This window comes from Netta rufina (genome assembly GCF_964035555.1).
Source record: "Netta rufina genome assembly, chromosome: 5".
In the NCBI taxonomy this organism is placed as follows: Eukaryota; Metazoa; Chordata; class Aves; order Anseriformes; family Anatidae; genus Netta; species Netta rufina.
The window spans coordinates 56004460-56076548 of NC_140128.1; the positions used below are offsets into that span (position 1 = coordinate 56004460).

At 39.9% G+C, this 72089-nt stretch overlaps 1 pseudogene across 1 annotated transcript; it reads right to left on the bottom strand.

Moving 5' to 3' along the window:
* Positions 1 to 8244: 8244 nt before the first annotated feature.
* On the bottom strand, positions 8245 to 19532 carry LOC311210215 (peroxisomal targeting signal 1 receptor-like; annotated as a pseudogene). Its single transcript has 2 exons — positions 19486 to 19532; positions 8245 to 9562 (listed from the first exon to the last, which is right to left on the bottom strand). The product of its transcript is annotated as a peroxisomal targeting signal 1 receptor-like (transcript).
* Positions 19533 to 72089: the final 52557 nt, after the last annotated feature.

Sequence of the window (72089 nt, forward strand, 5' to 3'; positions counted from 1 at the left end):
CAACATCTTACTCAAACTTCAGGGCTGAGCTTGGACTTATGCTTTGTGGACAGGGATCATGGGGGAGCAGAGGGCTTTCCACCTCAGCCAACCTGTACACCAAGTGCTGTGCAAGTCAGGGTAGTGGCTTGGAAAGCTGACCTGGGAGTGGAATAGCTGATGAAAGTCATGCAAAGGCAGTTCAGGTCTGGAAACAGTGCAACTACACCAGCTAGCTACTGTAGCTGAGCGAAATTACCTGCCCTGCTCTCAGCCCTAAGCTGGTCATGCCTCTGAGTGACATAAGTAGAGGTAGCATTCAATGTTAGGCAGAGGATCTCTGTGTTTTGTTATTTACTGTGGAACATCTTCTGAACACACAGAAAGTCCATTTTTGTCTAGGTCCAGGTAAGCCAGAACTGCCTTCAGTTTAATGCCACCACTGCCACCTGTTTTCTTTCAGTAGTTTGTGAGAGATGTTATAATTCTTCAGAGATTTGGGGCTTGTTCTCAACTCACTTGAGGCTAATGGAAAGACATGGGGAATAATTCATGAAGCTCAACATAGGTGCATAGTGCCACCCTACATTATTCTACACAGGACATTGTGGATACACACACATCCAAGGTGCTCTGAACTCCCTTCCTGGTTGCATAGGAAAATATCAAGGGATCAATGCAGGAAAGACATAATCTGGGTAGAATAGGTGACTTTTTGATTTTGCACATAGCTGAGATGTAGAATCATTCCTGACAGAGCTGTCCATACTTTCACTAAATAGGAGTGCAGTGAGTACCAGGTTGATATTAAGCGACCGAAAGCTCAGGTAAGTGCTGTGTGAGCTCAACATACTTTATACTTCTCCTAGCAGTTCTTGGGTGCACAAGAAAACAAAACTTTCCTGTACTTATAGGGTCTTTGAGGCCGTGTTTCTGCAAGCACTGAGCAGATTGCCTACCTCATTAAAAATGCTGCCTGCCCAAACCACTACACAGACCCCAGTGCCCTCTTATGAACAGAAGACCAAGACACACAGAAAAAAAATAATAAAAAAATAAGAAGAGAACAGGGCAAGCAAGACCTTCACTATTGCCTTTGCTCAAGCCAACAGGAAATCTACTCAGTGACAGATAAGCTCACAAAATGGATGTACTTGAAGAGAAGGGAGAAAAGGAGAAAACACCTCAGACAATTGTACCTGCCAATCTCACTGGAAGATAGAATACTTCCTTAACCTAAATTTTAACCCTGAATACATGGACACCACACATCTATCAGACTTCAATTTTTTTCAGTACCTCTAGGTGTACACACACCCTGTAAAGCTCTGGTTCTCTCTTTGGTTGAAGACAAAACCATCCAGGAACAGATGCAAGGGGAACCAGCAACAATTCTGCACTTGAAAATACTTAAGGTATAATTCAATTGGAAAAAAAAGAAAAAAGAAAGGAAGAAAGGATTTCACAGAGGCTGGGAAAATATATCTGTGTGAAGAGGTAGGTAAAGACATAATGTTAGTAACCAACCCCTCTTCCTCTCTTGTGGGTCTTTGCCAGGAAAGGGAAGAACGGAGGTTTTAGTAGAGAAGATAGGTTGATGTAGTTGATTTTCGGCCAACCTAAAAGTATCTACAGTAATGAATGTCTTTTTGGCACAATAGAGCATATTCAGAATACCTAATTTTAGGTTAAGAACTGAGGTGTCTGAGATAAATTCTGGTCTCGAGCTCCATGGGTAAGTTGCAGACCCCCAGGCAATACAAGAGCTTGGTGCCACTGAGAGAAGGAGGGCTGCCTCGCCTCTGCCAGTGCTCCTTGCTTTTCCCGTCTGGACACCGAGTTAACTCAGGAAACTGTCCATTCTTCTTAGTCCTGGTTTAGTTTTCTCTTGACTGCAGTAGCACAGAGTGAGAGGTTGAAAGCTGGTAGTGTCAGTGCCTGGCTGGGAGCAGGGAGGAAGGGATGTGCACTGCTACTAAAGCATCATCCATTTGTTAACTTGATTCCATGAAGCCATGCACTGGGGTGCTCTGAATTAGCATTTGGAGGAATCTCTCTTTCCACTGACTATATAAGGGAATTCAGGGTGCCTAACCTCCTAATTCAGACTGTGTGGGATAGTGTGAATACCTTCCCTGCCTCTCTCCCAGAATGGTAATTCTGACAATAGCAGACAATGGAGCAATGCTAAGAAATATCATGGGTGTTTGTTCTTGATTGTTACAGAGAAATTGGTTGGGATGATTTGCAGTACAGATTCTACCATCTCTGCCACAAATCTTTTTTTTTTTTTTTTTTTTTTTTTTGGATTACATTATGAAGCAAATGTCATTGACAGGCCTGAAACTAATTTTCAATGAACAAAGGCTATGAAATGTGTTTGTAAAAGGCAAATTCACAAGGAATGAGATGTCAAATCTAAACTGGTGTCGCATGTTTTCTCTTACACGATGATTTGGCAGTCTGCATGAATGTTGGTTTTCTTAGATCACTTTCTCTGCAAGGCTCCCTTTTACCTACAAAGCTCCTCACTGCTCACTTGTCTAAGACAACCCTGTAATAGATGACCTTTGGATTGGCAATGACTCTTGTTCCATTGCCGCAAGTGGTACAGACCTTACCTTCCCACAAAATACATTTTAGGCTTGCCATCAGACCATTATTTATTTATTTATTTATTTATTTTTTACAGCTTTTATAGGAAAGACATCTGCATGGCCACATTGCCAGTCATGCCCCCTAGTAACATTTGGTCATATTCAACTAAATTTGTCAGATGGACAGGCCATCCTACAAGGATTTGGAAAGTTGGCACAAGGTTAGAGATCTGCAACTCAGATCAGTGCTATATGGAGAGGCAGTTACCACTCAGCACTTTATTCACCCATGCCAAGAGGTGGCAGCCAGTCTGCCAGCCAGGGGTGTGTCAGATGGCCAATTAACATAAATGTTGTCATTTGCCAGCTCAACAAATAAGGGGATGTGGAAAGAGGTTGAGGATTTGGAAAGAGGGAAGAAAAATTAGCATCAGTGCTCTGTTCTTGGAGGAAGCAGTGTGTAATTGTATGAATCCAACTTAAAATTATTCTTTAAGTAAATAAAAGTGAAAAGGATCTATAAATAAAACTTATTTATTCAAACACTCCAAGTACTCTAAGGGAAGTTTTTATATTGAATAGTCTGTTGCTGTCGTATGGTAGTCTGGAATGCTGAATTTTCAGGTTTAAGTGGGATGTGCTATCTTTACATCATTCCTACTGTATTTGCAGAAAAATAGCTATTTAATTCAACAGTTTATTTTCATCCAGAATGTGGGTGATTAAATGAAAGGGGAAAGTAGTAGAGTGAGGTTAAAGAGCAGTGGATCCTGTCTCTGAGGTTAAAGAGCAGTGGATTCTGTCTCTGCTTTATAATCTCAATAAAGTTGTTTTTCCTTCACATTTTGCCTACTATGAGTTAGTTACTTGCCTTCACACTTTACCACTTTGGTCTGTCTTGCCTTATTAATCTGTGAAGTATCCAATTTAGGGAGTGATTCTGACTATGACTGAGTCATGTTTAAGCACAAAGAGATCTTTAATTTCAGCTAGAACCACTAGCACAGGTAAAGAGTAAATTAAATGATAGAGTTTTTCAACATTTTAGGTATAAATCTTTTCAGAGGAAATTGTGAATTTCAAAAGACAAGGTGAGGGGAGAGTCAATAATGTTAGTTATGTCTGTGGGAGTACAACAGTATTCTAGGGCAAATAACTTCCTCCTAAACCCCAAAAGGCTGACATCGCACAGGAGTGACTTGGCAAGGTGTAAAGTAGAGCAGGGGTTAGACCCCACCTTGAGAACCTTATGCCAGTGCGCAATCAATCAAATAAGACTTTGCTGCGTCCCAGTGACCTGGGGAAGATTGTGAATCCATTCTCAGACCAAAAAAAAAAAAAACCACACACAAAAAAAAAACAAAAAAAAATAAAAACACCTCCATGCAGAAAAAGACAATAATTAGCAGGGCATTCTTATTAGCAATCTCAAGAGGCCAAAGGGTCAGTCTTACTGATCTGCTTGCTGCTCCCCTCAGAAGACAAAGGAGTGCTTCACCTTTACTCATCACCTCATCCTGCAAAGCTAGTTTCAATTTCATGCATCACCCATTTTTCTTAAAGCAAAGATTCTTTTATTATTATTATTATTATTTTTCTCCTCTCAAGAAGATTTGGGAATAATGCTTAACTGGGGCTTCTTTAATTTCAGAAATTGGTTACTTGGAATGAATTTCAATTTGCTCAGTGTAGAAGAAAATACACAAGCAGGAGAAATTAGTTTTCTGAATGGCAAGAACAAAAATGAATTCATTTGCAAAATATTGCAAATTATATAGTCAGATTTTAATCAGAACAAAATCAAGAGGGAAGCTTGTTTCAGAGTGCCGTTATACCACTCAGGTGGGTCAGAAGGATCCTGAGGATGATCTGAGGGTCCTTGCCCTCAATTGCATACAATTTCTTTTCAAGGCACAAGTTTTCCTCTGATTTAACATAGTGCTACTTTCTTTCAGCTGCTCACTTTTTTCTTCCACTTGCAATGGAGATATTGGGATATTTTATGGTAGGACATGGACTTGTGTCACCTCTTTGATATAAGAGTGATGGAGAAAAGGCATTTGCTGGTGAGAAAATTATAAAATGGTTTGAATCATAGCTCCAAGATCAAAAAGTTAACTTTGTATCTGAATTCTTTTTGAGGAAGCTGAGATATTGGCCTTCAGCCTTGCTACAGAAATCATAACTTTTTGAGCTTCATTTCAACAAATAGATGCAAAAAAGGGGGATAGACCAGACTATCAAAAATGGGTTGCTACATTGCAGAAGGAAAATAAGAAGCTGTAGGAATTGCCAAACTTCCAGTGTTCCAAATCAGCAAAAACTATAGTTTGTGACTTTAAATATTAAGTGACTTTAATGATTAGCTTTAAAAACAAACATGTTTGTTACAGAGAGAACGTAAAGTCACCCAAAACCAAGAGCTTACCCACAAAAAAGCAGGCCAAACAATATTGTTAGCATAAGAATATATAAAGCTCTATGGCTTATAGCTAAAATAGGCAGTTAAACATAACAATGTCACCATTGTATGCATTTCTGCCATAAGTCATTTCAACGTCAATAAGTGAGAATGCAGCTGACAAAAGAAACATTATTTTTAAAACAGAAATTGCTGCCCAGTGTTGGAGGCTGGAAAGTGTCAGTGTAGAAAGTCACTTTTTGCATCAGTATATGCTGAACACTTTACTTGGTAATTTTCTTGGATAAATGATTGGGAGATTTTATTAAAAATATGTTTATTCTTTAAATGGGATATTAAAAATTAATAGCATGACACAGACAGCAGTATTTATTTGTAGTAAAAGGAAAGGAAGGGAAGGCATATAAAGAAACTGGCTTTGGGAGACACAGTAATGCAAAGACGAATGAATGTGCTATTTTAGTGGGCTCCAGAATAGTCTCTCATGAGGAAAGTTTCTTTCTTATTGTCTTCCTAGTCCTCACACCTTTTTCTACCACATCTGCCTCTTCTTCTTGGACTATGGTGATAAGTATGAAGTAAGGTATGAAGTAAGCTTTAAAAAGAAATCTGCAGATTTCAGGAATAGATACAACATGAGGGAATTAAGATTTTCTACCTTTCTGGGCCCTTTAGTGTTCTGCTATGCATGGGCTCAGTAGCAGAGCAAACCTTTCTCTGTTAGGCTTAAAATTTTCAGTGAATTACTTTAACAGTAGAATAAAAAAATAATAATAATTTTGAGAAACCCAAAAAGTGCCTGTTATGATATTTCTTTGTCAATTCTATTAGGCTCCAGTCTGTTGGAGGGTAGGAGATCCAGTTCAGTTTGTTCCTTTAACAAAACTTGGTATTTTCTGAGTTCAGGGAACTGGTCTGAAGATGATATTACACTGTAAAAGGGGCAGATTCACAAGATGACTTGTGACACAGAGCCAGCCAGGATGGAGTTACAAACTGTGGTCAAAAGTGGCCAGTGTTTGATGGTTCTCCATGTTTGTTCTTCCCAGAGGATGGGACAAACAGACTTAACTGCAGGAAGAAGAAATGAAGAAAGGGTGAAGGTAAAGGTAGCTGACAAGGGAAGAAGACAATGGGGAGGGTGCGAGACAGTGTGAGAGCTATTGGGTCTGGAAGAAGTGTGGCATGTCTCATTCACTTGGCATCCTCCCTGTGCTCAGCTATCTCCCTGGTGGTCAGCTTTCCTGCTGCCACTTGGACGTGTGCCCTTTCATAAGTGCCATCCTTGGGGAGTCTGGCTCCCTTTGGCTGCAAAGCAGCAGCAGATCTGACTGCTGCTGAGATGGTGGAGATGAGACATGACATTTGAAGGTCAGTCTGAGGAGAACAACAACTTTCATGTTTTTCTTTCATGAGCCTCTGTGCTTGCCTTGCAGTCATTTCGTTACACATCTGTCACATTTCTCCACTCTTTGAGTCCAAACCTGTCTTCACGGACATCAGCCCCTGGGCTTTCAAGGTCTGAGCCCTTTGAAATTGCTTTCCTTTCCCTCACACCACTCTCTTCTCTCCGACACCAGCCCCTCACCTCTCTCCGATTTCTGCTGGAGCAGCTTCCCCACTCCCTCTCAGCAAGGCCCCCTCCTCTTTATTGCCCTCTGAAACTCCATCTGTTCAGAGATCGACTCCAAAAGCAACAGTGATTGCTTCAGGGAAAGAAGTCGTAAAAGCACCAGCGCCTGATAAGCAAAAACATCAGTGTGTGTAAGGAGGTGGTCTGGACCCCGTCCCACTGCATGTGGTGGAGGCATGTCTAGCACCTCTCAGCAGCTTTCCGTACCTCTGCTGGGCACACATGCCTGCGGGAGGTTACCTTGGGGAAATAATATGGTGAATGTAAAGAAATAATGGTGTGTTAGGGAAAGGAGACTTGTCAGCAGAGTTAGGAATGGCTTAGTGTTTTCACCATATCTGTACACTGAGAGAAATTTAATAAATCAGATAATTAGCAAAAAGAAAACACTCTGTTTTAAAAAAATAGAATCATAGAATCATAGAATATCCCGAGTTGGAAGGGACACATAAGGATCACTGAGTCCAACTCCTGGCACCACATAGGTCTACCCGAAAATGCAGACCATATGACTAAGTGCACAGTCAAAATTCTTCTTGAACTCCAACAGGCTTGGTGCAGTGACTACTTCCCTGGGGAGCCTGTTCCAGTGCGCGACAACCCTCTTGGTGAAGAACCTTTTCCTGATGTCCATCCTGAACCTCCTGTCACAGCTTGACACCATTCCCACAGGTCCTATCCCTTGCCACTAGAGAGAATAGATTGGCACCTGCTCCTCCATTCCCCCTCATGAGGAAGCTGTATATATATATTTTTTTCTCTCTCTCTATTTTTTTTTTCAAATTTCCCCAACAGAATCATATACAGATATTTACAATTAACAAGATTCAGTACAGACAAGATGGGGAGCTTCTGCACAAAGGAAAAACAATGACAGATGATCAAGTGAAAAATTAAGACTTGACCCTTTTTTTGCTGTATTCTGGAAGATTACATTTAGACTTTTATTCCTACTGCATTGCCTCAAGTCTGAGTGCTAGGATTTCTTATGAAAATCCAGAAATTTTCAATACTTCACCAAATGGCAATTCCATCCCACCAAAGCAACCAGCCTTCAAGACATGTCCTGCAGGTAGTCTCTGCAGAATGGGTATTGTAATGTTTGAAAGCCACGCTGGCTTACTACTGCGGATGCACTCTGGCAAGACTTTCTGTTTTCACACTTCAATCATCTGCCTAGCAGTGTCAGTCAGCCATGTATATGGTAGTGTGAACTGCTCAGAGATGCTCAGGCCACAACAGACAGGTAGGGGAAGTTCCACACTTCGGCAGGAGGTCCTTCAAGAAACAGCTACCTTTTGGTCTGCCCTACCAGAGCAAAGATGTGTGTGAACCCTAGAAAACATTTTCTTTCTAGGGAAGGTAACTGCTGGGCTGGGCCAAACCTGCACTCACAGGGGATCCCATCCCAGAGTCACTGCTGGAGGCCAAATGCCTGAAGCAGTGTGGGAAGATCATGGGCATTAGCTGCCCTGTACAAGTCACTCTGCCCCAGCATGGAAAGGGCCATGCAAAGAGTGCTCCAGATATTGTCAGACATAGCACCTTGCTGCCCCTGTGTAGCTCAGCTCTTCTGCTGAATGTGCAAAGCCTCTAAGAAGTGCTCCACAGCCTCATGGTGGGCACCTAAGTTGATGCAGCTGATGCCCAAGTTGTAATGAGAGCAGATAAATCCTGTCTGGAGTTCCAGTGCCTGCCAATACACAGCTTCCTCTGGCCGCTAAAGCCATAAGTTCTGTGAGGTTCCCAGGCTGCAGTTCCAAGCATTGTCTGAGAACACTGATTGCCAAGAGTTCCTGTTCATTCTGTGCTTGGGTGGTTCCCAAGTATTGCCAGGCCTCCATATGATCTGGCTTCTGTTGTACCGCAGCCTCAAAGAACAAGACAGCATTGGGGAGGTCACTTTCTGCCAAGCGCTTCTGCCCCTCTTCAAAAGCATCAGGGTGATCTCTCATGGGATTATTTTCTTCAAACTGATAACTCTTGTCATATGAAGAGGAGTTGAGGTCTTCATAATCAGTGAGCCAGGGTGAGCCTCTGCATCTCTCTTGGCCATCTTCTCCCATTCTGCCTTGAGTTTGTCACAGAAGTCCACAGAAGTCTTTGCCTGCTCAAATTCCATATCAAGAGCTGACATGTTCCCAGTTTGCATAAATTGATCCACCCAGGCATTGGATGCCCCCTGCTCCTGTATAAACTCAGCTGCCCATTGCTCTGCCTGATCTTGGTCTCTGTGGATCAACTTATCACCTCCCATCTCCGATCTGGTGGACAAACTTTAGGAACTCAGAACTGTTGAGTTTTGGATCATCCACTTTAGAAAGAAAATCACTAGCAGTTTTCTTAAGATCATCCTCAGGTTGATATTCCTCATACCATTTATCTGCCAATGACTTGTCTTCTGATTCCCCAAGCCACAGTTTTTCTTCTGACTGCTCTAGGCATTCTTCTGGCCACTTGGCAGGGGACACAGACAGTGGATCCGTCACTTCAGTGATGAATTCCTGCCACCAGTCAGTCTCATTGTAATTTGAAGAGACATCACCAGCATTATCTGCTGCAGCCAAGAATTCCTGGGTCATTTTCAGGCAGTGCCAAGGCTGCCACGCCTGGAGCTCTCTGAGGGGCCTGTTGGAAGCTTGTCTGTTCAATCTCCTGCATCTCAGCCAACAGATCATCCACCTTAAAGGTCTATGGTGTATGGGGCAGTAAAGGGACATTCTGCTCTTGCAGGAACTCTCCAACCAGACCATCTTCAGAGACTACTCCCAGGGGTTTGGATACGACTGCTGTTCTGGGAGCCCTGGAGGGCCAAGCCAGGGAGCCCTGAAGCCCTTCGTGCCACAAGGGTCCTGCGTGAAGTGGCCAGCCAACTTCAGGAGGGGTTGGAGCCCTGCTGCGGGGACTGCCCTGAACCCCCCCAGGCTGCACCTGGCCAGGGGCGACACTGACACGAGGTGGAGCAACCACAGATGTCCCGGCAGCCTGTGATGCGGGACCAGGCACCCCTTCCGCTGCCAGGAACCGGGCCCTGAGCCCAGGCTCAGGGGCACGGCGACATGAGGCTGGGGGCCCTGACACCTTGAGTTGGATGGGCTCCTTTCCTTCTAGAGAGCTGGGACTGACCAAGAAGTAACCACACACAATAAGTTGTTGCTTTAAGAGCCGGGCAGAGAAAACCACCGTAATGTCTTCATAACAACTTAGGAACACCGCTTTTACCATAATTTTAGTGTTCTTTGTTAGTATTGTCTACAATCCCAAAGCACTGAGAGTACCCTGCTACACTGGTGTTGTGCATGATTATTTATTCTTTTCTGAAACAAGGAAGGAATAACCTAACTCATGGTTGGGATTTACTTCTTCAGAAGTCCTAGGTTTGGTAGGCTGCAGGGGAAAATAATGAAATCTAGGTCATCTGCCAGAGTCCAGCTGAGGTCAGTAAATCATTATTACCTAATGGCTGTCTGTTAGCCTGTATGAAGTGCGTTGGTCTCTTTCAGGCTCCCACTGGGCAGATGTTCACCCCACAAAACTGCCACCGTAATTGGTGTTAATTGTCAGTGTCAGCAGAGGCTATGAGGTGCTCGCTGCATGTCAGGGCTGAAGAACATGGGCAAAGAAACAGCAAGTGCTCTGTACCCAACAGCAGATAGCCAGTAGAGAGACCTCAGCTACCACTCCACAGGCTGTCAATTCTACAGTAAATGAGTAAATAAACAAACAAAAATATTAAAAAGTGAAAAGTCCCAGGGTGCATGTGAGCTGTAAGTAGGCCTGTAAAGGGTGATGTGTTACACCAGAGCTATTACTTTTTAAGTATGTGTCCCACAGAGGGGATACCACAATTGGTTTGCTGAGCTCCAGTCCCACTCAGTCCCTGCATAAACACCATGGTCTCTCATTATGTTAAAAAAGGGGCTCCTTTGAAACTGGTCCTTAAGGCTGTTACTTTACCATCATTTTAGAAAGATATTGAAGTCATTATCAGATTGCAGGTGACTATTGTCAGCACACAATAGTAGTGCATAATGACTTCCTGAAGCAAGATAGAACTGAGCTGTCTCAAATAAATAAAGCGTTTTAATTTTAATTTTTCCCCCTACCCAGTTTCTGTCATGTGCCTTGCTATCCTGGGTATTTTGGGGATGGTTTACATAACTGTGTGGAAGCAGTTCTCAAATGGTTCTCAATATGGCTTTTCCACAGCGGGCAATGCATGGTGACATTGTACTGCAGGGTTAGGGAAAGAGCATCCCAGCTTGTTTGTGCTGTAATCTAGGCTTGTTACTTGCCGCAACATTTCAAATCCAAGAGAACAGTAGTCAAGTTAGTCCTAAAAGGTTACAGGATGCCATCTGGAGTCATGAAACTGCTCCTTACCAGCCTGACAGCAAAACCATCTGGCTCTCCTTCACATTGACTGGGACCTTTTTTACTAATAGCGACAAGACTTCATACTAAGTGTGATCCTAATGGCACACAAACTCTCTCTGTTTGTCACTTCCACAGCTTATGTGCTCTGTGTTCTGGTCAGAAAGCAAAGCAAGGGCAGACACAGGTTTATACCTCCTCCTCCTGCTCTCAGCTCTGTGTCCTTCACACATAAGGGTTTGTCTTTGTACACTACGCCATAAGAAGCAGAACTGATAAAATATTCAGAAGGATTTTCAGTGACCTCTACTGTAAATCTCGCCTCCATCAAGGTACAGCAGGCTCAGAAGGGAAGGTGAGAGAAAAATTAGAACTAACGATCAGCTTTCCTAATCAGCCAAATAAACTTATTTAGTGCTTCCCCACCCCTTTCTACTTAATTTGGAGAAATGTTCCTACCTGTAGAAATACAGCCATCAGATGCCCTGGCCTCTCTATGCAATGTCCTGAAGGAAAGTGCATAGGGCTTTATCATCTCTTCTGCTGCAAATGCCAAGGAGCAATTGGAAATATACTTAAGGACCCAATATATCTGTGTTTTAAGAAGCAGCAGGACACTGATGAAAAAACAAATCACTGAGAAAAAAAAAAAAAAAAAAAAAAAAGCAGGTCTTCCAGTTTGCTGGAATAAACCATTATAACAATTAGAAAGGATGCTGCTTTTATTTGCTTATTTATATTTGGTGGGCTTAACTAATTTTCTTCCTCTTTCTGCAGAAAGATGAGCTTTGACTCTCAATGTCTAGCTGCATAACAGGCAAAACTTTAGTTATAGGTGGCTACAGCTTGCTACCTTCTGGGAAAGTTTTGCCAGGAAAGTAGATTTTGGGCTTTTTTTTTTCTTTTTTTTTTTTTTTTTTCCTACCGATGGCTGCTACAAGACACACAACAGCTTGTACCTGTCAGCAAAACCAGTCCTTTTTCTTAACTGCCCTGCTGCTCAACACTCTTATTTCACAGTGTCAGGCACCGTGAACACTTTAATCTGTTAAAAGGGCTCTTTTTTCCTTTTAACACTGAACCCATGTTTTATTTATCAGTCTTTGATTTAGAAATGCTTAGAAGGCATAACACGTTTTCTAAGATGGATGACTTCTCTGTGGCTTTTGTGCGTGTCCATGTGTATGCACATAGGTGTTGTCATTGCTGGAAGTCCAAAGGGAAGCATCTTTATAAAGAAACACTTGCTGGCATGTAGGCCAGGAGAACCGCTACTCTAAGAAAGGCTCTCTGAGCACATAGACCTATAGAGCTGTTCTGTGAAGGGCCAGACCCAGCTCTCACTGGTGGGAGTCTTTGCCTTGATTACAGGGGGCTATTTTTCCAGGTTCCACTGAAGGACAGAGAAATGCTGCTGAATAAAGGGAGATGTAAAAACTGTATGTTGTTTCTGGGACTTTCTGAAGTCATCTGAGAAGAGTTAGATTTATCATCTCCAGCTGATAATATAAATCTCAGTCATAGGTTACAGAAATGTAATTTCTTAGCTAGGGAAATGAGCCTCCCTTCCCACCCCGCTGTGTTCAGTGTTTCTTTGGGGCAACCATACTCCAGCCCCCAAAAGCTGCCTACATCTTTTAGCCTGTTCCCAGAGTTGTGAATTGCACCCACCGCTGCTGCTGCCCCATACGAGCAGGACGGGTGCATTGAGGGAAACCTGGGAAACCCCATTTACACAGAAGTAAACCAGAGAGCTCCCTGCCGTGTATCACAACAAAAGGCCTCAATGGCCACACAGATTACTTGGTATTTGTACCGAGAACAGCCAAAAGCACTGTTTTAGCTGCCAAGAGACAGAGGGTGCATCTTGCAGCTCATGCACGTTGCTGTTACAGAGGAAGATCATCTTTAGCAGAGCTCAGCCATGCTCCTGTGCCCAGAGGAGATGCACCCGTACACGTGTTCATGTCTGCACTCTGGACTGCATGGCTCCATGACTTGTACTCTGCAGTGGAGCCTTCCCTAGCTCTGCAGTAACCTGATGATTAATCTAGTGTATAATTAGGGGTCACAGGGGACAATGGCTTCTCCAGAGAGAAGCTGGGAGCAGGAGGCTAGTTATGTTGATGTCTGATGGCACCTGAGACGGTGCCAGTGGTAACAGCAATTGGATGGCATGACCGCCCTGTAACACTGTCTGCTCTTGGGACAGCAAGCCATCTGGGATCCTGCTTCAGAGGACTGAAGGGCCATTATGTTGCTCTGTGTTTTTCCAGGTAAGAGTGAGATCCTGGCTGCCTGCTCTTAAGCATAGTTGGTTGGAAGTCCAGAAACACTTTCTGGATGCCCGTGGTGGCCTGATTTACACCACTGTGTGCTGGACACAGATTGAAAGTCACTTTAGGATCAAAAGAAGGTTAGGGAGCATCTCCTGTCGGACAGGGAATGATCAGGAGTGCTCCAGCCATATTGTCCATGGGCTCAGTCCCTGAGTTTGTTTTTACCAATCTAACAAAGCTCCCCCACTGTCCATGTGAATCTCACTGATGTGTGAGCAAATCCTGGGATTATCTGATCAGGAACAGCAAGACCCCATTCTCAAAAGTCAAGGGATATTGTGTAAGCCCTAAGTACAAAACAGTAAGAAGTGAAATCCCTGTTACTTATGTGCTAAATGCAGGGAAAATGGCAAAAGACTTCACTTTTCTTTTGACTTTTTTTTTTTTCACTTCCCTCCAAAGAAAACAGGGATGGGTCATGTGCCCCAGTTAATAAAACCAGACTGTTTTAAATATCCAAGAGAAAAGTCATCAGCTCCTTGTATTGTTTTTTATTACCACTACTCATATTTATAATTTTTTCTTCTCAGACATATCTGAAAGCAACACTTTCAGGTCTGCATTTAAAGTGGCAATGCCTCAGGGTGCCACCTCGATAACTCAATAGGCGCTCTGTGCTGCCAGCCTGGCAGCTGCCTCAGGGTCTGTCAGATGGCCATGAGGATGATGAGATGTCTAGACAGCCTTGAGGTCCTGATGGCTATTTGTCTTTCACTTGCATATCACTGGGAAGGAGTTGCTAATATCTGGTTGCTTAAATAGAAAATTCTGTTCAAAATTCTGATCTGAGCATACTGCATATTGGCCCCATCTCGAGTAACAAAGTCATGTTTTCTCCCTGAAAATATGCCTCTTGCTTGACAGAGATAGCTCCATTACGTAATCCTGTCAATCAACTGCCAATCACTATGGTAACGGGGTGCCAAACACAATATTAAGATGAACATTAAAAAGCTGTCAGATAGGGCCCTGTCTGTTCTCTTCATCTTAAATTTTCGTTTTTGTTTCCTCATTTCCTCTCCTCTCCTCTCCTCTCCGCTCTGCTCCTGCTGTGCAGTTTTCACTTTCCTAGGGAGGTCTTTGCAGTGAATCCCTGCTCTGGGTCCAGCAGCTATTGAGATGTTACTGAGGCTGTAAAAAGGGGAAGACTGAAATTCATAAATACTTTCAAAAGAAATACAAACCAAAATGATTTTTTCTTTTATTTTGTTCCTTTTGGAGACTTTTATTCCATTCTCCAAATGCATTAACATACAACAGTTGCTGTCCATGTTCTCTGACCTGCTGATGACATGAGGACAAGGTCCGACAAAAGCTTCTCTAAACTCATACTCTTCTTCCAACATCAGCAAGCAAAGGGAAAAAACTATAGGAAGCAAGGGAAATACAGGAATTCTTCCAGCAATCCGTAGTTTACGGACTTCCTAGGCTGGAGGCGGTATCTAGAGTATTGTATTTAATTGCCCCAATAGACCTCTTCCATCAAATTTTTTTTGATCCCAATTTGAACCTATTTGTATTTTTTGCCCTGCACAACCTCCTGTGTCAAAAGGTTCCCCAAGGTAATTAGTGCTGGCTGTGAAAAAGTGCTTCTTCATGTTTGTGCTAACTCTGCTTTTTGGGCAATTTCATCTGACTGCCTCCTTAACTGTTATATGATGAAATGTAGTTTAATTCCCCATTTTCCTTTCATAATTCATGGGTCTGGGATCTCTGGCACCTGTTTTTTCAGTTATCAAAAAACATGGAAATGTTTTGTTTCCCTGTTTGTTTCCACACTGCAGCCTTTCAGGAAACATGGAAATGTTTCCATATTCAATAGATTATAAAAAACCTTCTTGGAAATTTTTCCCCATGATGTTCTGAATGCAGCCAAAGCAAAGCAGGAATGAGCTTCCCACCTCATGTGAAATATTGTGATTTTGACTTTTCCAGTTTGAAACAGAACAGGTATACATTTTGCAAAAATTAAATAGTTTGGAGAGCTCAGTAGGTTGCATTCCAAGCAAGCAAATGTGTCCAAATACCTAAAAATTGAAAAACAAAACCTGCCTTTCAAACACCATCTCATAGTGAAAATGAAGCAAAAGAAAAAAAGCAAACCCAACCAACCCTCAAAAACCTTTATGCCAAATACTACACTGTAAAATTTTTGATGTTTTGACATCAAGCACTTTGAGTTTTTTGCCTCTGAACTGAAATTCTGTTCCCTCAAAACAAACAAACAAACAAACAAACAAAAACAGCAACAAAAAGAAAGCAATCAAGCAACTCTCTTGAGGTATTTCTATTTTAAAGGAAGCCATGCTGGAAAACTGTCTCATGACTCTTCCACATTGCATAGGTTAATCTCGGGACAGAGAAAAATAACTGATTTCATCCATGGGTCTGGCCTGATGACAGGGGTTGGTTTCAGCTTTGTGGCGACTTCTCCAAGCCACAGCAGCTCTTGCTATGGGGCTGGTGCCATAGGCTGTTGTGCCAGGGCTTCTCCCTTGCTCAGTGCCAGGGCTGTGTTTATGGCCAAATCACAACTGTCATTGTGTCCTGTCAGACACCCCAACCAGCTGTCTGGGGCTAGTGTCATCTGGAAATCAGGTGGTCCCAGACCCTGCCACCCATGGCAAATTTGGCAGTGCTGGCTCTAGGGTTTCCTCTCCATTTCTGATTTCAGTGCAGAAATGGTCAGGTGTTGGGACAGGACCCAAGAGCCATGTGCACCACACATTCTGCAATGAAATGGCATTTACTGGGCCACAGAGACTGTTTTCTCCCATGCCCTTGTAGTTGGACCAAATTCATGAGCAGGCAGAATGCCATCTGGACAGGTGGACTTAAGTGTAGGTAGCCAAGAGGTCACATATGAGCGTAAATGACATTTGTTGAAAGCAGATGCTCTGAGTGAGTAATATGAAAGTCCGGTGCTCCCACACCTCATTAATCCAGCATCATCTCCACCACTGGGCCAGGGTGGATCAACAACTAAAATAAATATGGGAGCTATGGGCTGCAGTAGGTGAGGTATGTCTTTCTTGATTCTGGTCAGTGTTTTATTTTTTGTCTCTTTTGTCTTTCCTCTATGAAATGGCCTAACAAGGGATTTCTAGACTTGGTATCACATTTTGAGAGTTGTATGTGTCACTAGGGTAGGGGAAAAAAAAAAAAACAAAACCAACCAAACAAAAAAAACAGCTACCACCACTACCAACAACAAAAAGTACAAAGAAAAAAAAAAGCCAAATGTGCTTCACGGCTTTGTATGTGGATACGAATGCAGATTAATATGATATTAATGTAATGCAATTAAGAAAAAGCTGATGTTATTGTTTGAGACAGACATTATTTCCCCACAGAAGAGTAAATCAATTGCAATTATTGCACTTTCTGTAAGAATTTGCACATTTTAATCTAGGTCAGGTCTATTACTGAAATGAGGCACAACTATATTTTAGTTAGGCTGAACAAAGGGCAGAGGCAGTGACAGGTACAACATGTAACTAATCATGCTACATGTGTAACTCTTCAAGAGTTAATGAGGGACAAACTAAGCCTAAACGCTCTCCTGAGTCTTTACATTCTTTACAAATAAAATAAAATACAAACAAAACAGAAAAAAAAAAAAAAAAAAAAAAAGGAAAAAAAATGGTTGGCCTCTGCTTTTCCACTGAAGCAGCAGTAATACAAATCCTTTTCTGGAGCTATTTATTGCCACCACTCGAATGTGTTTGACACGTTCGCACAATGACCCCTGCACCTGCAATTTGATACACAGGCAAAACAAAGGCATGAAGGGAAAGGGCTCAGCTTCCTCTCCTTAATTACTTCATCCAAAACAAAAGCCACCCAACGGGTTGTTTGGAAGAGAAAACAACATTGAGCACCCTCACAGTTGCTTTGGACAAATGGTGTGTAAGTAAAATTACATCCCGATGTGGTGCCAGGGGGGACCTGGAACATAGGTGCCACCAGCACACTGTCCCTACAGGAAGACCACGTTGCAGAAATGGACAAAAGTTTTCATTGCTTTTGGGCACCAAAGGTCTTCACTGCATGGTTGTTTGCCCCGAGAGAAGGAGTTTGAGCAGAACTGTGGTGTGAGGGGAGAGTTGCACACAGCTAAAGGCAGCCAAGGCCAGGATGGAGACTTGGAAGAGAGGCAGAGATGCTGATGCAAATCAGCTGCAAATCCCATGTCTCTGAGATAGACAGGGCCAAAACACAGCTTGAGCCTTCTAGGAACCAGGCTGGCCAAGAGCTGCTGTATCTCAGTTGTGCTATCTTGATGGATTTCACAAAAAGGGGTTTTAAGGAGTTATGGCACATTTGCTTATTGTGTGTCAACAAGCCTGGGCCCTGGCTGGTGGCCCAGGAACCCCTTGGTGTCCCACCAGGCACAGCAGACATCCTGCAGGCAGTTGGAGCAGGCCTTGGCTGGGAGGCAGCAGGCCCCATGGGGACAGCTGTGGCTGCTGCCACCTCCCAGCTCTGGCCAGCACCAGGATGGTCTTTTTCTGACCTGCTGTGAATCATAGGAGGGTTGAAGCTGGCCTCAGTGGCTTAATGCTGTACAAGGGTGGAGGAGAGCTGCTCCCTGAGCACCGGGCTCTGCTGAGGAGCGATTTCATTGCTGCCTCCCAGCTGTGTACTCCGGCACTTCTGTGGCAGCCCATGGGAAAGCAGCTTCCCACACGGCTGCCAAACACAACCCAGAGGTGGTGCTGAGTGCTTCACAGCTAGAGCTCATACTCTGGCCTGGAAATAGGCCTAACGCCATTTATGTGCCCTATAAAAATTAACATGTGATTGTGTGTATGCGAGATTAAAATAAATACCTGATATTAGGAAGTTAATTTCCAAAAAAAAAAAAAAAAAAAAAAAAAAAAAAAAAAGTAAAAGGCATTATTTCGTTGTATCTCATGCTTGAAAACTTGCTGGTGTACCACTTTACTGCTAAAATATCTTCAGCACTAGTGGTTTTTGTTTTGTTTTGTTTTGTTTTGTACAAGCATCAAGCAGTTCAAAGATCATGTTTTAAAGCTCTTTCATTCAGTCAGAGAAGGGAAAGCCCTAAATCATCCCTGTTGTATTTTTCCACATTAAAGAGCAATAACTAAGAACAACAAGAGCTAATCTATTCCATGTTTTCATGTCCCTCTAGCGACATGTTATAGGAATGGCTTTAACTGACATTTCGTCCTACAGAAAAAGCAGGCTTTCAAAAGGCACAAAGCCATGCAGACACCTAGCTCCAGAGAATGTTTGCTCTGAGACTTAATTTTTTTTCTGTGGGATTCCCAGAAATCACCACAAATATATTAGCAATAGCAAACCTCTTGTTTGTTTGGACAGGAAAGTCTCCCTAGATTAGGTCCTTTTAACTCAAACAGATTAAAACAAGCAGCTAAAGGGAAATCCCTCTAGCATACCTCGCCAGAGGCCATTGCCTTCAGAGCACAGAGAGGAACACCTTTACCTCCCGTCAGGATTTCACTCGTGTCTCCAGGCAATAAAATAAGACACAACTACTGTCTTTTCCCCTTTTTCCACACAAGGTCAGTGTGAAGGCATCAGGCAGGTGGGGTGAGGACAACCACTGGCCCATCCAAGGTCTGTGCCACATGAAGGGCTCAGTCATGCCACCACCATCTCCTGAATACTGAAAGCACTGTAGGAGACCCACAGCCTGCTTGGATCATTCCCTTTGTCTCTGGGCTACCCAGAAGGATCTGTCAGAAATATGTGGCTAATTGTATAGGTTTGAACCACATGATTTGATGGAGGAGCTGGGCTCGAGACATCTGTTTTTTTTTTGTTTTGTTTTGTTTTTTTTTGTGTGTGTAAACAAGCTAATTTTCCTGGCCCCTATCTGGAGAAGCAAATGCCTTTGTCCTGGTGAACAGCTGAGGTTCATGCTGTCCCTGAGAGTCTTAAAGGGAGCAAGATGTGCTGTATTAACTCTCCCAGCGAGAGCAGGATACTGGGTGACTCAATCCTCCTGCATCCCACTTAAACCAGATGCTAGCAGAGACAGCAGTCAGAGGAACACACGGGTTCTTGCACAACTCTCATGAGATTTTCAACATCTAAATCCATGCATGTTAGTTTTCTACTTAAGAGGCTTATTTTATGGCTGTTGCATACCACACATATCTGTCCATATCCATAGTCTCTGCCATATCCTTGGCCATGGCCGTACCTGTGGTCTCTGCCATACCATGCTAAGGACAGAAGTTTTTAGAAAGTAGTTGCTTCTCCTAAACAACAATACATAGATATACAAAACAAGAGATAGAACAAAAAGGGAGGAATCCTCCCTCATTCTGCTGCCTGTGCCTCTGCCAGAATAGGGAGAGAGGAAAATGAAGGCATGATCCATATACATGTAGATTGTCCCACCTGAGAATCCAGACTTGAATACCTTGTAAGACAAGCTCTTAGCTTAACATGCCCTATCTATTGACTATATCGTATTGGCCTTTATGAATATTTAATGCATTCTCCCTTCTCCCCACTGCATTTATTTGTTAAATAGAACTTATTAAAAATGAAAAAAAAAAAAAAAGCATTTGAGTAGCGTTTATTTTACAGACTTAGTGGATGATGTAGTCAAAAACATATTTTAAAGATTTAGCAGAATCAAACACCAAACATTAAAGCAGGGAGAGAGCCAATTAAGGATGTTACATAGTAACAGGGCAGTCAATAAGCCATAAATCCATCAAGTTGTCTTGGTGGTGAAATGGTTTTAATCAGAACTAGATAAAAGGTATTCAGAAGACATTCACTACATATTGAAAGTATCCTTAATTCATACATTTTTTTAACTCTTCTCTTGAAGGTACAGAACATACGGTGAATTTGCTATAGCTAAAAGCCATCTTCACAAGAAGTCCATGTGTATATATATATGTATTTGAATTATATCTCAACAAAATGGTGAAATGACTGAGTGGTGCACAAACTGTATATATAGGACAAACAGAACTCACTATATTTTTTTCTCTTATTATTCTAGCTGCACAAACTGATTCTTGTCTAAAATCTATACTGCAGGCCTCCTTATTAAACATGCATTTGAACACAGCACTTTGTTTTAAGGATGAGATTTTATAGTGACTATAATCTGTATCGTCAGTAAGATTAGGATTTTTTTTTTTTTTTGCAGTTCTATATGCACACAGCTGGGGTGGGTGACAGATTCTCCTGATGATGAGCATAGTTTTTGCTCTCATAGCGACCTGTGGGTCCCATTCTCTTTTTATTTATACCTTTCATATACTCTTCTCTAAGCACTGGTGAAAACAATCCTGAGAAAAACCTCAACCTGGAACTGAGGAAGCAACAGTGGTTGCAGCATAGATGGTGAAAGGGCCCCTAACCTATGTTTCTCTTGCAGAAGGCACTCCTGCAATGGAGTGGAAGGACTGTAAAATGGTGTGTTTCACTCATCTCACTGCAAGAGGAGCTTTTGAACAATGCACTTCATTTTTCCTGCCGCTGCACTAAAATGAAATCCAGCTTCTCCAAAAACATCTGTGGAATTAAAACAGCACAACATTGATGGTATGGAGTAGAGAATTAGATTTACTATACTTAAAGGAATCAATTGAGGAAGATTACAAAAGGAAGGGCAAACTCAAAGTCTTCAGCTATCATTAAAACTATTCATTTCCTTAGCAAGGCAGAAAATTGGATAGCTCTCCTTCTGTTCATAATTTAACGGCTTGTGTTCAGTCACAGCCCTACCTACCTGCTTAAAAGCAAATCATATGTAGCAGTGATACACACTCATTACCATCCTCTCTCAAGATAATTTGACAGTTCCATGGCATGGTGCCACAGTTGGTCGTTATCTCTATCCCCAGTATCACACTCTCCTGCAAGATGCTGCAGTGACAAAGAAATTTCTGGTAGCTTCCTTTGACTTTCTTCTTCTGGTCAGCATCCACTCCAAAGGGAAGTGCTCAACGGATATTACAGAGGAATGCAGGCATAAAACAGGCATACTGCTCTTGTGTATTTATTTATTATTATAATTATTTATTCCTATTATTATTATTTAAATATTCTCAAAAGGAGCAGTTATCTGGAAATGATGAAGTTGGAAAAGAATCTCTCATCCTTAAATGCTGGAAACTGTCCCCCATTCCTCCCAGCAACTGGCTGCTTCTTCTCCAGCTGTGACTTTCTCATAGAGCTCAGGGAAGTCAGTAAAAGGGGGCTAGAGGAAGCTTATTCAGTCCTCTCTCTTACAACTACGTATTGACTGTTATGCCAGTTATGCTCCAGCACCACTGCCCTTTGTACCCCAAGAGGTTAATAGCTTATCAGTCCAACAATAAGTTTATTACTAAATTAATGTTAAAAAAAATGAAACAACCTCCAACTCCATCATTTTCTGCCTTATTGTCAAATGTCCCACCATTTAGACGTGATTTGCATGATTTACTGTGCATATGCTTTTTCTCTGTCTCCAAGCCCAGAATTATCTTCTATTGAGGCTGTATCAGCTGCTGGTGCTTGCAGATTGCCTTTGTCCTTTCCAACCTGCAAAATATCATCTGCAGAATCCAAATCACTGTCTGCTTATTCTCTTATCTTCCACTTCTTTTACCCATCAATAGCCAAGCTGTGCTGTTCGGTAACTACAACATATTGTAGGAAGGAACTGATAAGTACATCAAACAGCATTCACAGACTACACACAAACATGCACCACTGACATTTTTTATTGCCTGTGACAAGTTACCCATCCCCATTCGGTCTTTCCAGATGCATAATGCAGATTTCAAGTCTGGGTCACTGTAGGTACTCTTTTTATAAAGAACTTATCCATATATAATCAGAGCTAGAATTTGAAAACCATATGCTGACAAATAACACATTTCTTTATGGTATTAAAAAAAGATGACTATATAAATATAAGGATGGGAGAGCTAAGTTAATGTGGAAATATGGAGTCATCAGACAATGTCCAATGATTTAATGGAAGCAATTTAAGATTTTCCCTTAGCAAAGGTGTTGTATGACTTCCAAGTCAATTGCTTTGCTGAATAATATCCACTTTATATAAAATTCACACCACTGATCTGGGTTGTGCTACAGATGATGGGGAATTCATACACAGTTGGGTACTGAAGATTACTTGAAGAGTGGTATCTCTTTAAATTGCTTGCTTCTTTGTGATCTGCTCAGAATCACCTGAAATTATCTCTGCATTTTCTGAACAGCTACAGAATTCTCAGTGATGCAATTCAATCATTTAGAAGTTCATAAAGTGTAAAAGAAAATTTCATATTTTTGGGTAAAAGCTACTGCAGAAAAAAAGTGAACAGTGGGCCTCTAAAGAAGAGGCCTTCTTTAGATTAGTAACATAAACTTTCCGTGTTATCCAGTGCAAGCAAAGAAATACAATCTTAGGGTAACTTGGAGAAAAAAAAAGTAAAAAAAAAAAAAAAAAAGTTAATTTTGTTATTCTGTCATGGGGTTCCCATGAGATTTGGGCAAAACAACTGTTTGTTCCACTCTGATTTTGAATTTCCTTCTGCTGAATGGCATTCATTCTTCCTTGGGTGCTGTTTTATATTTTTATTTTTGGGAATGGCTACAGAAACCAAACAGAGACTAAACAAAGGATCTCTGCTCTAATGAGTCCTGCACCTAAATCTGATCCAGTCAAATTTGGGTTCTACTGAAATATATCACCTAGATTATCAATTCTACTGCAATGCATATTACATGTGTGCATTCAGTATTCCCACAGTGGCAGGGCTGGAAAAACATGATACAGGCTTTAATATTAACTCAAGATTGTTGCAGATTAAGTTTCACATATGTTTTGACTATAGTTGTATTTTTTCACAATTGTTTTAGTTTGTCATATTCCACATGCATTTAAAATGTTGACTAATCTCTTGCAACTGTTAAACTGTAATCAATTCCTCACTACTAAACTCGAAAAAATGCTATCTGCAAAACATGGAATTAATTATGAAAAGAAGGTGTAGGTGTCCATTTTTGAGGTTTGAGCTGTGATTGACAAGTGGTTCTGTTGTTCTTAAAGGGAAAACATCTGTAAAGATGTAAGCCATCAGGAATGATAACCTCTGAACTCTCACCCCACGCTGAGCTCCAGTAAATGAGTGCACCTATCTCTCCTGCCAAGTGTAATGTGATACAGATGTGAAGTTTGTACCACAGGCTGTTTTTATGGCTTTGAATCTTGAAGTTAGATTGGGAGGATTCTTAAAACAGCAAATATGGGATCACAACAAATTAAAATTAATAAAGTGAGAGGAGCGACTATGTATTTTATATCAGTTTAAAAAGAGAAAGATTTTTAGATAGCGAAACAAAACATTTAAGAAATTTTACCAGGACCTTCAGGTCCTTACCAGGAGCTGGGAAAGATCCCAGCTGGGTCTTGCAGAATATTATAAAGTCACCAGCTTCTACATGAATTTAAAAAAATAAGACAAAGCATAAACTAGTTTTACCTCAATAAGCAATTAGTATCTGCTGTAGCTGAACTAAATGACACTGTAATGCAGGCATTAGCAGTATGCAATGTTACAGGGTAAAGGAATAAGTTAACCCCCGGTTTCACAAGTTGCAGAAAGCCCTGTAGTTGTGCTCAGACAGCCACATAACTAAACTCCGGCCACAAATCCTCCTCCAACACTTTTCCCCCCAGGCCTGAGGTTTGACAGGAAACACATTCCACAAACCTTTTAATTTAGCTTGGCCTTTTTTAACGAGAAAGGATGTTTTTATACAGACATGTGCTCTGGTTTTCCTTTCCCTTCCAGCACACGCATCAGCCAAATAAATATTATCAAAGGATTAAATATCTTGTGCTTCTCTAGGATATTTCATCCGAGTATATATCCAAAGTGCTTTACAAACTTTAATTAATCCCCCGCTGAGAGCAGCGCTGATAGACACACATTGCAGATGAGCACACGAAGAGGGCTGGCTGATACAAGAGCCTCTTGCAACCACACAATGAGCAAGTTGTGGGGCCAGCAGGGGAGTCCAGCCATCCCCTCCTCTCATGCTTTTTCTGCTTAGTTTTCTCAGATATTTGCAATTTGTCTCAGGCAGTAAAGACAGCTATTTCAAGCTCATGTGGGCAAAAGCATCTCCAACTCTCTCTCTCAACCATAATGTCCTTCCTCCAGCAGTGTGACCCTGATGGAGGCTGTGGTGTGGCTCAGCTGTGCTCTTAAGTTCTTGCAGGCTAAAATCTCCCCATCCATCTTCACAGGGCATTGACCTTGGGTCCCAGGTAGGACAGAGCAGGGCGGGGGGCTAAAATGTACCCCAGACCAGCACAGGGTATCATAAGGTGTCTGATGTCTGCCTTCTGATGTCTCATTTAAGACACCTGAATTATATTATTTCTCTGGATGTCAAAAACCATCACCAGAACGCATGTGATCTCTCTGTACCTGAGACTACAAGGGTTTGGGCAGGCTTTTTCTTTTCTTTCCTTCTTTGCAAAAATGTGTCAAAGACATAATTTATTACAATGAAACTGTGAACATACAAAACAAAACTGACGTCTCCTCACTTCAAATGCCTTTGTGCCTAGAAGACAGGAGATAAAAAGGCAATTGATATGGGCAAACAAAACCATATTTTACCTCTTTCTCCTGTCTCCCAGACTGTAATGGGCTGTGGTCTGAAGCTCAGAGGACTTCTGCTTGATATATATGTATTTTTTAAGCAAGCCTTACTGAGATTTGTAGCAGGACCAGCAGCAGGAGGACCTGTGTTAGGGGAAGCAGGTAGTTAGAGCACATGCCTTTTCTCCCTAGGAGCTATCAGGTGAACAGAGGCTGCAGTAGGGTTTTTGGAGCATCTCAGTATGGCTCCCTGGGAATTTTTTGTGATTCATTGGCAAGCTGATCACCATGGAAAATGATGCTGTGCCCAGCATATTTCTTTGGTTTGATCTATCGATTAGTAGACTTAGCTTTTTGTTTTGTTCTGTTTTAATGACCATAAGGATGTTTCTGCTGAGCCAGCAACACTGGCTTCTGTATGAAGTATGAGCAAGATGGGAATTTGCACATATCAGCCTTCAGGCCCAGGCTCTGCTCCAGCTGGGCTGTGACTTTCTAGATGTCATGAGTAGGCAGATGCCAATCAGAAGCATCCAAGTGTCATTTCAGATTCACCAAGGGAGGAGTGTGCAATTAAATCTCATGTCTATGCAATCTCCTGGGGCTTTTGGAGAATCACAGAACACAGGCTGGTAGGACAAGGAGCCATGTGATGACAGAATTATGCACAGTACCATTTTGCCAGCTGAATCCTGAATAACAAAGGCAATGAAAAGGGCTATTCAGTCATCAGTTTTCAAGAATTCAATATAAAAGGTTTTCATCCAAAATATGGGCATTAAACTCACAGGAATTTTAAAAACTAGTAGATCAAGCTGCCAGAATGCTTGGCTTTCCATTCTGAAATGCTGAATGAGACTTTGAAGAGACAGCTCGTGCTTGGAAATGATTGTGTAAATACATGTATATAGGACTGATTTGTCCTGCCAGGCTGGCGGACAATAGTCCTCTGGGCTACATATTTCTCTGTGCAGGTCTGCTAGCAGTCTCCAAGGGCAGGACTCTGGGAAATGCAGCTGTGGCATCATCCTTGACTTGGGTGTATGAGCTTGAATAGAGCAGGCTGCAGCTGTACCCTGAAAGCTGGTCTGCAGCTGTACCCTGAAAAGCTGGTCCTGGATGTTGGTGATGAGTAATATGAGAGTGTTACAATGGTATCATGACTCTAAATGTGCTCAATATCCAATGATGCTGGGATGGTTCTCCTAGTATGTGGGTTATTGGACATGTAGATACAGAGAGACACAGTCAGCTTTCCTGGAATCTAAATCAGTTGCCCTCCCTTTCAGTGGCACTTTTATGGCAATAGAAGTGTAGAAGATCTCATATTCCATTTCAGTCATATACACAACATGGCTGAGCTGAACCTGTACATCTTTCTGTGGATATCAACAATAAAAACATAGTACTGAATACTTACGGAAGGAAGGAGACATTCCCTAATATTTCTAGACTGACAAATAGACACAAAGAAAAACAAACAGCTTTTTATTTATTTATTTATTTATTTATTTATTTATTTATTTATTTTTCTTTGTCACCTGAAATATTGCAACTGGATTATCCTTGTTGTCAAGGTGACAGACATTTTGGCTTGTGTAATTATTGGCAAACATAGCAGGAAGAAGAAAGTGTTGAGCCAGAATCCACATGCAACACCGTTCTACACCTTATCAAATTCAGCTGGCCAGCAGCCTGCTCAGGAAATAAAAGCAATTGTCCAGGAAGCAACAGAATGCGTGGTAACAATCACGTCATGCAGACAAAGTAAGACATCCTAAGCAGGATATATAAATATATTTATAAAGAACAATTATGAATCTTTTGTGTATATTTAGCAATTGCTTTGTTGAATGCTGTTTAATGTCACACAGAATAAAAGTATTTGGGGATTCTTTCCTAAATTTCAAAACTCAGGTCCAATTCACTGAGGACTTCAAACTGTATATTTGATTCTTAAAGACGATTCTTGAATCCTACATGTAGATAGAAAACTATAAATCCTCTGGTCTGGACTGGATTCTGAGGACTGCAGAGTTTCAGCCAAGCTGTGGTTATGGTGATGATCAAGTTTCAATGGACATTTTCCAGTTCAGTGAAATCTGGACAAGTCAAAAATTTGAATGAAACAAACTCTCCACATCAACCTGTACCAAAGAGTATATCTGAAGAACATTTACCACTGAAGATTTAGTATGGGTCTAGTGATTCCTTCTTGACCCCATTTTTTTTACCATACCAAATCTCAAATCAAGAGACTTTCCTACAGTAAGAGCTGACAAAGGATAGGAAGAATCACATAAATAACCTGAAGAGAGGGAAAGGTAAGAGCAGTCCCATGCTCTTGTGCTTCCAGGGAAACTCGCCTTGATCCACCTATTACTACAGGGAAGTTTGAATTCCTCTGATTACTAACTTGGTCAATGGAAAGAAAACTACATCTGTGCCCCTGGCTTCACACTGACCCAAATTTGGGAGTTTTGGAAATAGACACTTCCTTTCATTTGAGACACAAAAATTTCAAAACTTTCATGAACGGGAGCCGAGGACAGCTCTTGCTGTAATTGCATGCAGGTATGTGGACAGATCCTTCAGAGTCTCATCTGAATGGCATAGGGCATATTTTCACTGAAATCTACAGCAGAAATCTGAGCACATTCTGGATACCAGCAGACCAATTCAGATATATGCGCTCTTTCCACAGGAAGAAAGAAACGTATTACCCACCATTTCTCAGACTTTCTAATGCAGGGACTACTTAATCTCTTAATTCAGTCTCCAAACTGTTTTGATCAGTGTTTTCACAAAGGATTTCTGCTGTGGTGAAACAGAGATAACATGATAAATTTTGGAGATAAGCTCACGACTTCTATTTTCCCTTCCACTTCACTCACATTTTATAAAATACAGTAGAGGTTCTTTGTCTGGTTTTACTGTTTAGTTTATGCAAAATTCCTGACCAGGTTCCTAAGGCATTTTCTTTAGTGTTCACATTTTCCTAGGTCTTTACAGAGTGCTTGCTGAAAAGGAACTAGAAAACAAATAAATAGAGACTTGTTGCTAAAGTAGAATTAAGTGCAAACAGTGGCTAGGCTTTACTGAAGAGATCAGTGCCTCATTATAGCAATACAGCAAGCACTACAAATGCAGTTGTTTTCTGAAAACCTAGTTTATTAAAATTGCAATAGAAACAAACAACCAAACCAACCAACCAAACAAACAAAGAAACATAAAAGATTGGAAGGGTAATGAGGTAAAATTCCTTCTTAACAGAACAAGTCTTGTCCAGAACCTGGAATCCAACCCAGACAGTTAGATTAACAGTACCTTACGGCCAGGTCTTTTGAGATTGCTGGTCCATCTATGCTCAGGTGAGCTGCAGTATAAAACAAATTTAAATGGCTCAGGAATGATCACAAGTGTGCCTATTGTTTAAGCTCCTGATGATCATGCTGTATTCCTACTACAGTCTATTTACTCTTGGATTGTTGTCAAAGCAGGTTATGAAATCAGGCATTTCCCTTATTTCATCTTGTTTCCATTATTTTTTCCTGGTATTTAAGTCATCTATCTTATTCCCATAGTTCACTTTTGAATAGAAGAGAGATCAGAAGTTACACCTGTTTTTCAGCAAGGTTCTGTGGTTTTTTTGATGGCTTTTTGTGTGTGTGTGTGTCGTGGTTCTGCTCGAGTGGGCAGCTGAGCTCCACCACAGCCGCTCTCTCACTCCCCCTCCTCAAAGAGGAACGGGGAGAAAATATGTGAAAAGGGGCTCAAGGGTTGAGATAAGGACGAGAAAATCACGCAATAATTATTGTAACGGGCAAAACAGACTCAGCATAAGAAGATAGTAAGATTTATTGCTCATTACTAACAAGCTAGAGAAGTGAGAAACAAAGGAAAGAAAAACCAAAAGAACCTTCCCCCCCATCCACCCTCTTCCACCTCCTCCCCCCGAGCGGCGCAGGGGAACGGGGGAATGGGGGTTATGGTCAGTCTACAGCGCTTCTTCTCTGCCGCTCCTTCTCGGTCACTCTTGTCCCCTGTGCTGTGGGGTCCCACCCACAGGATGCAGTCCTTGATGAACTGATCCGGCATGGGCTTCCCACAGGCAGCAGCTCTTCCAGAACTGCTCCAGATATGGGTCTGTACCACGGGGTCCATCCCTCAGGAGAAAACTGCTCCAGCCTGGCTCCCCTATGGGCAGCAGCTCCTGCCAGGTCACCTGCTCCTGCGTGGGCTCCTCTCCACGGGCTACAGGTCCGGCCCGGAATCTGCTCTGGCAGGGGTCTTCCACAGGCGGCAGTCTCCGTCGGTGCAGGGCCACCTGCTCCACCGTGGTCTCCTCCACGGGCTGCAGCGTGGAACCCTGCTCCACCGTGGTACTCCATGGGCTGCAGGGGGACATCCTGCTTCACCATGGTCCTCACCACAGGCCGCAGGGGACTTCTGCTCCGGCGCCTGGAGCACCTCTCCCCCTCCTTCTACACTGACCTTGGCACCTGCAAGGCTGTTTCTCACTCCCGGCTGCTGTCTGGCGCAGTGTTTTTTTCCCTGTCTTAAATATGCTCTCACAGAGGCACAAAACAACATCGCTTATTGGCTCAGATCTGGAAAACAATGGGACCCTTCCCAAACATGGGGCAGCTTCTAGATCTTTCTCACAGAAACCACCCCTATTGCTCCCTGCTACCAAAACCTTGCCACTTAAACCCACTACAGTGTGTGTGTGTTTGTTTGATTTTTGTTTTCTATTTTTCACTAGGGTTGACGAAAACATGGGGAGGTTAAATGACTTATAGAAGGTCACAAAGTAAGTTCTGCAGGTAATTAATGAAAGATTCTCTTGATTTAAAGTGGTCAGTTTAACTACTTAACTCCTGCTAACAGTTTTCGTGTTTCTTCAACCAAGCAAAACACTCTTCAGTATTTTCTACAGTTCTTCCCCACCTTTTTTCCCCCCTTGCTTTTAATAAAAAATAATTTATTTTAAAAAGACATAAAAATGCAATTAGGAAAAAAATAAATCTGTCCATAAATAGCTGCATAGCTTTATTTGTCAATGTTATTTTTTACAGTTTTTGTGTTGGTTATGCATAGAGATTCTGGATAAGCCTGGTGCCCATTGCTGAATAAAGCACTGAAATTAGCTCCTTTGCCCACCTCTATCCAATGTGAAGCTCTTCTACTACTTTCTTTGGGACATGGGAAAATCACTTATTTTCCCTGTACCTCAGCATTGTTTAACACCTGGGGAGACATTTCCTCACCATTTTGTCTTTCCAGCCTCATAGAGTTTGTAAAGTGCAAGACACTGTGCTACTTCCCCATTGCTTTTACAGAACCTAGTATCTTGGCACGGTCTTTATATGCTGCCATAACACAATGATAATGAAATTTAAAAATGAAAGAAAATCAAAGAGAAAAAAGTATCATGCATCATACCCTAGAGCAAAATGAGGCCCTAGAGGACTGGTCATTATCCTCTATACCATGTGTAGTTAATGGTGAGGAAGAGATGATTCTTCTTCATCAAAAGATCATCTGTGACAGCCTGTTTAATTACATCAATTTAACCTTCTGCTCTTACCATAGCTCTCATTCTTCCTTATGACTCTCAAGCAGAGGTATTATTGGGAAATAGTAGCAGAACTTCCCCTACTATCCCGGGAAACAAAATGTTCCTTCCTCTGCCATACAGTCAACCGAACTCAGCAATACAGTCAACTGAGCTGTGTTGGGAGGTTAGAGAATAAGTTTTTATTTTACTGGTAGATAAAGGTGTTTCACAACTGGAATGTTAAGTACACAGCCCAGACACTGTGTAGAACAATGTCAAGAAGAGGGCAGAGGTTACCTTTATTCTGAAAGAACCATTTGTGAACTGGAAGCTGTACTTTGGGAATGACATCCTTCTGTTGTGATATTCATTCAGTGGAAAGGTGACCTGGGAGTGAGATGAATGTGTAGAACAGGAAAATTAAGGCATAACAGAAGAACTTAAGCCATGCCTTGGTCTGATCCATCTTCACTGTTTCCCCAGGTGCTACACATCTCCCTTTTATTTATTTATTTATTTATTTATTTGACAGCCATTCCTAGATCTTTTCATTACAGCACCAAGATCACCAGAGTTGATCAATGTTAGTGCTTCACCAGAGGTGATCTTGGTACTGCCTTCATTCTTGAACAGCATTTCTACAGCTTCTGCCCAAGCCAAAACCAGATCTCATTTTGTTTTCTTCCTCTCAGTTAATTCTTATTTAGCATTGTTTCACTTAACCTTGCCTTCTGCCTTTTGCTGTTCTACCTACCTTCTACTCTTGTCTGTGGTGACCTATCAAAATTCAGCAGCACACAGTTCTCATTATGTCCATTGCCACTTCTTGTTGAATCCTGAATTCTGAGATACAATTCATAAGAACCTTCTGTCTGTCAACTTTTAATACTTCTAATTGCCTATCTGCTATAGTACAATCATAAAGCCTTTTAACATTTCACTTTCCCCCCAGGAAAATGTATCCTAGTCTCAGAAATGTGACCTTCAGCTCTTTTTGTGAATGCTGAAGGAAAGAAATCACTCAGACTGTCAGCAACATTATCAGTCCAACTGTCTGACTTCCCAGTCGTGCTCTTTAATAGCTAGATAGACTTATTACCTTGCTGTTTACTTCAGCTTTCTTGGGACAGTGAAAAAAAGGGTGTTTATCTTTAATTCCCCTGATATTTTTGTTTCATATGTTCATGTCAGCAATCACAGCAATCATGGCAAACCTTCTTCTTCTGGTCACCATCTTTTAAGCAGACTTTGGGCCTTGGGGTTGAACTAAAAACTTGCTCTTCCCTCAGCTTCTGCCTTTCCTCAAAGTCAAACCCTGATCAGAGTTTCTGAACATTAGGAAAAATAAATAGTAATAATAAATAAACAAACAAACCAAAAACAGCTGAATATCACAAATCAGTTGCCTTATCCACAGGAAAAAAAATAATAAAAACAATCCCTGGAACACAAATTTCAATTACTGGAAGAATCCAGAGCCAAATCCATGCTTCACCTCTGTTCTGAACATAACACAGCTGCATGTAGGTAACAGCCACTGTCACCAGTTGTCTACCTGCACTAGTGCAAAGCATTTGACACTGTCCCCCATGATACCCTTTTCTCTAAACTGGAGAGACATGGATATGATGGATGGACCACTCAGTGGAAAAGGAATTGTCTGGAGGGTCACACTTATGACATGTTTAACATGCCCAGGGAAGTGGTGGAGTCACCATCCCTGGAAGTCTTCAAAAGACGTTTAGATGTAGAGCTTAGGGAAATGGTTTAGTGGGGACTGTTAGCGTTAGGTCAGAGGTTGGACTCGATGATCTTGAGGTCTCTTCCAACCTAGAAATTCTGTGATTCTGTGATTCTGTGATTCTGTCATAAGTCATGGTTAACAACTCAATGTCCAGGGGGAGATCAATAACAGGTTGTGTTCCTCAGGGGGTCAGTACTAGGGCCAGCACTGTGTAACATCTTTGACAGTGACATGAGAGGTGTTTTTCCCCCTCTGCTCTGCTCTTGTGAGACTCCACCTGGAATGATGCATTCAGCTCTGAGGCCCCCATTCAAAAGAAGGACATGGAACAAGTCCAGAAGGCCACAAAGATGGTCAAAGGGCTGGAGCACCTCTCCTATGAAGACAGTCTGAGAGATCCTGGAAACATGAAATTTATCTTATTACTGCTCTGTATCACTTTCACTGCTGAAATATGCAGAGAACATAACCAAGGAGAAAATGGCAGGCATGGGAAAAGAAATATATCGATTGAAGTAAACCTTAAGCAATGAGAGAGAATCTGAAGAGCTCTTCCTAGCAGAAGACTGACTGCAAACACAAAATGGGTGAAGGGTTGACAGTTTTTATGGATTGTCACAAGAATTTGTGGACTTCTGCCTTTGGTGGTCAGTAGATCTATGAGTTTCAGACAGCACACATGAGTTTCATCTTACATTTGAAAAAGGGGTTATTTGCCCAGCCTCTGACAAATGAGAATACAACCAGGTGTAAGACAAGCTGTATATCAAGTTTAGTTATCACCAAGCATTCAGAGTTCACTTTAGCCCTCTTGGTTTCTATTGTCTTTCTCTTTAGTGCTTTATTTAATTGGTATTATGCAGCACTCTAGTTTGCCATATGGAAGCTGATTTTGGGGATCCACGCTTTTGATCCTGTTTTAGCTTTGATTGCCATTTTAATTTCCTCTGTAGTGTATGTGACCCCAGCTAGTATTCTGAAGCTCAAATTGTCCTCTAACATTATTTCTTCAACCTCCTCTCCAAGTTACATTCAAACCCAATCTTGTTTCTTTGCCTGTCAGCTGATGTCCAGATTGAATTAGAAACCATTCTCATTCCAGATATAGAAATATATTTCCTCTACTTAATGCAATCTTGTCTGTGTCTGGGTAATTAAAATCATCTATTACTACCACTCAGGTTCATTTACATGTTTTATCTTTTTAAATTTATGCAATAATTACATAAAATACTGTACTCCAATGGGCCAGCTGGATGGAGTACAAATAGTATTGCATATCTTATTATGGAAACATACCTCCAGCTACGAGCACTGACTCTACTGTTTCCAGGCTTTTCTATGATCACGATTGAATCATCTTTGAGAAATAAATCAACATATGTTTGTTTGTATATCTCCTTTTTTCCTTGAGAACTGACAGAAATTTCTGTTGGAGCGTTCCTGACGATAAGGACCTGAGAAAGTTCAAGGGTCCTCAGTGTTTTATCCACTGAGCTGTTCGACCATGCAGTTAAATCAGTAATTACATCTACTTTGAGATGTAGGAGGGCATGGTAGATAGAGAACACAGAAATCAGGTAGCTATCACTGAAAACATTATTTTCAGTGGTAATGTAAAACAAAACTTTCTCAGTGTGGGGGAGAAACCATCTATTGCTCCTTCTTACTGTATGTCTTTCTCATTCCATAGGCAGCAAAGACATTCTGATATCATGGTTTCTGCTCTTTTAAATTTCATTTCACTCTTCAGCAATCACCTTCCTTTCCTGTGTGCCCTTATTTTTTTTTTCTCTTATTTTCCCCCCTCCCTTTTACAAAATCTTCCCTCACCTCTTTTTTCTATGCCCTGCTCAGCCCTTCCTGCAACATCTTGAGCAGTTTTCAGAGCCAGCAGAGAGCTGGCAATGCACCCTCTCCTTCCACCCCCCCACCCCCATCCTAAATGAGAAGTTGAAAATAGGAGCACTGAAAAAACAAAACCAAACAAAAAACCCTACATCTGAAAGACATACAAAATTAGTAGCAGAAGTTCCCAAAGACAAAAAGGGCAACCTCCACAAAAAAAAAATAAAAAATCTTTTCTATGACTCTTGCTTTGCCATGAGCCAGAAGTGTTCCCCCTCACAATAGGAATATATTTTCTTTGATTTGACACAATTAAATGCTATTAGCAGCTTCAGTGACTGCTTTTGAGACTTTCCCATTAAAACAGGTTGAGATTAAATTCTTTGTACACTGCTAACAGTAATTTAAGGTCTGCCTTTCTTTTGTGAGGAAATTTTTGTAAAGCTAGACTGTTTCAGCTATCAACACAAGAAGATATTAGGATACTTATTTTCTAAAAGCTTCAATTTACTGAGTATTTCAGATTCATTGTAAAATGCAATAAATTATTTTAATGTTTAATAAGAGCTCTTAAGTTTAAAAAATATTTTTCCATACATGGAAATAAAAAGTTACAGATTTGTTTTGACAAGACACAAAAGGTAGTAAAGTCATAGATGCAATATCAGTTATGAAGTTATTTGTGAGACAGTGCATTACATCTAAAATGTAAGTTTAATACTCTCCTTTAAAATAAACCAGCTTAGAGCTTATGCTAGGTACGTTCAGCTTCCTTTCATAGTCCACCCTACTCCTATTCATTCGGCTCCATACAGTAATTAAAGAACAGGAAATATCTCTTGTGTTGAACAATTTAGCTTCTTTTTCAGAGTATTAAAAGATCCCCGTGCACCATGGCTGCATGAATGACCTCCCAAAGCAGGAGAAATATCTGACTTGTGTACTTAAACCTCTTCAGGGAACAAAACCAGACTGTATTGAAAGGGGAGCCTGTGAGAAGCTCCCTTATACACAAACTGTGAGAGTTTGTGTATAGGAGCTGAGGTCAGTGCTGGTTCTGAAGCCTGATCCAAGTCAATACAAATCCATCTGCTGGGCCTGACATGGCAACAGGAATGGCCATATCTGTTCCATTAACATGTGTTCGTATTTTACTAGTTAAAATATGCATCTTTTTCTTCTTCAGCTCCACTCCTTCAAAGGCACAGCTATTCATCCTCCATTCCTTTTACAAAGGTGATGAATACAGATCCAAACCCAGCTGCTTTTCTTGAGATCTGATATTCCTGACATCAAATCTCAGGGATCAAAGTAAAACATTCATTAAGTCTGTCCAGCATTGCCATAATGATCTCCTTAAATGAATATGGTACTTTAAACATCAAAAAACACCTTTCCCATAAAGTAAGGGAACACTCACTTCTCTTATTTACCCGATGGCTTGAGATGTTTGTCAGAAGTTTTACCAGATAGAGAAATGCAAATACTGTTTAGATATCTTAAAATATGAAAGGGCAGCATGCTTATTAAATAGGCAGGCTTTTATTTCCTTACCAGAGTATCATGTTCTGGGTCCTCAGGGAGACATCTCCAAGAACTATAAAAAATGCAATTCCTAGAACTAAGGTTTTCAATCTTTCATCTCTCTAGCATTCAGGAAAACAACCTTTATAAAAAAAATGTAAGCCTGGATGTTAAGTAGCAATTGACACTTGAATACAGCTGATTTTTTATCACTTTGATTAAATCTACCCAGATCATAAATATATACCTGTATAATAAGGTAGTGTGGAGCTAAGGTAAAGCCCAGAAACCTACAATTAATTCTTCAACTATACAAATTACTTTATGATGCCAGTAATTTATTTATTTATTTATTTGTTTGTTTGTTTGTTTGTTTGTTTTGTTTTTCATGGCAGAAATGATGGGAGGGGAAAAGAAATGTTGAGCACAGTGTTTTTGTCTTTTTTCAAGAAATGTTTATGAAGAGAACGAGGACAAGACTGCATATGCAGTCTGCCAGGTTTGTAGAGGCCAGTTATAAATATGAGCAGTGACATCTTACATCTGGGTGTGGGGGGAACATCCTGGGTAATCAATCTGAGCTGACAGTCAGTATCGGAGACACATGATATTAACAGTAGTGACAATATTATCTGTGGAGAGGAGGGTCAGTTTCCATTCAGAAACCCTCTTTTCCAGAGATTTGGAACCTGACACAATAATTTTTAAAACTTGGCATTTAAAAAGTTTTCCATTCACTAGTATAATTTACCCTTGAAGAACTGATGACCAAAACTGGGACAGCTATTTTAGGATAATTGAAGACAGAAAACAGAGGGGAAAAGCCCACCCATTACAATAACATCAGGGGTCTGATTGCTTTCTCTTAGCAAAGGCAGCTGCAGACTGCTGAAAGCAACAAATACTTAGGAGTTGTAGCAGCCAGAGCCAGCTCACAGTACACGCAAAAGAGGTAGCAGCCCAGGTTAAGAGTCTGTGTGCTTTGTTTGCAAAGACATGAAAACTAGAGTGGAAGAGAAAAGTAAGAAGAGGGTCTGTGCCCGCTATGGTCTCACCTTGCCCCCTGAGTTTTCCTCCCTCCCAGGACCTGTTCTGCACTGGCCACAAAATTGCTGCATGGCCATCACATTGCTGCACATGGTGTCCAGATGCACAATGGTGTGAGCCAGGACTTGATCTTTTGTGCTCAAACCCACCAGTCTCACCTATTTCTTAAAACAGCCTTGATCGGGGCTTAGAGGGATGTAAAAGGAAGGTGTATAAAGGCACAACCAGACAATTTCTCATCCAAGGAGTAAAAAGAATGTGACAGATGTGATGAGACAGCAAGAACAAGGAGGATTGCCATCCACAGTGGTGGACATGTTAATTGTGAATGGGGAGATGAAGCGAGCAATCAAAAGGTCACGCAGGAAGAGTCTGGTCTCCTGACGCCCTACCCAATGCTGTATTCATGAGCCTTTCCTTCCTCCTGAGATGCAGCAGAAATCAGACCGTGGAAATTGTCCTGGCTGTGCCATGCAGCTCTGCTGCTTACAAAGTCTTCTAAGCTGTCAACAAATCAAATGTACCTAATGTTACTCATTTAGTTCCAAGATGTATTTTTTATTAATAATGTTATTATTATTATTAGTTATTTTAAGGATTTTTAGCATAAAAATGCTCACTTTAAGTAGACAGAATATTTTCTACAACTGAAACCACTAAGCAGTTAAATTTTACTTAGACTGCTATTGAATATTATCAGTAGAAAGATTTAAGGTGGTCTTGATTAATGGGCAAATCTTAAAAGATATAGGCTTTGTTGAGAAAAGCATCTGTGAGCTCAGACTGTGATGCTTATCCAAGGCTCTGAAGCCATTGGAATTGGGTTGTAAAACTGACAAAAGCAGGGTCTGTTAATGAGATTTCTGGCAAATCTGCTAATCTTAACCAGAATTTAGAGCAGCTTCTCAACATCACATCAACATTTCTGATCCTTGTCCTAAGCATATCTTGTAAAAGTAAAAGGCAGTAAGTACAGAAGTAGTTTTTCCCAGATTTTTGATGAGCTCTTTAAAAGGCTGAAGTTGCTTTGACTTCCAAAAATAAACAGAAGGTACCAGGCTATCTCATTCCAAGTGGTTTGTTCAGTCTTGTCTTTACATCACTGGACTGCTAATGTCAGCTGCTGATCTGAATCTGGCTCCAGACTGATGCATTTGGTAACCCATGTGAAACTCACCTAGCTGGAATTTAGAAATATAATTAGGGGGGGAAAAAAAAATAATAAAAAAAAAAAAATAAAGTGGTGGAATTACTTTTTCTTTTTCTTTTTTTCATTTTTTTTTATTTTTTTTTCAAACTTATGCACAAAATATAGTTGTTTTACTTTGAAGAGAGAAAATATTCTGACCTTGAAGAGAGTGTGGAAAAAAAAAAACAACACCAAATACATTCACCTCTTCTCTAATGTGATTAGCTGGTTGTTTATAAAAGAAAGAAAGCATAAAGACTAACACATTGAAAGGTTTTTGCTTAGCTTGTCAGTTGCTCTCAAAATTCTGTCCAAAGTATAGAAATTCGTCACCACCTTGGCAATTACAGGGTTGGTCCGCCTCTTAAGTAGACAGGGAAAGAAGCAGGAAAAAACTGCAGCAAGACCTTACATTTTTGAAATGTCACTGAATTGTTGAGCTGCCTCACCCAAGTTTCCTTACGATTTGCAAAGAGCAAGAAAGTTCAGCTAACAGACTGCATTCTGCCTCCAACGTGCTCTGCTCTGTCTTGACTGTAGGAAGATCTGTGCAAGAGCACTACCATGGACTGTAATAGTCTTTTAATATCTGAATTTTAAACAGGCAATAGCGAGCAAGATTGTCAGGTAATGTAACGGTCTGAAACCAAGCAAACATGTCACTGGGTGGGAAGAAGTGGTTGGAGGCAAGAATGTTTATCAATACGTTCAGTCATTTTTCACAGTGCATATTCAGTACAGAACTAAGCTTCAGCTAAGAGATGCAAAAATACTGTGGATGGCACTGCTTGGGAGTGGTTAGAGGAATTATAAGAGGGAAAAAAATAAGACAACATTGCAGAAATTAATTATGCTGTTCAGTGAATGAATCTGGACCAGTACTCAATTGGTTTAAAACAAGCATCACTACTTAGAATTAAATCAACTGCAAACCCAGCTCAAACTCCTTTTTCCTTCTGTTTGATGCATCAGTTCAGTTCCCAATCTTCACAATTACAGTAGTTATTTATTTTGTTAAATCTATTTTAATTTATCCCTGAAATGAGTGCTCTCTCAATCTCTGTTACCATAATGGTGTCACATTAACACAGTTTTTAAACTGTAAATTGATGTTTTGATTGATTTTGTCTGACCTTTAAAAATGAATAAAAGTATTTAAATGGTATAATAAACCACTTTTGGGAAGTCTAAACACTTTAAAATATAACAAATGTACATAGATTAGCTTAATATTAGAGTGGAGGTCTTAGTGGTCCAGCTAGTAGGACCTCGGCGCTGACCAAAAAAAAGGTTTTGTAAGCTCTTAGTTCAGAAAGCTGCATTAACTTCAACAGGACAAAGAAGCTTCACAGCTAAAAGCAGTGAAATACAGAAATAAAGGAACACTAATTTTTCATTTCTAGGGCATGTTACAAATTACTATTGAGGGGGCATTACTACTTTCCTGAAGCTGAAACTGTGGTTTTAAGAAAGAAAAAAAAAGGAAAAAAAAAAAAATGTATTTTTCCACTGATTTTAGTATTGCCAGAATTTCACCAGAGTGGCTTATAATCTGCAAAAATTGCAACAAGGCATACAACAACTGACCCACTGAGAGCCTGGCAGGGCTTTGTTGCTGCATAAATACCTGCGGCCTGCCCTTGGCTTGTCCTTGCAAAGTTGTTTTGCAGGATCTTTAAGAGCCAATGATACGGTCCTTGTGCATGCATGGAGTGCATGGTACATGCTCTGCTCCATAGATAAGCTGGTCCCATGCACAGTGGATGCTTGCACAAGGAGAGACAGAATACTATGCTGGAAAGCCTCGTCCCTGTTGTATAATTCCTGTTCTCTTTTGTGTCCTCTAAGTCAAGGCTAGAAAACAAAAATTCACAATTTGGAAGGACAATACAGAAATCATTAAAAAATAATCAAAATATTTTCCATGACAGAGAGGAAATATAATAAAGGGCTTTAAAACAAATAGATACTCTGCCATATCATTTCAATCAAGTGATAAAATAAAAGAGAAAGTAAGCAATAAAAATACATTGAGTACACAAAAGAATAGCAGCCAGGGGCAAGTGTGTAAAAGGAAGTGGAGCACAGGGATTTCAGGTTATTAAGGAAAAGAAGCCTGAAATTCTGTGAATGACTTAAGCCATCCATCTTCATTCTGATTTCTAGAAAATATCTGGAATGAACTGTTCCCTGCAAGATAAAAGTGGATAAGCAGCAGACACTATAGATTTGTCAAGAGCAAACTGTGTCAAATCCATCTAACTCTCTTTGACCAGATCAAGGGCTGTGTGAAAGAAGGAGAAGCACTAGGCATAGTTGACCTTAATAAGACTTTTGACACTGTCTCACATGATGTTCTCATTAGCAAGCTAGGCAAAAACGATCTTGATGAAACTGGTACAAAAGGGGTGAAAAAGTGATTGGAAATCTATACTTACCAAGTACTTATCAAAGGTTCATTATCCAAATGGAAGGATGTATTGAGTGACATTCTGCAGAAGCCTGTCCTAAGTCCACATTTATTCAATATTTTCATTAACGGGGATGATGGAATAGGAAGTATGTTTATTAAATTTGCAGAGGATATGGAGCAAGGAGGGACTACAAGCTCACTGCAAATTCAAAATGAGCTTGTCTATTGAAGGAACATTCTGAAATTAGCAGGAAGTTGAATGGAACAAAGTTCATCAGGGAGAAGATGCATCTTCTATATAATATATCTTCTATATAATAGTACTTTGGCAGGAATAATCTCTGGGGTTATAGCAGTTCAAAAGGTGGACATGAGTCAGCAATGTCATATGTAGTTCAGGCATGAGTGCTGCCAGGAAGAAGATCAGGTAATTCATGTGTTTGACTTAGCACAAAGAGAGATTCTGTGAGTTTTCTAGGCTGGAGCACAGCACCCTGAAAAAGATGCTGGTCCAAAAGGCAGCAATACAGAGGTCAAGATATAAAAAAGAAATAAAAATACAACCAGTTCCACGTGAGCCAAAGAACTGGGAGTATTTATGCTAATGAAAAGGTCCCAGAGGGGTATGTAATATCACTTAAGCAGGCTGTTACAGATAAGATATGGTCTGCTTTCCACATCCATGATGGTTGGAGCAGGAACTAATGTGTTTAAATTGTAGATGAGGAAAAATTGTATTAGACACAAAGGAAACTTTTATGGTAAGGATAGGAAAACTTGGGAATAAATTGCCTGATGATGTTACTGAATCTTCAAAACAGTGTTTATGTGAAGGGTTGGACAATTAAGTGTTAAGAATCATATAGGTATAGACGCTTCTTCCAGTGGCATTAGGTAATAAACCTTCCCTTCCAACTTTATCATTTTATTAAGTGAAATATTAAGTTTCTAAGGAGATAGTGACTGAGTTAATAGAAGTGACAATATCTGGAGATATAATTTGGGTGGTCTAAGCTTTTTCTCATGCTGGAACTCAAAGAACTGAAATATGAAATTTTGAGAACAGCTGACAAAACTTAAAATTAACTTGTCTTTATGATTGTGAGTCCCCATATATTGTAAAAGAGAGAAAGTGGGAGAGAGACAGAGAGAGAAGGGAAAGGGGAAAATCACTCTTGAGTCATTAATGTGATACAGACAGACGAAGGACAGAGGAAGAAAAGCAGGAAGCATGAGTGCCATTGTGTAAGGCACCTATGAGAACTCAGCCTGAAGACTGGATTTCAGGAGTGAATGCACTGAATGGATAGGGCAAAGGAGAATGTATGTAGTGAGAGGAGATTGAAAGAGGTTGAGTTTATTTTGCAAGGCTAAATAATCTGAAACAGAATAGAGAAGGAGGGTAAGGTCACTGTCTGTAGACATACATAGGGCAGTTGCATTGTGATGCAAATTCTAGAAAAAAGTTATATTAGTTTAAGGGCAATGCTAACACTAGACCAGTGGACTGTCAATTTCTGTCCAGTTACTATAAGGAAGCTTTCAATCTCTGGAACAATATGCTGATATTAACAGTTGCATGGGCCTACTGTTTAATTTATTTAGTTTGGTTTGGTTCTGAATTAAGTTTTTAAATAGCATTATATAATGGAATGGCAAACTGAATTTTCCCTTTGCACTTCTCAGCTGTGTATTCCCACAAAACTTTCCTTACCTGTCTGGAATAAGCAAGTGGGGTGAACTTTTGGAGCCCATATCTTTGAAAGAATGGTGTGGTGATACTGTAGTTGAGCACAATGCCATTTGTTTCATTGCTATTTCAATCAGCTTGCAATCCCTTCATGTTCTGACAGCCTGTCAAATCTGAATCCCCCAAGAGCTGAAAGGAGATGGCCTGTTCCATCTGAGAGTATACTTTGGACCTGGAGGTTTCGTGGCAGTTGTGTTTACCAAGAGAGGAAACATCAAACATCACACCCTCACCTTCCTTCCTATTCCAGTGTAAGAGACTGGTCACGAGTAGCCTAGTACAAAAGTAGCTGCTCTCAAATTAGGGAGAATGGGATAATGACTTACTTAAAAGCCAGATGCCAGCTAAAGTGCCAATTAAAGAAGGTCCTGAGTTCTACTAATGCACTGTTATTCATTGCCACATGCACAAGTACCAGTTTATGTTTCCTCTACAAACCTAGCACTTTATCTATTTCCTTTTAATTGTTTGGAGTATGTAGCTGATTACCTAAGAACAGCAGTGACTGCTGCACAATTAGGCAGCTCAGACTTCTAGATACAAGAAGAGTAAACAACACAAAGTAAGCACCTAACATAATAACCAGCTTATAGTTTACTTCACTTATTAATATGTTTCCGCATGTGAAGGCAAACATCATTATTGCATAGAGACTAAGTATTCCAGAGCAATAATGCCAAGCAAACAAACTTGTGGCATACACATTAAGTTACAGCAAATAAGAAGGGATTTGATCATGGTCAAACTGAGCAGTTGGCCAGAATTCCAGTGAACATTTATTTTGGAAGCTTTCTAACAGCTCTACCGCTGGGTCCACTTTATCCTAAGTGTTTCTAATATGTGGCAGTGCTGGTCAAACACCAGAAGTAATTTTCATGCTTTTTCCAAAGATTCCAGCCAGCTGGTCAGAGAATAAAGGAATTCCATAATGAGAGGCTTCATACTTTTCCCATCATCTTCATGGAACTATTTTGTCTAGGTTTAATTATTTCTTATTTAAGGCTACAACATAAGCAGGTATTTATATTTGAAATGAATATTTTGCATATTGCACTAACTATCTTGGTGCTAAACAGGAATAATAAAAGTCTTCAGATTAACAGAAAGCAAATTTTCAAAGTATGTCTGAGGTTAGGAAATGTGGGAATCCTCAGTTTCTTGGGGGCTTTGGAAACTCCATACCACCTATGTTGGCAATAGGATGGCACAGGAACACACACAAGTCAAATCCAAAATCCACCCAGCCCAATGAGGTCCTCAGGAATGGACAGGAGTGGGAGCTTAGGGAAGAAATAAAAGGAACACAAAGAATATAATATCATATAATCTCTCTACAGCAACACTAAAAGGAAAAAAAAAAAAAGTGATCAAAAATAAAACAAAAACCAACAAACCAAACAAAAAATCATAATAAAAATAAAACAGTCCTTAAATTATATCATGGTGAGAAAACCAGAATGTGTCCAGCATACCTTTTTTTGTTGTTGTTTTTGGTTTTGTTTTGAAACTCCTTATGATATTCTAGCAAATATCCCAGTGGACTGTTAACAACCTACCCAAATTCAGTCCAAGGCAAAGTCTTGTAACTGAAATCATCAGTCTCATTGTTTCTGTGCAAGCCAGCACACTTGGATTCAACCAGAATATCATTTTCTCAGAAAGCTGGGAAAATAGTTTTTTTTGCTTGTGAACTCTGTAGAAAGGCTGTCACACATTTCAGTTCTCTAGGCCTTAAAACCATGAGCAAAAATTGGTCTCACACTCTATACAGAACCCAGATAGCCCTCATATACCTCTGCTAAACCCTACCCTCAGCAAAAGCACCCAGTTTTGACCTTATGCAGTGAAGTCACTACATAGTGGTGCATCATCATTGCATCTGTCATTAAGTATTTGCCCTTGTTCTACCTGTGCCCTCTCTGTTTTTGCAGTGTTATCATTAAATCTTTGATGCCATAACCAGTGCCGGAGGCAGACGTAAAAATATCTTCTTTCTTCTACCATTTTGCTGCCATGCAGGCAGACATGGCTCTTGTTAGCCCTTTTTGCCACTGTGCCAGAAGCATCAACAGATTTTCCCTATCTAGGGATTTTTAAACCCTGTCGATCATGAGATTTGGATTTATGACACAGTTCAATGCCAGTTGGCTTCAGTGGTCATTGGATTGCACTCTGGAGGATTTCTGAGACACAAACAGCAGAATGAATTGAAGTACTGAATCCCTGGAGGTTGACTCTAAAACTGTCTTATGTCTTCCCTTGGCTACAAAGCTGTACAGTGGACATCTAATTCTCCCTACAATGGGAATACTGTATTCTAGTAACCAGTTTTTCAGCTTAAAAAGAAAACACCACCTTGGCTTCAGAACAGAAAAAAAAAATTAAATGGTGAAATGTTTTCATTCAAATAGACGTAACCTAAGTATGAAAGACTGAACTCTGATTTACACCAAAGCAAAAACCATATTGCACTCTCAGGAAAGGGAAAAAAGAGCCTGTTCTGGAACATAATGTGTTTTCCCAACCAACAACACAGAAATAGAAAATGTATGCACAGAGCCTGTGCAACTACAAAATCATCTTGTGAGTAGCTATTGAAGGAATGGATTTTGTGAGAAAACTGGAATCTGCTCATTACAGGGTAAGTAAACGCTTCTTCAGCTATAGCCAACTGCAGTTAAATTTAAACTGAATTCATGATGATAAAAAGCATAGTAGCTAAATTGTTTGAACTAATAATACCCTGCCCATGTATTTTGCTTACAGATGGTCATTAATATTGTAATGACTACCTATGACAGACAGTCTGCACTGTGTGCAACTATCTTATTTAGTTTAGCCAGGAAGAATTGTCCAGCTATAATTCAGTGCTGAATAAGTGGGACATTTAAAAAGAACAGTAATTTGAGCAATGCTGGATATGAGAAGGCAACAGGTAGCCTGAGATGACTCTGCAAAATGCCTTGCTTTCTACATGTATGTCTTCATCTTTCGTGGTGGGACAATATATACCAAATACTGGACAGAGAAAACCGGAAGAAGGAGAGCAGAACTAGTCCAACCAAACATTTTGTCCTCAAGACTATTTCTTCCCCATATTCTTTGAAGATTGGGTGAACTTTGGGCAGCTGTGGTTACAGAATTGCCACGTCTGGCAGGTGACAAATCCTGCCAGACTTACTTCAAAGTGGGAATTAAGAACAAAGCCCTTTAGAAAACTACAGTCTTCAGAAGCTCCTCTGCCACTTTTACAATGGAGAAGAGATGTCCCCATTCTCTTGCCCTTATCCTTTGCTGGTAGATTGATCTGACATATTGCTTTGGCTGTGATTGAGATAACAGGGTCTAAGCCTGTCTCACAGTTGCCTCACTCTGTTGGATAGAAGTGGCTCTTCTAAGACAAACTGGAGATCCACCAGGCCCAGGAGGTCTAGAAAAGAACAGAACAGAGCACAACTGGTTAATGTTTCCCCTAGTAGTTCCTCCTTACCTGTAGCCCTTGCAGCTCAGAGTCTTTCTGACTCAGAGGTAGTTTTTCTGTGTCCAGTAACTCTTAAGGGATTTGTCTTCTAGGATCTTCTGTTCAGTCTCCTTTAAACATTCAGCATGTATGACATCCTGTGGCAAGAGGTTTTTCTATTAAGCTACATGCTTCATTAAGAACTATCTCCTTGTGTTTGTATTTTCAATGTCCAAACCACTGGTTTGTTTCCATACGGAAACTTGTATTGGCCCTGTTGTACAGACTTTGCCTTGCTGTGCAGGTAGGCAGGACATGCAGTTTTTTGATTTGCATAACGTGGAGAGCAATCCATTCTTTTGGATTTGCTGATATGCAGTTATGTTACTGGCATAATATAAGAGTTCACCTCTCAACAGATATTAGCTGTCTTACTGATGATTATATAGCAGTGCTATGCCTTTTTGTCCAGTCACAGAGTGAGAGGGAGATATATAATTTAATTGTGCTCTCTAAATGGAGAAGAATGCTTTGCTAAATTTATATGATGGCATTTCAATGACCAACAAACTCAATGCAAAGTTTGAAGTTAAAATTCACTCAAAAATATTTAATCCAAAGATTTTAAATTTTGTACCCAATTCCTCATTTTCCTGATATTTCACAAAACCAAAAATCCAGAAAAATCCAAAACATAAACCTCCTTTTTGACCATGCTTCAAGAGTGCAGGATGGCTTGAGGAGGAGCTGTACCAGAATGCACTTGTGGAATCCATGTCTGAGTAAAGGAAACACTGGAGGTTTATCTCATCAGACTATGACAGCCCAGCCAATTTCTCTGTTCTCTACCTCTAATACTATGTCATTTCTACTTACTCCTCCCTTATCAACTGACATCTGCAATGCCCTTTCTATTGTGACACATCACTGATAAGACGGCAAATCTTGAGTAGATGTCATTGTCTCTCTTATTAACCATCACACTCTCATCTGAAGCAATAAGTGTGTTTTCTGTCTGTTCACAGGTGTTGTTGCCCCTTTATTTAACAGCAGTTCTTGGGGCTTTTAAAGAAATCCATGTGAAGGATGATAAGGAATCTTGAGTTTCCTAACAGGTTGCTGCTTGCTGTCTGAGGATGAGGTGCTGATCTGATCAGCTGGGCTCATTGAATTTTCAAGACACACACTGTCAACCTGTTAAAGCTCTCACATGCCATGACAGTGAGTGTGGTTTCAAGCTGTAGATTAGACATCGACTGTTCATCCCAAAAAGCAAGTGAAATCCCATGCACAATTTCTGGAGGTGATGCATTTCATATATAAGTGGCTTGAGCTCTAATCTTGGTTTTTCGCTGCCAGTTCACCTGCCTGTGACAGGACACAGCATCAGTGTGTGAGCTGCAGGTCCATGTGGCAAAGGCACTGTCTTCAGTTTGCAGCTACAGAGCTGAATAGTTCTGGGCACTGAGTGAGGATCACAGCTGGTCAGATATTGAAATGCTGGTTTGTGACTATTTTCCACTGAGTCTGGTTTGCTTTAAATCACTTCTTGCTTGTCATATTGTTTATACATACTCAGATACCTTTATAATATCTCTAAAAGTATTTGTAACACCTCCCCCCCCCCCAAATCTTTGCATTTTAGCATGAATTATTTTTTTATTTGAAAGTATGTACTGAAATATGTTATTCATTATTCACCACAGGAAGCAAAACTGATAACAGATTGCACAGCAGACTATGTACATGCGGGGGGGAGGGGGGGGGGGGAGGAATAACCAAAGCCTCTGTCTCCTCTGAAGCAGCACAGGTTCAGAACATTCTCCACCCTACAGTGCACTGATTTCCACGTGAAACAGATGCTTCCAGTCAGTCTGGATTATTCTGTGGAACAATTTACTAATCCAAAAAACAGGCTGAATTACTAGAGAAGGTTATTTGTCAACAGAAGAACAATGCATCAGGAACCAACATACAGTATTTCTATCCTAGCGTTTTAATTTGGATTTAGCCCAACCATGCAGGTGATATCCCTTCCACTTAATTGAGGTGATTTAAGTGATAAAAGTCAGGTTTAAACTGTTTGCAGAGACAGAGTCAGACAGGGTTCTTTGGATTATTTAGTGCTGCTGCAAGATGAGACAGTGAAATCTTCTCAGTGTTTTACTGGAAAACACACAGTTCATCAAATCAAACTGGACCAAATCCCCAGCAGCTACAAACCACAGGGGTCTTTTAGAGTCCATGCAAACACATCTATTCCAAAGTATTTTTGAACTATAAGCCTTAAATCTACTTTAAAAATTCAAAGTTAAGAAGAATTGACTCCCTGGTTCACCCATAGTCTCTTGTTGCTGCAATCTTGTATTGGTTGTCCATTTCACTGAAAAAACTTCTGAAAAAAAAATAAAAATGAAAGGAGTTGAATAACTTATTCTGCTCTAGATATGGTAGCTGGAGGGCAATGTGCAGAAAAAAGCTGCTCTTCTGCGACCCACAGTGAAGCTACTGTCAAGAGCATGGAAATTCTTCTCACCACTGCAATCTCAGACATCACTTGTAATTGGCAGAAGAGAACAATTTTCAAACACAAGCCTGATCTTTGAATTGATATGACCCTTTTCAGCCTCCTATAGGAATATAGAGGCCATTAGATCCCTTGATAACATCATTTCCACTGGAGCTGTCTAATAAAGACTGGTATATTTGCAACAGGGCAGAGTATTCTTTTCAAGACACTCTCCATGCTGCTTTTTCTCTTCCATTCACTCAGAAATCTGTGTATAACTCTTATGTGATGTCCAGTGGAAAGTAACAACTCTGGGTCAGTTCCTCAGGTAGCATAAATCAATGTGGCTGTACTGACTTCAGTGTTGCCATCAAATGTAGCTGAAGGTCTGGCTCTGCTGACATTTAATTCCTGCATTTGAAAGACGAATATGTGCACAAACACTGAAAGCCCTTAAATTAAATGTTTTTATTCAGGGGGAAAATATACTCGCTTTAGTAGAAACTAACAGCCTGCAGCTTTCAGTTCTTTCTAAATAACTCAGATGAGCAAATCAATCAACACTTTTTTTTCAAGCTTACAACAAAGTGCTGTAGATTTACTATAAGTGCTAGATTTTTTGTTTTTATTTGTTACTGGTATATGTGTGTATCTGAAGAAAAACATAAATAACTTGAAAGTTTCAGTTAACACAGCTCTGAGCAAGAATATGTTTTTTCCTTCATGTATGATTTTCATGGCTATATTCAGGCTGTGATGTTATTCATCTCTTTATTTGCATTTCAGCACAGTTGTCTGCAAGTGGCACACAGAGCAAGTGTATAATCTGGAGTACATGATGGGAAAGCCAGGTGAATAAAGCAGCATCCATTTTCAAGATAGTAGAACATTTTAATTCCAAATTTCTCATGTTAGTTTTCCAGTTCCCTGTCCACAGTCTTTTCACAGTGTCTGGTCTGTAATCACAAGGTAATCACAAGACAGGCAGGAGGCAGTAGGATAACCTTAGCTGGAGCTCTGTGGCTGATTCCAGTAATGCGCACATGAGGGAAAGAGCTACGTGAGCCCTTAGTCACCTAAAATGAGGCAGACCAGCTACAGCCAAGAAGGTAATCCAGAGCACTGGCACTGAACTAGCTGTCCTGCTCCTTCTCATCCAAACCCATCTTGTTCCTGTGCTTTGGACAACAGTGCAATGAGGCATCAGTATCTGAGCTTTCTACATCTGCACAAAGAACCTGGACTTGGGAAGCAAGGCTCCTCCTTCGTCCTGGTCCCTGGTGTCACCCATCCACAGAAACTTCACCACAGTGTTAAATCCCCTGGGCTGGGCAGTTTTCCACTTTTCTCAGTCTTTGCATGAAAAACAAGCTGCAGAGGCCAGGGTTCATTTCTCCAAGCTTGGTGCCATCCCTCTTAGACTGGAGTCCTGACCAGAAGTACTCACTGTCTTTTAAGCTCTGATATCTTAGCTCTCCCAGTTGCACAAGTGAAGAAAAGGACACAAAGCAACAGGACACTGCTGCATCTGAACAACAGAAGTGATGAAACCTTTACTGCCTGAGAAACAAATTTATTAGGAAGATAAATAGGGGCCATGATAGATTAAATGCTGCTGGGAGATGAAGTTGATATCCTTAAGAGTCTGAGTGATTTTTTCATCCTAAGAAAGGGAGAACCTGTAATATCCCAGAGTCCATGTTTTCCTTGAGGGGAATAGAAATGCTAAGGTAAAAAACCTTACTGCAGTAGAGAAGATAATAGGGCAATTAAACCTCTCAGTACTATTAAAAAGTTGACAAAGCACCAGGATTAGATGAAATACATCACGGAAATCAGCACAGAAAGAGCAAATAAAATCGAAAAGCCTTTGGTGAAGAATTTTGATTGCTTACTAATGACAACGTTAGTACCAGAGGATATGATAATTTCAGTATGTAAGGAAGGAGCAAGGTTAAAAATGGGCACATTTCACCTGAATTTCAGGAAATTAGTCAATAATGTATCTCAAGATGAATTGATTTGAAAGGTCAGGCAGGATGGTGACATTGCTGCAAGTGGGAAAATTTGTGAAACTGGTCAGAAATTGCCCTTTGGCTGGCAGCCAAAGGTTCCAATAAGGTGGTGTGAAGCCTTAAGAGAAAGCGATCTATATTATAAAAAATCATAAATATGCCATCCTCTCTGACCACATTCTTTATGATCCAAATACTTTGTAAAACCCAAAGAGGATATCTACATTCATGTGTATTTTCTATTGTCTTACACTGCCTTACTTTATGTGAGTAGCCAAAGATGTCAGGACATGGTTCATCTTGAGAGCAGGTGGCAGGAGATAAGGTTTATCAGATATCTCTCTATTGCCTGTCACAGTCCCCAGGTTTTCCACAGTGACAGAAAAATTAAAGGATGTTCAGTCCCACTCAGTGTTCAGCATTTTTTGTAGTATAAGAAAAAATGAATTAATCCTAGCATGTCATCTACCACAGTGGACTCTGGCAGTAAGTTTCTCTTTGGGCTTTATATTCACTGGGAGAAGGAAAGTCACAAAGAATTTCCCAGCTAAACATACATTTCTTTGTCCTTCAGAAACCACACTGATGGACTTGTTTTTCTGATCTGATGTCAGACCAGAAACCAATCATCAGGTTGGTCATAAGATAGATAAATAAATTTACATTAACATTTCAAAGAGTCCAAAGTGTATATCTGACTAAATAAGTAAACAATAAACTAGACATTATACTGAAAATTGTTATTTTCCCAAATCTTAGCTAGAAAAAAAGACAAAGATTTTATAAGAAAACATAGGCTTTTTTTTTTTTCATGATAATGAGTGCTGAAAAGTAATTAACAATACCATTAAGCAAAATGTGTTTTTAAAAAATTAAAAGTGATTATTTCAATTCCTGAAAATTTGAAGAAAAATAATCACTACCAGAACACATAATGGGAGACCAAGGTATTGAGAGATCTTGAAAAATGGATGTTAGAGGATTGTGTTCATATTCAGCTCCACCTATTTGTATTTTGAACAATACTGGAAAGATTTATGATTATTATCTGAAAATACTACTTGTCTAGAGATAGAAAGAGCAATTTAGAGATATAATTAAAACTTGTGGAATGAAGTTTCAAGAAGGAAATTCAGATTATCATAAAAGTCAGTGATAGCAAGGACTAACGAAGTTAGGTGAAATATCCACTAAAAATAAACGTTTGGGGGCTGAACATAAGTTATGTTAAAAATTAAATTCTATTCTACATGGGAACCTTTTTGCATTGACAAAGGAATGAATTTGGTGACTTAATGAGATTTTCCATCCCTAATGTTTATGATTCAGTATATTAAATATGACCTAATTTCTATGATATATGAAACATATGAGAGGCATATGAGATCCTGGAAGGAAAAAAAAAATCAATTGATTGGTGGCAATACACTACTTAAGGGACAGTGAAATTTAATGGAAGGATCATGAAGATGTCAATGGGAAGAAATATGACTTCCTGAATTTTGACAGCCTCCTTTGCCATGTGAAAATGTGGTCCTGTTCTCTAGTGTAATGATGAATAATTTCTCAGTCTACATTAACCAACTGAAGTCTTCCACTTTCAGAAAGACTAGCTAAATAATGAGCAAGGATGTGTAGGTGCATATGGGTCCGTAGACTGAAGAGCAGGTAAGCATGGCTTTTTTTTCATGTATTGCTTTAGTTGGGAGGTGGCTCTGAATTTTTCTGAAAAACATCAACCAAAGATACCTCAGAAAGGTGCTCACTCCAAACTAATCCATCACTGGAACTATTCTGGACCATAAAAATGGTTCCATGATGAGAGGGAGCACAGAAGCAAGAAGAAAACTGGACTGAAGACGTGTCCCATGCCCTCACTTCTCGGATGAAACAGACTTGATGTTTATATATGGAGCATGGAGTGCTTTGAGGGGATGTGTGTTCCTGAAGACTTTGTAAGATAATCATTTTTCCTGAGAGCCTGCTCAGGCCTCCTGTTAAAGCACCTGTGAAGCGCTCGAGAATGGACTGGAGGAGATGCTGTCCCATTGCTGATGGCTACTTGGGATAATTAGGCTCTCACTGTCTGGCTGATGAAGCTTGCACAGGATGGTGCAAGAACAGTGAACTGGCCCCCTTGCTCTAGGACACAATCAATACTAAATTAGCCTTTAATTACAAGTCTTTTAATTATTCAGTGTTGACTTATGGTATGAAGCCACAGCTGTAAATCTTTCTAAAGTAAAGGCTTTGATTCCTGATATTCTCTCATTATCTCCTATAGTATCCTTCTGCAGGAAAATATAAGACCTCTATTGACATCATTTCATAATTTTTACAAGACTAATCCAGGAGCCATGCTGCTGCTCAGCAAGGGTAATAATAAATTTAAAAGCCTCTGGCTGTTCTTAGGTGGCATTACCAAGTAGAAAGTGATTTGCCTGAAGCTTGATAGATCTTAATCGATTTCACTGTAGCAGGGAATAATTTTTATCTCCAGTTCATGAAAAATTCTGCACCAAATTGCTCTGAAAGTGGATATTGAGAACTACAGGGTTGGTCCCAACATAATTCAATCCCAAACCTAAACCTCTCTCCTCCTAGACTGCATCTGAAAATCCTTGCTCTCTGAAAAAAATGGTGTTTGGCTTTCAATTTATAATGCAAGATATATTTGCTTGATAAAGGTATCTATAATTCAATGGATATCTATATCTAGCTATATATCTATGTGTAGAAAGATGCCTGTTTTATTCTGGCTTTTAGGGTAAAACCTAACAAAAACCTATTTACCCTGATCTACTAAAATTAGTAGAGACTTTTGGCCTTATTTCATGCATTGCAATAAAATATAAAACTGAAATAGTGAGTCTTGTGGCACTTGTGACAATATTTAAGAGTTTTCTACAAGTTATAAATGACTCAAAATTCAAAGAGTGGTGGTCATCTGCTTGCAAATAATTTCTTGAATCAATATTTATGCACTAAAACTCCTACAGTAGATTTTTGATGCTGGATTTCATCCCACAGAAAGGAAGGGGGTTCACCCCCCTCCCCTCATTGCACAGTCTGGTACATACATCCCACTTAACAGAGTAAAACAATGGGTTTAGAAACTTAGCTGATAGTGGGCACTACATGTAGTATTAAATAGTATCTCAAGTACTTGTTCTTGCACTGAGTGGTGAGATACCAGCCTGCATGTTCCTGTGACTTGGGATGAAATAATGTCCTGTATTTTCTGCTTTGGTTAATATAAGAAGGCCTGCCCTGTTCTCCCCTGGTTCTTCTGGTTCTTCTGCATTTACCCAGAAAAAGATTTACTGGAAAATGGACACACTTATCAAAAAAAAAAAAAAAAAAAAAAAAAAAAGAGAGAGAGAGAGAAACAGTAGTTCTTGTTTCTGTGAATGGAGAATGGAGCTTGAACTTTGTTCTGAGATATGAAGAGCTGTGGGTTTGGGTTTTCCATAGCTTATTTAGCTCTCTGCCAACCTTGTCCATCTATCCTTAGGAAAATGAACCTGGCAAAAGACAGAGTAGCTGAGCTGCAAGATTCAGCAATTGTATCTTCTATGTAACAGGTCTTGTTTCACAATTGCTTTGGCCTTTATCAGAATGGTTTCTCTTCACAGTTCATAATATCAATCTATCATATTTCATGTTCTATAAATACCATGAAGAAAAAGTTTCTTGAAAAAGAAGAAATAAATCTGTCTGCCAAAAGTTCATAAACTGTGTGTTACTGTGTATTCCCCAGCAGTATCGGTTCAAGCATTAATGACTTAGCCTTTCTTAATCACTTTTTAAATTACAAAAACCAGACAGAGCTTAACAACAAATTACTTGCTATAATTTCATTGTTCCTCCTCAAATCAAGATCATGTTGAATGTGTAAAAACGTATAAGCAAAATGAATGCCAAACATTTGCATAACTTAAATTTATTAGACACTTGGCTTTGGAAGATATGCTCAAAGCAGTGATTTTGGGTTATTTTTCCATCTTGTCCTGCATTATCTTTTGCGCTCCGACATAGGGTTTCATCCCAGTGAAAGCATAAAGTAGAAATCCACTGGCACATTCTCTGCTCTCATTAAGACTGACAAGAAATAATTACTTCATACTTGATCTCATTAATAGCTAAAATTGTCTTCCACTTTCTTATATTAGCAATAATTTACATTTAGTACTAAATCCATTAACTGGAGTCAGATCCTCGGGTCAGAACTCTCATTTTCCAACTTCTCAACTCTTTTTTCCCATCTCAGGAGGGCAGCCTCTACCCCCATGTGGCAAGGGGTGCCACCACTACACTGTGTGATCCAGACACGTGTGTTATATGGTGTCAGCACTAATGGGAAAGCAGATAACCATCTCTGCCTCCCAGAATAACCTATACCTGCTGGTCTATAAAGAAAAGATAAGGTTTGCTTTGTTGCTGCCATAAGAGTGATACATTGGTGGTGATTTCAAGCCTGAATAAATGAAACCAATTCTCTCCACTTGGTACCAGTTCAATGGAAGCATGGGATAAAACCCAGTCTAAGAAATTCAGAGTCAGAGATGAGAAAAGATGAGAAAAGTAGCACCGTTGGTACCATATGGCCCTAGATTGATGTCCTGGAGGAAGTGAATACTCACGTTATTGGAGAAGACTAAAACTTTAACCTAGACAGTACTTTCCCATTTGCTGCTTTTCTCAAATATTTTGGTGAATTGCAGAGGTGCTGCTACAATTAAAATAGACAGACCTCAGATGCTGCAGCTGGAAGAAGGACACAGAGCAATAGAACTCTGTCAAAGCCTGAGCAAAAACTAAGCTTATGGCATGGACTTAAAACAGGAATATAAGGATTTTTGAAGGACATACTTTGATGGATAAGGCTGAATGTTTTATGAAACTGCAAGAAACCTCTGTGAAGAAGAAAAGACAGTAATAGTCTTGTACTTATGGCCTCAATAAGGAATTCCTGGCAAACTTTCCATTTTGCTTTGCTATTTTTATTAGTGGGGTTGGCTTAGTTCCAGCCATGATCAAAGAGAGCCCAGAAATCTGTGAGATGTTAGAAGAAGAGAAGTGCAACTCTAAGAGATATCTGAGATCTCTGGAATTCCTTGTCAGCAGACTTATGTCTATTTACCAGGATTGAGAAAGGAAGAAGAACCATAGTGTGTTGTGTTTTTTTTTTTTTTTTTTTTCTTTTTCTTTTATGAGTGTTTGTGTTTTTCTTTGGTTGTTTGTTTGTTTTGTTTTTCTGACAGCTTAAAATTATTCAGAAAACCACCACTTGAGAATAAAAAGGAAAGAAAGGGCCCAGAAAGGAAAGTTTTAGATATTATCCTGATTCAAACTGCACAAAAGTTGCTCCAGGATTAGCCCATGAAGAGCTATCAGTTTCATTATCCCTTTTGGCTTTGGTGTGACAAAACAGACCAAGTTGAGAGCTACACAACACAAATACTAACACCTCCTGTCAATTCTGCATCCCCCTGCCTGACTACGAGGGCTGAGAGCACTATTTCACTTTGTTTGAATACCAAACCACACAAGACGCTTTCCCTTTTTTTCCCTGTCCTTCCCACACTCCCCTCAAGCAAGCAGGAGGGATTGTTGTCTGTTGCTTTATGGAGGTACTTGCCCCAGCTTTTTTGGGGGGACAGGGAAGCCTGCAGCCCAGCCCAGTAGCACCCAGCAGGTGTTGGCTGACCATGCTGAGGGCTGAAAGGGGGGGTGATCAGTTTCTCTCCCTCTTTCTTCTACAAGAAGGGGGGGTTTCTTGGTTTTGGTCAGGCTCTCAGCTCCTATGAAAGTGATGTCAATAGGCTCCCTTCAGCAGCTGGGCAAAATTCCAACCAATCAGATTTTTCCCCAGACACCCTATAACATATGCAAATTTGATATAGTAAAAGGTTAATTATTTCCTTTCTAAAAAAAGAAAAAAAAATATTTTTTTTTACTTTCATGGTGTATTTATACTCTCCTCTCATTCCATTTTGAAACAGAGGCTTTGATAATTCACAGATAAGATTTAATTTTAAATGTTTTTATGAAATCTGAAAAAAAAAAAAAGAAAAAAGGAAAGCTTTTTAGTGTAACCTCTAGGGTTGGGGAAAAAAAAAAAAAAAAAAAAAAAAAAAAAAGATCAAAATGCTGCCATTGTAAAAACTTGCCAGAGATTTAACTGTGACATGAAGCATATCATTAAAATTTGCTTTACTACTTCTCCTGTTGTAATTCCATGGACTAACATGAAAGAATCTGAAAGACTCATCTTTATTTTTTCCTGAGAAACTTTACTTCCATTCAAAATACATCTTCTCCTCATTATGTGTGGTGTTTTTTTTCAGACAGTTGATGTAAACATATTTATACCTCCAGGGCTGTTCCCAAATTAATTGGAGTGATCCAGGCCAGATCAGAAGGGCTCTGTGCAAGCATGACATGTGCTGTGGAAAAGCTGATTTGAGATTCCTCATTCAGGGCACAGGACCGGTCATTTCAGTCCCATGGCAGTATGTCTAATCTCAAGCCTTGCAGACAAATATTTGCATGTGAATGCAGCCAGCCATGTCACTGGATTCTTAATTCTCCTTCAGACTTTCCTTCTGCCTTTTCTAGGAGAGGGTGAAAAAAAAACAGTGAGTCTTCCATGGTTTTCCCATCAGCGGGAGCTTGTGGTGTTTTTTTGGAAGGTGCTTGTGAAGTGGGGTTGTGTGTGCACGTGGGCTTTCCTCCATCACAGGAGCAATTAGGGAATGGGATATAGCACCTGCAGCAAGCTCTCAGGGAGATACAAGTGGCAAGTGGGACAGAGAGGCACCAGAAGGTCTCAGCGCCATTCCAACAAGCCAAGTCCTTCAGCCACCTCCCCAACACCACCAGCTGCTCCCCAAGCCTCCACAAGGAGGGAAAATTAGGTTTCTCTTTTAAGATGGCGCAAATAATTTTCAAGAAAGAGGAATTCATTTTTGAAGCTCAGAGAACAAATATGCTTTCTTAAATCTTGGCTTTGTATTGTAGAAGTCCTTTCTTTTCTGCTTTTTTTTTAGCTATAGGAAATTGCAGATAATATCAGAATATCTCCTGTTGTTTCTGAGGTAAATCTCGCACAGATGAATTTTTGATCTATATATAAATATTCCTCTACATTAATGATAGAATCAGTCTCTGCTTATTGCACTATATCAGGTGCTGTGGCATAAACAAATAAAACAATAGAGAACAGTCAGTTCTGCTGGCCCAGCATCATGTATCAATTTGCACTAATAAGTTAATTTCCATAATTGTTATTCAGGAATAACAAAATTTGAGAGAAAAGAGGTCATAATGGTCATGATGCCCTGAGAGGATTTTGCCTTGCTGAAGTCAACACACTGAAACCTCTGAAGGATTCTGGAGAGAATAAATCCCATAACCTAATCATTCAGTTAATGTTATTACTCATTTATTTGTTTTCCATCAGTGAGATACCCACTGACCTCCAAAACAGTACTGTGCCTTTGACACATGGTTACATCATGTTAGTTCTCTCACTGCTCATCCTGAGTCTTTAAAGGTCTACTGCAAGTCTTGCAGTGGACCTTCAAAGCATTCTATATATTTTTGTAATGAGAGAGTGCTTTTTGTGCATTGTAAAACAAATTAGTCCCCTTCAATTCACTTTTCTCCCTCCTGTGGAGATCCCTTCAGTTTAGCTCATGTTTTGTTAAGTCAAGGAACTCGGGTGCGATACTGCTGGAATATATGGCCCTGTTGAACTAACTCAGGCAACACTGACATTTTTACAAAAAAAGATATATCTCATGGGGGATTGCTGGGGAAACTGCTATACATCAGATTAAGATGTCATATGCTACATTTTACTTTGTCACTTAAATTAAATGCATTTGTAATATGTACAGTAGTAAAATCAAATCAGAATTTAATCCATTTTAGAAACATGTTCTATTACAGGGAGAAATGTGTGCAGTAAACTCAGAATGTTATAGTACATTTGCAGTAAATACTAATGACATTCTTTGGTGGCTTTATTTTTGCCTGTACCTTATATATGAGACACTGACCTTTCTAAATATTCTATACTGATAATCTCATACTTAGTAAAATATTTTTGTAATTATTGTTTGTGAAACTGTGGTAGATGTTGCAGAAGATGGTTTGGCTAAAAAGAAATGAATAGATTTGTAGATTGTACTACTATGTTAGAGTCTACAGTGGTGCTTTCTGTGGTGACAGGTGAATAAAGAGCTCTTTTGCTTGCCATTCAAAAATAAAAAGAAGTGAGCTGAAAAATAAAACTGAAAAAAAAAAACCAACAAACATTTCATTTAAATGTCATTTCAAGTGGAAAAACAGTTTAAAGATTTTGAAATAGGCATTATTCACAGAAATTTCTAGGGTCCTTCCCCTAAGTAGAAAAATTCACTTAATATAGACAGAATATCACAGAATATTTCAATTAAACTGAATTTGCATTTTCATTGTGAGTTGAAGCTTCACTCTACGTTTTCCACCCACATTCTTTTAATGTCTGAAACTCCAGAATTACTAGAACAAGAAGATTGAAAGTAAAATCAGGGAAATCAATAAAAGTCTTATAATATTTGTCTTGCAGGTGAGTTTGGAGAGGCTTACAGAAAATATTGATGTGAATTTAAGAGCATTTGGAAAACTAATGTGATCATCCCATTGGACTAAATGAAAGCCTCGGGGCCTTCTTTCCAAAGGGGACATTCTTGGTCCTCTCACAGCTCCTCACTCACCAGGCAAGAAAGCTCAGGATCCCCACCCAGATCACTATTTATGTCAAGAACATTTCCAAGTACACCTTCCTCAACAACACTGCTGTCAAAGAAGATGGTCATATCATCTCTGCATGCCCCAGCAGTCCCATTGATTAATGAAGTTCAAACCTTCATCCACTCTCAAGGATTTCCATCTTGTATCCCCCAAAAGATGACTAACCCAAAGTGCCCACGTCAGAGAGCACTGATCCTGAAGCACACCTTCACCTCTTCAGCAAAAAAAAAAATCTTATCTTGTCTTTGGATACACTTATAAAGTCTTATCCGTGATCTCACTTGGATTTCTGTGGAATAACTGAGAGAAGAGTTGGCATGAAAATTTGATTTCTCAGTAAATTAATCTTCCATTTTTCTGGTCAGTAAATATATTTCAGATAAAGAGCTGTAAAATAAGAAAGGACAAGACAAGGGGTTAACTTTTAAACAGGCCTTGACCTCACCTTTTTTGTAGATACAATTTATAGCTTTATAACAATGGCTTAATTTACTAAAAGCATTGGGGCAGCTTGGGCTCAAGGACGCAGTTGTTTGTGTTTCTTGCTTTCTTGAGGTAGTGCATTGTCTAAGTCCAAACTCTCCTCAGCCTAGATTTGGCAAGGCAGGCCATAGAAAAAAGGGAGCTACTGATGCTAAAAGCATTCAACTTGCCACTCAGAACCTTTTCTCTCTTTCATATACATACAAGGTTCATGCTGGAATCTAGGAATTGCACGTGTCTGAATTGATAGCAAAATGGACTTAAAAAAAAAAAAAGAATATGGATTTTTTTCTGTTAACAGTCTCATGTCATTAAATATTTCTTTGCTTTCATCTACAACAAGCATAACGAGATAATTCTATTTACCATTCCTCACCAAGAAAAGTAATTAGAATGCAAGGTAATTTCCATAAAATGCATTACGACTTTAATATCAGTAAAAGCCACTTAAATATTAAATGCATAGAAAAAATATTAGCTAAATTATCATAGAATAATATGATCAGGTTACTTTAGGAGGAAAAAAGTGATAGATGTGTTTTAATAAACTGTGCAAAATTATATGTATCATATTCTTGCTTCCTGTCAATTTTATTTAGAGTTAAATGCCATTGTGATAATTAGTTGGGCTTTACTGTGTTCATTAAAAGCTTTCCTAATGATCACATAGAGGAATAAGTAAAATTAATTTCTTTCTTTAAACTCAAAGAAATTCATCAAATGAATAAACAAAAAGCTTTTGCTGAGGCACAGACACAATATCATATGGGTTCTTCCAAGCAGATAAGCATGGAGTATGAACACAATACCAAGTCTATGCAGGCTTTCATTTTGTATCAGTGCTGGTGTTCTTGATTTACAAACAGTAGCTCTATGTGTGAGGGAGATAGAGCATCAAATCTGTTATCCTCATTCAAATAAAAGTTCAAAGCCATTTCTATGAATCCAGGGAAGACTCACCAGTGAAAATGAGAAGAAATCTGACTAATAATTCTAATTTTTACATTTGTTTTTGAGGATATGCACACCACTTTTTTATTTATTTATTTTTATTTTTATTTTATTTATTTATTTATTTATTTATTTATTTATTTTTCCTAAGCCTGGTTTGCAATTACAGTAAAAACCCTTCAGATGCACTGTGATAGGGAAATATTCTTTCACGGCTCTCTAGAACTGAGAAAGTTCTCAAAGAACTTTCACATCTTACTAGCATCAGAAAAAATCTAAACTCTAAAGATGTGACTTCTGACTCTGAGAAATTACATTAGAGAAAAAAATACCTGAAGAACCATGAACACCTTGAGAAGACAAACCCATATATATTTTTCAAAAACAAAGCTATTAATATTGTTTTTTATATGCATGAATATGTTGTCATAAGAAAATAATATTTTTGAATAACTGGTTTCATTCACTTGATGAATCAGGCCACCAATGCTAATGTCATAATAATGTCAACCACCAGGGCAAGTGAGCCTGATTCAGAGTCCATTTCATGTTACAAGTAGCTTCTGCATTTCATATTGGGTTGGATCTTCTGTTAATAAGAATGATGACAAAATATAAAACCAAAGTAGTAATTTTGTTCAAGTAAAAATATAACCATAGGATGAACCTAAGTGGGAACTTTTAGGTTCTTAAACCTTAATACACTCATATTCTTCCATTCAAAATGTTGCCAAAGCAGGAGGAAAGCCTGCTAAATCTCACAGTACTGTTTTGTTCTTTCCAACAGACCTCTGAGCTATCTCATATTAGAATTCCAGAGGACTCAATTACAATAGCTCTATGAACAATTTCTCCCCGAGAAGATATCTAAGATGAGATGGAGGTAGGATCAGAGCAGAAACTCTAATAAGAAAGGAGTTAATCATGTCACCTTAATTGAAAAGTAGTAATAAAAATAATTGAGTTTAATACATAATTTAGATCATTGTGTGTTAAGTTAATGCATTCTGCTTAGGCTTTGAAAAAATTATTTATTTCATGTAGAGTTAAGATTTCATTTGTTTTTATAATGGAATGCTCTCCAATTGACTTTAATAACAGCAGTTTGTTAAATCAGATTTTGAATTGGTGCATAGATTTGAAGTTCATATGTTAATTTTTGACACGATATACTTAGCATTTATAGCCAGCTCATAAGGTGGTTGAATTTATTTTCATGAGATTTAATAATAATTGTTGTCTTATATTACAGAAATTAAATTAGTTTTCTCTGCTGTCCTGATGAGAGGCAATTTGCCTTATGACTATTTTATTTTATTTTACTTTTAAAACACTGTATGACTTCTTGCTTTTTTGAGAGGATTTATTCTTCAGCTATTGGTCACACTTCTATCACAAAATCTATCTTTATATTTAAGGTTCTTTCCAGGAAATAAAACTGTTGTTTAGTTACATTTTCTCTTTGTGCCATTTCTGATGCCCTGTTCTTGCAGTGAATGAACTGATTCTGGGCAGTGACAAAGGGTTGAGAAGAATTTTTAGCAAAACCAAATGGTCAGAATTCTATCACTGTTTACTTTCAAAACCCAGTCAGATCCCAGGTCACTCTAAATTAGTTCTGAGGGACTCCACTTCAAATGATTTTATTTTCCTTTAAATTATTGGAAAAAAATGTTATATATAAAATTATTGATCTGCCTTGGTGGAATATCTTATGCCATTTTGTAGTTAGACACTCCATTCCAGAAACCCACTGGAGTACCTGCTTAACCGTAAGCAAGTGGTTATATACTACTGGTGAAATGCATGCATGAGAATAGAGGTTGTTCATAAATGGGGACGTATGATCAGATCTGGGCTTTGAGCAACAGCCTGGGAGTTCAGAAGCAGCATATGTGATTCAATATCTGATGCTGGTGCTCTGCATGGCCTTACTCAAACAATACAGCTCGGTGTGCCTTGGGCTTTCCCAGAACCTGTAAAAGGTAAGACTTCTCTGTTGCACCAAAGTGCTGTGGAGCTTAGCCAATAAAAGCTTCAAAATATGTTTGAGACACTTGATAGGAAAATAAGATATAGAAAAAAAAAAAAGGACATTATCATTATTACCACGGACACATGCATTTTCCTGTAATGTTTCAAAGGAGACTTAGAAAAATACTCTCATTCTTATGGCAGTTGAGTTCCATCCTTTCATTTCCAGTATATGATTTCAAGCCTTTCCCTACACTGATACAATTTTCCAGATGCTTTTCCCCCCTTCTCTTTTCAAGCTGTTTTTCTCCATGCAGCTGAATTCCTCAGCATCACCAGTTACTTCTGCATTTCACCTACTCCAGCCAGGAGCTGGGAGATGTGGAGCACATGGCTCCTGGTAAGGTGCAAGCAGCACTTTCTACCTTGCCTGGTATGGGACAGGTGTAGTTCAGATTTCCTTCCTATTGAAGGGAATGGACTAATCTCAGTGAAAACTCTGAGCATATTCTACAAGAAGCAGTCACTTTACAGATTGCTAGGACTGAGTTGCCTTATGACATAAGTATAGACTGATTGAAAACAGTCCCCAAAGACACCCTGCATAGGCACACATGCCTTTATGTAGCTCTGGTAGTGCCTGCCCAAGGGTGTTAGCTGCCCTTGGCCAACCCACTCCCACTCATGTGTAATTTAGTTATTCACTGCATCTCCCTCCCCTGTATGCTACCAGCCATCTTTGGTCCTTTTGATCTGTGTAGACATGCCTTTGTGCTTCTTTCTGCAGCTGTAGCACTGTCACTCGTCTGTATACAGAAGCTATCTTCCACTGCTGTTTTCTTTTGTTTTACTGTCATTAATACTGTAGATTCCCAGGGAAGGGGGAGAGAGAAATGAGCCTCCAGGTCAGTAATTCCATCCCTGAATATTGCAGTAATGTGCCTTAAAACACACGTTTCTGTAGTTTGTCCCAAGTCATTCACTAGGACTCAAGTGATGGGGCTCCTGCAACTTCTCTCGGGAGATGATGCCACAGGAAAACAGAAAGGCTTTTATTGATATTCAACAGACCTTTTCTTTTTGTTAACTTAATACCATAACTCCATGTTCCACTATAATCATTTTCTCCCCCTCCATGGTCCTTCCTTCTTCAAAACACTTCCAGACATTTATGTTCCCTTTTAATCATCTCTTAGTAAAGATTTTGCTTGTTTTTAGGGCTCTTCCCCACTTGCATTCTGTCTGAATCCAACCCCTCAGGGTCATACTCATCTTTTCATCCATAATTGAAAAGACAACCACTCCATACAGTAATGGGAGACTTTTTTTTTTCTCTGTTCCTCCTCAGCTCACACAAGCTATATAGATCCTCACTCATCTCTTCGGGCTCTGAGACATATTGTACCACTGAATTTTAAGCAAAACTACCAGGCAAGATCAATGAGCTATTCTGCTTTAAAATCTAGGGCATAAATTGGCCATTTCTTTGTACATATTTTTACCTTTCCAACTCTTCAGCAAAAGGCAGAACTATCCAACATCAAAAAGTAAAAATGAGTAGACAGATTCTTTTATTTATAGCAGGGCTTCCCCCACTAAAACAAAGGATGCCATTTGCACAGCAGCATCTCAGAGCAGAATTTTAGCACTGTGACATTTACAACAACGCCTTTTTTTTTTTTTTTTTTTTTCCACAAAAGGCAGCCCTTATTCCAAGTTGGAGAACCAGCAAGAGGTATATGCACCACTTATTCTTCATTTTTACCCTTAAATGACATACTAAGGAACATAGCATTGGAGAAGAACTCTGTGATACACAGGAAATTTTACCTACATGTCACTCATGACACTGTCCTGCCGATAACAGCCTTAAGGGGTGGGTTCTGTGTGGATTTCACTGGTTGAGCATTTGCATCCTTCAGTAGTGATGTGATGTTAGCGAGGTTTGTGGTGGCTGTCTGCCAACTTAGGTGTGTGAACACTCCTAGTTAGCATTCACATCTGTGGTACGGACAACATCTTTCAGTGGGAGTCAAACTGGGTTGGGTATTTCATGTCTGCTTTGGGCTAAGAATGTGTGCATAGGTACCATAGGTTCCAGTGTAGCTGGTAACTGCAAGCAAAACACCCACTTGCATGTCATGCTCTGCCCTTTGTCTTAGAAGTGCTCAGATTTTGAGAATATCTTTGGTACCATGAATAATTGGGTACAACACGTATTACAATTATTTGTGTGGGTACATTTTTAAATAGGCATATGAAGAATAACAGAAATGCAATCATTAGTTATTTGCAAGTATGCACACCAAAAATCTAACTCCAATATTGGAAACCTATATTAGAAAAGTTAAAATAAATGTATGTATATTCCTTCTCCAACACTTCTTTTTTTATGCGCTCATTAAGATTATTCTCCATCAAAACTCTATAAACATAAAGTCATGCTTTTGAGAAGTACTTCATATTAAGAAAAAGAATGAGTATCTAATCTAATCTGATTACAGAGTACCCACAGGTTTTAGGAAAAGAAAATAGGAAAAAATAAAAAGGAAAAAAGGAAAAGGAAAAGGAAAAGCGGAATGGAAAGAAAGAAGGAAGAAAAGAAGGAAAGAAGTATATATAGTAAGTAAATATATTTGTATATTTATTTATATATTTATTATTTATTAATATATTTATTTAAATATTTATAGTAATAATATATGGGAAGTAAATCTGTTCAGTTTCCCAGCACATATCAAGTTCATGGTGGCAGCCCCATCCTGTGTTACACTGTCTCCAGTGTGATGCAAAGTGGCAAACAAAGCTAGCAATGAAGCATCACGTGTGTGTTAGCTTGGTGCTGTGGCGGGTGCTGGTGATTTCCTGAGCATGTTTCAGCCCAGATGCTGGCTACCTATTATGTATGGAAAGAAAAACTATTCGTGTCTACAGGCAGAAAGAAGGAACTCATTAGAATGTGACAAGTTTCTGGGCTGAGTGATACAGCACATGTAATCTCATTATCTGTGCTGGGGAATGGCAGGAGTATGTGTGTAAAACAAGATTTTATGTGTGCAGTTCAGTCAGTGAGGACTAATGGATTGATAATGGGCTGTTTGTTGCTGTTCAGATTTTGGCTCACATCCACAGCAGGGGTCCGTTGGAGCAGATCCACCGAAGCACACTGATTGATACTTGTGCTGCATGCAGGCTTGTGAGTGTTTAGACTTATTTTCCATTCGGTGGGTAACTTATTACACTGTTTTCTCTAAGTTTATCCATGCACACATTACAAATATAGCCAGATGTCCTCATGATTGTTTGCGTTTCTCTGAAAAATGAATGAAAGTCTCAGGAGTTCAGAGAGGATAAAAGGTGTTTGTTTTTTTGGAGGAGGGAGGAAGGGGGGGTGAGGGACAGCTAAGGAAAAAAGGAACTAGCTGTATGTGAGAGAGAAGGAAAGGCTTGAGAAGAAGCCAAGAATTCCTGCAGGGCATCTAGGACTTGGAAAGCACTGATTTAAGGACAAGAAAGATTTAAGAGCATGACAAGGAAAAGGCAGCAGTAATATGAACTATATTGTCTTTTACCTAAGTCACTGTATTTCTTGCCATGACAAAATAGTGATTTGCTTCTGTAATTATGTGTCTCTGCAAGGACTCCATAAACACAAAATATCCACTGTGCGGGAAGTCTGAAGAAAACATGGAATAAAACATTGGGTCCTCCTGGGATCAGTCAATCCTGAACTTGACTGCTTTTCCAGCTGGGTAACAGACTAAGACCCTTTGCCCAGGACATACTGCTGAGCATCTACAGGGAAAGACAGTGCTATGGGCTGCTAAGACCACAGAGAATGCTGGAGCACTCACATCCATAGCTGAGGGACTTGTTCACTAGAGGCAAGTAAGCTTCCAGCTTGGAAGCCTTCCTGTTTGGGAAACTACTGCAGGTGGAAAAACACCATGGGAGCCATTGATTCTCTGCTGTGTCTGAAGGAAGACAGGATAGATCTCTGGCACAAAGCTACTACTCTGAGTAGTAATAGCTACTTGGGAATCAGAACTGTTGAGCACCAAAGGATGTTCTGCTGAATTGGACACGAGCAGCTGCAGTTGTGCCTGTTGGTGAAAGAAAATCAAAACTGTGAGAGGTTGTCTCATGACTGGGAGGGAACAACCAGTGCAGAACAGGGGTGCAGAAACTTTTATTTATCTCTCTCTCAGTGCAAAGCACACTAAAGGCTGATTGGAGAAGCATTGCTCTCCCTTGGGAGATGTGTCAGCCAGCAGGCAGATCAGGAGCTCATCTTCCAAATGCCTATTCCCACTCAAAGACATAACTTTTCCTGCTTTGTGGGTGCCTTGTCTGCCTCAAGGGGGTGTGAGGTCTTTCCAGAATTCATGGGCCCCACTGTCTACCCAGGGGAGGAAAAAATTTCCTCTTCAGACACAGAGGTACAGCGAAGAGAGATGGGTAGAGAAGGAGGCTCACGGAATCCACTTAGCACCTTATAGCTCATTGACCTGTGTGTAGTAGCTTGAACTGGATAAGGGTACAGGAGGACAGTGAAACCCCTCCTCCAGATTCTTCCTTGAACACCCCTGGGAGCTCCAGGTACACTTATTGCTCACTTAAGATGTTGCAAATAGTGATATCAGCCAGGCTGACAGAGAAATGTTAGTCATTGCAAGCAATCTCATCAAGGCAAGGCAGAGAGGAGCTGAATCATTTCCAGCCTCAGACACCCATAGATGTGTCATGGTTTTTGTCCGTCTTCCAGATAGCCCTATTATAGTCTGGAAAATCTGCAGCACTAACACTGCTGTCATTCTGTTCTGCTGCTTTCCCTCCTGTACCTTTTATTTTGCTTTATAGCGTTACATGACATAGCATAATGCATTCACATTTTTTATGACAACAACAACAAAAATCTTCCTCTGGATCAATAGCAAGTGTAGTATCCAATTGATATTCTTGGCAGCAGAGCAATAAGCAAGTGCCTGCAGTCAAAATGTGTCGGCTGCCTCAGCAGTGGTGCAGCTCCTCCCACAGCTCCTTTACCTGCTCCTTACAAAATGCATGGGCATGAATTTTACATACATTCCCCAAAAGCTGAGAAGCAGACAAAAATGAGAATGTGCTGGGGAGGCAGAGAGGTAATAGTAATGTTTGTCTGTCACCTCTTGACCTCCCCATCAAGTCTCCTGCTTATGTGAGTCTCTCGTGGTAGAACACAGCTCCAGACCCTTGTCCCTCCTCCCATGGTGTCCTACATACACCTCACAGCTGGTCAGGTGTTGTCTTGCAGGACCTGTCATTGCATTACAATGCAACATGAGAGGGAGAAGCTGAAGGAACAGCACCCAAAATCCCCACTGTCCTCTCTCTGACCCATTTGTGCCCACTGTTAGGTCCACTGTTACCCTTCCCTGACCCACAGCCTCATGCTGATGACGTCGTACTAAGATATAAAGGTGTTATTTCTCCACAAACTTCTCCTCTTTTCTCACCCAGTGTTCTGCCTGTTGTTTGAAATATTCCCTGAAAACCCAAATTATATCAAGCCACTGTGTAAAAATAACGGGATGAATCACATAAAAACTTTAAAAAATCTAATTCCAAACCAAGATGTGGATGAGATTAAAGGTTAGCCAATTTACAGTCATTGTTCTCTATCTTCCATCCAGCCTTTTCTTTTCCTCCATTTTGATTCTTCTTATGCCTCATGCTTCCTCCACAGTTGGCTCTTGACTGTGCTGGAGAAGTTGAGGAAACATGAGCTTCTGCTGTTAACAAGCTCCATGGTGTGCAACTCCATATCTATCTGCTGAAGTGTGGTGATTTTATCATGGTGTATGTACCTGACACAGCTGACTGGGAAAAAGTAAAGGAAGAAAAGAAAAAAAAAAGAGACTGCTGATGGCTGCTGAGCAGAGAAATTGGAGGTGTTCAGGAGCAAAATCAGGAGACGTGGAGCAGAGCCAGCCAGGCATCTCCCACGTCTGTGTGCCAATGCGTAACAGGGGCAGATGGGAGGATAGCCGGGAAAAAGTGAGCTCTGTGCCCACAGGAGGACAATTGTCCCCAAGCAAAGACAGGTCACATACAGGGAGATAAATGAGCAGTGCCGTGCTGAGGGAGCCGGGAGAGATGGATGAAGGTAGTACTACAAGACTCTTCCAAAGTCAGTGGTGACAAGCTTTGTATGACAGGCCTGAAGGAGGAAAAATAATCCTAGAGGCTCTTAAACACTGACTAAAACATTGTGGGAATGGTGGCAATTATACAGTTTGTCCTATAAAATGTTCAAATTTTGAAGAGATGCTATCATGGTTTATGATGTGAACTCAAGGCTTACTTGTCTTGGTGATTTCAGTGGTGTTTTCATGGAAAAAGTGTTCTACTACTGGCTGTTGAATAATACAGTAAATGGCAGATTTGCATTTTAGCAGTTAAAAGTCCCTCTGAATTACAAAATGAGTAAGCAGTTCAGAGATGTTTGTTTTCCAGTTAAACATATTATGATTAAAAATTATTTTTATATGAACACCTACTGCACTGTTCCCACCTTTTTATCCACCACAATCTCCTTGGTTTCATGTCACTGATTATCAGAAACAAAAACTAGGTGTGTCAGGACCATTTAAAGTATGAAGCAAGTACTCAGAAAACATCTCAGATAATTCTGTCTCCTTAGCCTTGGTTTGGCCTCCTTTGGGTGCTGTGTTGTGATAATATGTGTGCAGAAGTCCCAAGCAGCATTCAGTAAGAAAGGCTGGGCCAAACCCTGGACAGTGATAAGGGAAATGAAAGAATTAATTTATTTTCTTTTCATGACCATATCCTCTCCTGTGTACAGAGTGACACAAGGGAAAAATAATATATGAGGTCGTTCAATGGAGGACCTCATCATAGTAGGAAGAAATTAATATTGTGTAAGCAATGTTGCTTGAAAACAGACAAAGGAAGACTTGAAAAAAGTGTGCCACATACTGAGCAAGAGCTTCCAAGCATGCCTCTGAGGAATGGGAGGAAAATGTAGGAACTATATCTGTGTGTTTCTGTAGGATGAAGCATGCTTCCAGTATCTGTTATATTTGGTGTCTCAAGCAAAATCAGTGGGGAAAAATCTTTGTAGAATCACAATATTTGGAAACATGACAGAATCTGGGCATGAACCATGTGTTGAACTACCCATCAATATCAGGACTTGCACAGCTTCACATATACACAGCCAAAATAAAAAATGCAAAAAACCCTGGAGGCATCTAGAAGCTTTTATATCTCCCTGCAAATACAGACATAGTTGTGAGAACTGGAAGATGATTTTTATGATTATTTGAGCTGAGTATCCTCAGATAACACTATATTATCAATAAACTAACTTGGGTAGCTTTCTTTTTTAGGCTTTCTTTTTCTTTTCTATTACTGTAATGTAGATGTCTGCAGAACTTTTTTTTTGTGGAGAGACATGAACCACAGTTGATTGTTCTCATGACTCCTGCAAAACAGTGATATCTTTTTAGGCATTGAGTTTGGATGAAATTGGTCACAGACTCCAAAGTAATTGACATGAGATACAAACTGCTTGGCAAACACAAAATACTTGTACAACACCTGTTTTCTTAAAGCACTATGTTCAATGAGTATGATGAAAGGATGGATAAAACATGGACAAAGAAGAGAAGGGAATAGGAATCAGACAAGATACTAATACCTAATTAGGCTGAGGAAGAAGATACTCATCTGAAAGGAAATCTCTTGCAAACTTCATATTTCATGAAATTGGGTACATAATAAATTCACTTCTCTCCAACTCATTATGCTTGGTTCTTCAGAAACATCTTCATGACCTAGACCTCTGTCATTCTTAATAAGGAAGGCTTAACACTCTCAAGAGGGGGAAGAACAGGGAAACCTTTCTCTGCCTCATTACCTTCCTATATATAAACCTGTCATCCCAGGGAGCAAAGAACCAAGACTGTGATTCAAACCCAGACCCCACACTGTGAGAACATAATATTTATCATGTAAGTGAAACTGAGATTTTTATTAAACTAAAAAGCATACCAATAAAAAACAATTAACAGAAAAGAACAATGTTGTATTAATATGAAGGTCTTGCTTAAAATGTGTTTAACTTGATACGAGTAACCGTTAACTACTGTTCATTTAACTAGTTGCAAGAAATATTGGACTTTACCAGCCATCATGGGCCTGTAATTTTTAGTTTGTAAAAGCAAGTCTAAAATCATAGTTGAAAATATTTTTGTAAAACTTGTCATACCGATTCTTGTATAAATTAAATTATACATTTCACTTTCCACATTTGCTACCCATAAGATAGCTGCAAAAGCAGTAAAAAAGAGAATGCTATGATGTCTCCTTAAGCAACTTCTTGAAGATGCAGAAGGAGCTATTCTTTGGTCCTGCTTCCTGCAAATCAAAACACTCAACTCCAAGGAATTAGCTCAGGTCTTAAAAAGGTATTTATGTTGATTGCGAACCTGCCATGAACCGTGAACTAACTGTGTTCATGGAGGAGAGAGAGCTGTGGAATTAAACAGCAGAGTGATGACTCTGGGCCCAAAGGCTCTCAGGGTACCACTACGTCTTAGGTGGGCAATGAAACTCTTGCCACTGCTGGACCTGTGCAAGTAAATATCAATGCACGTGCAGTGCAACATTTAGCATTTTTTATGGTCAGTTTGGTCAATTTGGTCAAATGCTATTCTTATTGTATGCAACAGTGGTAAAGTATGTGATAAACTTTTGGTTTTCTATAAGCTTCTGCTGGTGGCACAAAGAGTGCCAGCAGAGTAGTAGTTGGGCTAAGAGATGAGTAGGATAAAAGCTGTGAAGGGAGATGCGAGTGAGCATTATGACTTATGCCAAAAGCTACACTATGGAAAAGCTGGACATGAATGTATGGTGGTAATAGCTGTTCTACTTTTCTCATATTTCAAGAGGTCTCGACTCTCTGCTCTCCTTTTCCAGTCCCTTTTTCTGATCCTCCAGGTTCTGACTGCAACAGTCTTTACAAATTTTGAATCAGCTATCAAGTTACCCATGTTGTGAAGAACGGAACCCCTGGTAGGAATTTGGGAACAATAATCTTTATGGTTATGTGATTTTAGCTGCACTGACAAGGCAGAATCAACAGCTCTGTGCTGGACATGGAAGAGAATAGCACCCACCCAGTGTAGCAGACTGATTTCAATCCACTTACACTCCTTGGTAAACGTCCAAGGCAGAATGGCAGAAATGTTACTCAGCCATCACTCCTCTCATTCTCCCTCACAGTTTCCACCTTAACCCTTCAGGAGAACAAGACTGCATGTGATGTTTGGTTCTAGCTGCCCACTTTCAACACATTCAGCACCAGCAGCCTAGAAAGCAACCCAGAAAGATAAACATTAACAGCCAAAGGAGGTGAAGAGATTATACCAGCCTGTCTTCAAGCATCCTAAAGTTACAAGCCAGTCAATAAATTTCCATGATAGATACCTTAAAAGGGCCATGTAACCCTATTGGAGCTTAAATCTTTGGGTATGATACTGCAGTGACCAAGCAGGCCTATATTTTTCCAGCAATCTAGTAAGTTTAAGCTATTTCAGGTAGAGATTATATTGAGGGATAGTTGCAGTAGTTTCTGTTCCCAGCTGCCCATCCTGTCTGGCTCCATCCTTTGCCTGGAATAACCTGCCTAACTCTGCAGGGATTGATGAAGGTCTCATGTAGCAGCTGATGACCAGTCACAGTTAATAGACTGCAGTGTGCTTACTGAATAATTTAAAGTTGGTGACAGTTTTCTTTCCTAGGCTGGGCTGAAAACTGCAGTGGGTTAGGACTGCTATGTCTGAA